The following is a 72,089-nucleotide window of genomic DNA, read 5'->3' as shown; positions in this document are numbered from 1 at the left end:
GGTTGGGTGGATGAAATGGAAGAGTGCAATTGGAGTGTTGTGCGATCGTAAAATGCTATTGCGATTGAAGGAAAAGTTTTATAGGATGACTATTAGGCCCGCTTTACTATGTGGTACAGAATGTTGGGCGGCCAAGAGACATCATATTCAAAAAATGACAGTATCTGAGATGCGTATGCTAAGATGGATGTGTGGAAATACAATAAAAGATAAGATTTGGAGCGAGGAGATATATACGTAAGAAGGTAGGCATTGCACCCAATGAAAATAAGATGAGAGAGAATCGTTTACGGTGGTTTGGACATATTCAGCGAAGTCCTAATGATGCTTCAGTTAGAAGGATGGAGAAATGAGAAAATATATTAGTTAAAAGAGGTCGGGGTAGGCCTAGGAAGACATGGATGGAGGTGATAGGAAAGAATATGAATGCTTTGAACCTCACCGAGGACATGGCATTGGATAGAAATGATTGGAGGAGAAGGATTCATGTGGAGGACCCAGAATGATTTTCTTTTTCGGTTCATATCGCCGACCCCAACTGTTTTGGGATGAAGGTGTAGTTGTTGTTTTTGTATTATATATAATATGCATTATATGATACTTTTTTATAATATTTTAATATATACTATTATTAATGCATGTATAACTTTATTTTTACATGTAATGTGCATAATATTTATATTATATTTTATATAATATATCATATATGTATATATAAGTATGACTCAACCGATTCATGGGCAAACTCGGCTGACTCAGCCCATGACTCGACTGAGTTTTGTACATGGGGCGAGTTGTATTGGTTCTTGACCTAATACTTGTGTAATGACCTCAACTCATCACCGTTGAAAAGTGTTTTTTTTTAAACAATTAAGAAAACCAAACCTAGAGATTTGGGGCCTTATAGACCTAACACAACCCAAACCACAAGTGATCTTACTTTAACCCAACAATCAACTAATTTACTTTATTCATCAATAATTAAAGTTTAAGAACATAATCAAATAAATGTCCAAAATTATAGAGCCACACTGTCCTAAGAAAAATATCAAAAAATAGTCACGCAGCCTCGTAAGCCCCATATAGCTGACGTCTTTATCATTAGGCTTTAGAACCTGTGAAAATATATAAAGGGCTTGGGGTTAGAGTCAAAGATCCTGCGTACGAGTTCCTCTAAAAATCCAAATAGGCAAGAAAAACATAAATCAAATCTATGCAATAATTTTAAAGGAACATAACTACAACAATCTCATAACTCAATAGTTATTCAGGCATTCAAGATTAAATATCTTGCATTTGAAATAGCTAATAGAGAAATAAATAAGTAAAATTGTATGAACTAATGCATAACAGTAAATATGCATGATATCAATAGATATGCTTGAGTAACTTATTAAATTCTTATCTTTTGTATGCATGTCTCTATTAAATGCACACAAGTTTACTTCCACATTTTATTAAAACCCGCAGATACTCAAAACGGGCACAACAATTCTCGAAGTTCAAGATAGGTTCTCAGTTGTAGTTTAACACATAATTTGTATTTTATTTTTGGGTTTCACACTTGGCCCTCGACCGATATTAGAAATCAATATCATTCATCAGAATATTAAAAATCAATATCTAATGTCAGGACACCAGAAAAATCAACATCCGCTTGATGTCACTTTCTTGGTATACCAATACCAATAACTGTGTCTACACACCACCCCCAGACAAAGTGACAAAAAAAACTCCTTAAAATCATAGTTGGGATGTAAAACACAATATCAGGTTCAAAGGCATAATCACAGATAGAATTTTAGTATTTTCACGGTTCTCCAAAACTACCATCAAGGACATCTATGAAAAAAACATTAATTACACTATTTTATCTTTTTTTATCAAAATACAGTTTTTTTATAAAAGCTTCATTTTGCAAATTAACATGCAAAACACAACCCGTTACAATATTTAACATTACAATTAATTTAGAAAACCAATAAATTTTATATGGATTTTTACAATACAATCAACAAAACTCATAGCAACACATGCTCGTAACTCACATGGCCTACAATGGTTCACATTCAGACCATTAATGTATCTCATGCAAAAGCCACAGTGAACGTGTGATTACACAATTATTCAAACATGTCTACAATGCATATTAATTCACACACAATACAAATGCACATGTAAAGTAATTTAGGTATGCATATGAACACATGCTTGCACATACATCATGTCTCATGATTTATCTTATGCATAATAGGCAAATATGCACATGATCATGTTAATACCACAACAATATAACTTCATAATTCACGTGTTTATAATATACATATTTATGCCAACAAAATATTAAATTTTCATGAGCATATATAAACCACAAATATTTTTTTTACCGATTCGGGCAAGCTCGAGATACAAAACATAAATACCTGGCTAGAGCTATGTTGCCCCCATACATAGGACAATATTAAGATACAATTGGCAGCATATTTCTCATACATAAACATGCAGCCAAATAGTGTTGAACAGTAGGCAATGTTGCACCAAAATATGCAACATTAGTCTGCCTCACAACAGCCCAACAAAAGTCAAATGATCACGTGATTAATACATCTATATATACATAAAAATAATATGCCAGAAATGCTATGTTGATGCATATTTGTGCATGGAAAATATCATGTATGCATACAACTATACAACATAGTTACTAAAGATGACATTATTGTGTGAGAAATTCGATCAACATACATTTTGGTTTGGTCTGCACCCAATACAACATGTATTCGGGTCTGACCAGCCACTGGAAAACAATAATTTATCGGGTTTGATCAGCACCCAATACAGTTTTTGGCTGGGTCTGATCAGCCACCCGAATTCAACATGTTAACGGTCCATATTATGCTAAGATTACATTCAGCTAAAAGTCTAATACTTATTCGAATTAAACTAGATCTGAACTATACTCACATTCACATCTTACTCTAAAAATCTAAATCCAAAAACTACATGTTGGGCTCAGGTTGGATATTTGAGTATATTTGATTCATTTGTAGCCCCAGTAGCTGAGGTTGCAATTGGGTAAACTCATAACAGTATTAGTAATTGGCAAAAATATCAATTACACTATCATTTTGAGTTAGTAAACATATGTACAGATGAATAGTTGTCCATTTTTTATTCATGAATTTTGTTTAGCAACTTAAAAGCCATATGACAAATATGAACAAGCACCCTTTGTTGTCGTCTGCTGCCGTCGGAGCGTAGTCGGAGCACCGTTGCCACCATCGATTGAATCTATTTTCTAGGTGTTTCTCCTCCACTGTCGGATTAACAAAACTTGTGTCCTAGAAGGTGAGTTTTATGTAAGTTTTTGTTATGTAAACAAATCGATTTGTAAATCCGAACGCTAAATCTTACAAGTGGTTGTACTATATATGCTAAATAACACATATTTTCATACTTAAACAAGAGTCGTGAAAGGCAACGATATGTACTTATGAAGGCTAAATTTCTACAACGATTTGTAAGTTTAAAATTAACAAAGAGTTATACATTTAATACAATAGCGATTTGTTCGATGCAACAACGATTTATACGTTTGAAGCGGTAGCGATTTACGATTTATGATTCATGATTTATACATTTAAAGCAACAACGATTTATATATTTAATGCAGTAATGATTTATGATTTACAACGATATATACTTATGAAGGGTTCAATTTTTACAATGATTTGTATGTTTGAAGGAGCAATTTGTACGTTCGATGCATCAACGATTTATACGTTTAAAGCAGTAGTCATGTGTATTTGTGATTTATGAAGTTACCACGATTTTTATGTAAGTTTGCTAAATCGTACTATGATGTTTACTTAGGAAACCAAAATGTTACAACGATTAGTACTTATGAAAGGTGTGATTTGTACAACGGTTTATACGTTTGAAGCAGTAACGATTTATACGTTTGATACAATAGCGATGTGTAATTATGAAGTTATCTCGATTTGTACTTAATTTTGCTAAATTGTACTATGATGTCTATTTATGAAGCCAAATATTATGATGGCTTGTAATGTTGGTGGTTGTTTAATGAATGTGATAATTTGTAATAATATATACTTGGGAAAATGGTTGTAACATACAATGATTCGGTTAAATTTATGTGTTGTGCAGGTTAGCAATGACTATAATTCGTAAGACAAGAAAGGCTTCACCATTTGAGGGGATGACTCCTGGAGAAATCATCCGCCAATCTGATATATGTGAGGGTTATGTAAAGAACATTGAGAATGAAAAAGACAGAAACAAATTGTTGGATATTTATTATGGGGAGCCTGATCCTTCGGATATTGAAGATGAGAAAGATGAGAAAGAGCTAAAGATGAAGAAGAAGAAGAAGGATGATGAAGAGAAGAAAAAACAAAGGAAGAAGGAGGAGGAGAATGAAAACTATGTGCACTTATGAGGCAAAAAGATTTCTTCTTGCCAACCATGCAAAATTAAATCTAGATGCACATTATTCTTCATGTTATCTGTCATGATCGTCAGTTGCATCGTACTATACTATGCATCGAGTTGTTATTTATCGTGCCAATAAAATAAACGACTTATCGTATATGTGTGTTGACAATAGTGATTCAAGAGACCAATTTAATGACATCTATGATGCTGCGAAGCAGTTTCAATTTTAATCGCTAAATGAACAACGATTTGAATACGCACATCACCATCGCAATTGTGCAATAATGTAAATGTCGCACACACATGTTTCAATATCATACAAATTGACACTAGCAAACACATAATATGTTACAAATCGCTATACATATCGCATAATCTATTACAAATTGATAAAGAAATTCAACATGATAGCTTACAAATCGATATTAACAAATAAAACAATATCTCGCAAATCGATAGTATGTTACTACAATCGTGATTTGCGTTATACTATTCCAATATTTTCTATACAAAGACAAATCATTGTTGCTTACATAGACGTCATTGCTTAAATCACAAACATCACAACCAAAATCTAGGTCTCACAAGGTATATCGATTTATGACAGTGAGCAGGATGTGAAAAGACATGTTTTTTACAAATAAATGACACATATTTTTGTAACAAAGGCAAATCGTTGTGGCGATTTATGATTTATGATTTATGATTTATGATTTATGATTCATGATTTACATATTTAAAGCAGCAACGATTTATACATTTAATGCAATAGAGATTTATAATTTATAAAGTTACCAAGAATTATAATCAAGTTTGCTAAATCGTACAACAATGTTTAATGTTGAAGTCCAAACGTTACAACTATATGTACTTATGAAGGGTGTGATTTCTACATTGATTTGTATGTTTGAGGCATCAATTTGTATGTTTAAAGCAGGAACCCTAAAACCCTTAATGCCTAAACCCTAACCCTAAAACCTAAAACCTAAATCTAAATCCTATACCCTAAACCCTAACCCTAAAACCCGAAACCCTAAAGCTAAACCCTTAACCTAAACCCTAAACCCGTAATATCTTACTAAACCCTAACCCTAAACCCTTAACCTAAATCCTAAACTCTTAATATCTTACTAAACCCTAAACTCTAAACCCTAAACCCTAACCCTAAACCCTTAATATCTTACTAAACCGTAATGCTAAACCATAAACCCTTAATATAACCCTAAACCTTAAACCCTTAATATCTTACTAAACCATAAACCTAAACCCTAACCCTAACCCTAAACCCTTAATATCTTACTAAACCGTAATGCTAAACCATAAACCCTTAATATATTACTAAACCTTAAACCCTTAACCTAAACCCTAAGACCTTAATATCTTACTAAACCATAACCCTAGACCCTAAACCCTAACCCCTTAGTATCTTACTAAACCCTAACCCTTAACCTAAACCCTAAATCCTTAATATCTTACTAAACCCTAACCCTAAACCCTTAATATCTTGCTAAACTGTAATGCTAAACCATAAACCCTTAATATACTACTAAACCCAAAACCCAAAACCCTATAAACTAAACCTTATACCTAAACCCTCGATTATGAAGATGATTCGTTATATCGATTTATAAGCTATAAACATGAATTTTCATATCGATTTGTATGATATTTGATCATTGATTTGCATTATACTATGATAATATTTTCGTAACAAAGGCAAATCGACTAAACATTACAACGATTTTTATGATATCAACAAGATTTGCCATATCGATTTAAGAAAATGTTTTGATTCTTAATATCGATTTAAGAAATTGTTTTGATTCTAGATATCGATTTTAAGATATCAAAACGAATTTTCAAATCGATTTAAGATATTGTTCTGAATCTTAATAACGATTTTTATACTGATTCTTGATATCGATTTAAGTTATTGTTTTGTTTCTTAATATCGATTTATATGTTATTGTTATGATTCTAAATATTGAGTTATATGATGATTCTGTATATAGACTTGTAAGCTATCAACATGAATTTCTATATTGATTTGTATGATGCTATCTCAATATTTTCGTAACAAAGGCAAATGGGCTATATCGTTGTCACTAAACAAATCATTGTAATGATCGACATTCGTAAATAAAAATCAAACAATCGTTTAGCATTGTGTATAGTGAAAATGCCACTGATTTGCTTTTAACGTAGTTGAGTTAATAAGCATCTGAAATAGTGGATTATAAAATGTAAAAGCAATCTACTAGTAATGAATCACTTTGCATAAATTTTGATAAACGGCTGAAAAGATTTGCACAAATATGCTATGTACTCATGCACCGCAATTTTTATCCAGATGTGGCCGACATAGACGTTATTGTGTAAATCGTTATACCATCATGATTTACACAATGATGTATGTCTTTTAGACAATGAGCTTTGTCTAAGTGAATGACATGTACCATCACGATTTACACAATGACGTATGAAGGTCACGTGCTATCGCAATTTGCTTTTACAAACACATATCATTCTCATCATAATTTCCTAACTACAAATCCATATGATTTAAAACCACATTCATATACAACAAATATTAGAATTTAGATACAATACATCATGACCAATGATTTGGCTTAGGTACAATACATGACCATCATCAATAAAGAAAACAAATATCATCACAAGTATGAAACCCACGTCCAAATTAGTGATGAGTTTTTAATGCAATCCAAGTGCGAGAATATGGAAAGCTATTTATAGAAACTCACGTCCATATTATGTTGAATTGTCGTATATCGATTTGTAAGATGTTATGTGTTTTCTAGTGTCAATTTGTGAGATATTGTTTTGTTTGTTAATATCAATTAGTAGGCTATTATGGTGAATTGTCATATATCGATTTGTAAGCTATTATGTGTTTTATAGTGTCAGTTTGTGAGATATTATTTTGTTTGTTAATATCGATTTGTAAGCTATTACGCTGAATTGTGGTATATCGATTTTTAAGATATTATGTGTTTTCGAATGTCGATTTGGTGATATTGTTTTGTTTGTGAATATCAATTTGTAATATATTATGTTGATTTGTCGTATATTGATTTAGAATATATTATGCTGAATTGCCGTAAATTGATTTGTAAGATATCAAGCCAAAGAGAATTACGAGCTTTCTTATAAATGGTCACTTTTAGGTCATTAATTAATGAAATAGGGAAAGATTCATCAGCGAGTTCAATCTTTGGCTTTTTAATGTCAGTCTGATTACTGTTTTTGTCAGCACACACTTTCTTCTCTCGAGGAAATTAATGAGGTGAAACTGCATCCTCAATACGCCTTTTTTAGAATGAAGTTTCCTGATATAGTGTCAATTTGTTGATATTGTTCTGTTTGTTAATATCGATTTATAATATTATGTTGAATTGTCGTATATCAATTTGTAAGATGTTATGTGTTTTTTAGTGTCGATTTGTGAAATATTATTTTGTTTGTTAATATCGATTAATAGGCTATTATAGTGAATTGTCGTATATCGATCTGTAAGCTATTATGTGTTTTATAGTGTCAATTTGTGAGATATTGTTTTGTTTGTTAATATCGATTTGTAAGCTATTACGCTAAATTGCAGTATATCGATTTGTAAGATATTATATATTTTTGAATATAGATTTGGTGATATTGTTTTGTTTGTGAATATCAACTTGTAATATATTATGTTGATTTGACGTATATCGATTTGGAAGATATTACGCTGAATTGTCATAAATTGATTTGTAAGATATCAAGCCAAAGAGAATTACGAGCTTTCTTATAAATGGTCACTTTTTGGTCATTTATTTGATGCAATAGAGAAAGGTTCATTAGCAAGTTCAATCTTTGACTTCTTAATGTCAGTCTGATTACTGTTTTTGTCAGCACACCCTCTCTTCTCTCGAGAAAATTAATGAGACAAAACCGCATAAGCAACACACCTTTTTGGAATGAAGCTTCTCGATATAGTGTTGATTTGTTGATATTGTTTTGTTTATTAATATCAATTTGTAATATTATGCTGAATTGCCATATATCGATTTGTAAAATGTTATGTGTTTTCTAGTATCGATTTATGAGATATTGTTTTGTTTGTTAATATCGATTAATAGGCTATTATGGTGAATTACCGTATATCGATTTGTAAGCTATTATGCACAATTGTTGTATATCGATTTGTGAGATATTATGTGTTTTCTAAGAACGAGTTTTATGATATTTTTAGTATGATTTATATTATAACATTACAACAAAGAATTATAGATTTACAACAAAGAATTATATAATTACAAGAAAAAATTATCGATTTACAACAAAGAATTATAGAATTACCACAAAGAATTACAGAATGCTAAACATTACAACGATTTACACTAATGAAAGTTAAATGCTACAACTATTTTGTAGCTGAAGAATCCACACGTGATTCCTGTGTTGTGTTGTTCACTTTTGAATTGAACTGGGCATGTCGTTGAATAAAACAATATCAAACACTACAATAAGTTCAACAAGAAATGCATACATCATTCCCAATTTGTTACATACTAAAAGACTTGTCAAACTCATGCCATCTTTCCACTCAAACAGGTCGGGTGGATTGTAGGTTTCAACGTTATAATGCACGTATGTAGAGTATCGCTGCATGTTAGAAATTAAACAAGTTAGATAGTGATAGGTTGCACGTAATACAATTTACATGAGAAGCAATATACTGTATTATATACTTGTTCATGTGAAGGGCTTGGTTGCTTAAGTGTTGGTTATTTTTTAGACATTTTCTTGCAAACTAATTTCAGTGAACCTTTTATCCTCCGACGACTACGATTAGAGGCATGTTTTCTTTTAATACCCTTCGCTAGGTGAATATTTTTATCATAATCTACAAGGTTTACTCCTGACTTGTTGAAGATGATGTTTACGCTTCGGCGTAACTTCTCATAAAGGTTAGGAGAAGCATGATTTTCATCTACGTTGTTCGATCCCGTTATCTTAGATTGGTCTTCATGAGCTGCAACAGACTCATGGTGAATTAACTACACTTTTTCAAGCAATTCTTTTGATACTTTTCTCATACATACATAAGCTTTTTCGCTTTTCGATACCAAATATGCAACGTGCATAAGTGACCTACATAGTTGTTGGTAACAGGATGCTATATGGTACTTCTCATCAACACCAGATGAACTAGAATTATTTTTATCGTGCTGTTCAATCTTTGCTTGTCTTGTTTATCTTCGCATTATATATGACTCAGGTATTTCTTGTATCTGTTCTTGATTAAGTGTCTTTAATGCATGATGACATAAAATACCTTTAAATTCAAACATTTTGCATGTACATTCAACTGTTATGTTGTTAACATTATACGTAACATGTGCTTCTTGCCTTTTTGGATGCTCTTCGCCCTCCCATACAACATGGTATTTGTGTATATTCTCATATTGCACACGTACTTCTATGTTATAATTCATGACCTGTATAACCTCCTTCTTAGTCCATTCAAATACAGTTAGTGTATACAGATTTATAGGTAGCGTCAATATTTTCATGCCCAAAGTTACAGGGTAGGTGTTGAAGCATTTCACATATTGTTCAAGCTCATTCTGTTTAAGACCGTCTACAAATAATTCATACTGTTCCATGAAGCGAAATATTGTTAAAAATGAATACAAGTTTTTTTTAGTGTGGCATGCATAGATTCAGCTCTTTGTGTTCTTATCATACATGCACAAAAGTATTGTCTTCCATATGCCAATGCCCACTTCTCTTTGTCTGCATATAAATGTTGTAACTACACACAGTCTTCAAGGTCGTATATCTGAATCATTTGCTTCCAATCAGACAGAAAAGTGACCTCGTCCATGCTCTCAAGTACACACCTTCTAAACATTTTATCAAACCCTGTCTTCTGATTAAAAATGTGTCCTATGTTCTTTGCTGCATTTTGAAAGATATGCCACAAACATAGACAATGATGTGCATATGGCCATACATGAGACACTGCAACCACAATTACATGATCACCATCTGTAAGTACAACTCCAGGGTGCTTCCCATTCATTGCCTGTATAAATACTCTGAACAACCACTCAAAGGTTTCCTTGGTCTGGTCATATAAAAAAGCGCCGCCTAATATGTAACTCCGTGAGTGATGGTTTACTCTGACAAACTGCGCAAATGGCAACTGTTCTGTATTAATTTTCACAGTTGTATAAAAAATAAACACATCATTGAAGCATTCATAATCTACTGTTGACTTTGAATATGCCCAAAACATAGTCATAGCATACCCATCTTCATCAAGTTGCATTGCACTAAAAAAACCAGGGTCATTGCTTGAATTCTTCTGTAGGTAATCAACCAAAGAACATATTCCTCCATTCTTCATGTTGTCTGACCTCTTCCTTCTCAAATGGTTTCTTAGATCTATAAGTGTGAATGGTAGTTTCTCGCGACCACCATCTATACGCATGCACAAATTGTATGTCTTCCTTGGTGCAATGCCGGTGCTATTAGCTATTTCAGCAACTGCATCATGCACTTCAGTTACTTTATGATGTGACCTTAATATAGGAATCATAAAACAATGGGCTAATTCATGGTTATGATAATTGATTAAAGTACGAACTACATATTTCCCATTCAGAAGTCTTCTTAACACCATTCTCACTGGATAGACACATCTTGAATCTGGCTTGCTCCTTGTTGGATTTTCACTTGACTTATTTCAACCTTGTTTAGAACAAACATATGCCTTTCTCACCACGACACCCTGTGCATTTTTTTGCTCAAGAATACTTTTTAACATTGAATCCAAGTTTTAAGGCATAATCATAGTAAAATTTATATGCAGCTTCCTCATTATTAAATTGCATTCTCTTTACGGGAACATAGTCAAGTGTAATATCATGTAGACTTGAGGTACCTGCACCTTTGTCAAGTGCACTGTCATGATCGTCTACCTCATTATCGAATTGTGTTTCGTCTGATAGAATATCATCATCGAATTGCATTTCATCTGTTGGAATATTCAAGTTTAGAGTGAATCCAATGCATGCACCCTTATTATCATGTGCATCAATAGTGCACATATTCATTTCTTCAGGTGCGTCGATAGTACGAATGTCCGTTGCTCCATGACTTTTCAGTGATTGAGACACATCATCTTCACTGCAACAAGTTTATATGGTCAACACTGTCATGAGCAAAACATCAATTTGCGTTAGCCAGCGCATACGTTTGCAGCAATTCAACAAAATATATTACAAATCGATAATAACAATCAAAACAATATCTCAAAAGTCGATACTGAAAAACAAATAATATCTTACAAATCGACACTAGAAAACACATAATATCTTACAAATCGATATATGACAATTCAACATAATATATTACAAATCGATATTAACTGTTAAATAAAACAATATCTCACAAATCGACACTGGAAAACATATAACATCTTACAAATCGATATACGAAAATTCAACAAAATATATTACAAATTGAGATTTTCAACCAAAACAATATCTCATAAATGAATCTAGAAAATACATAATATATTACAAATCCATATACGGCAATTCAGCATAATATATTACAAATTGATATTATCAAGCAAAAAAACATCTCACAAATCGATACTAGAAAATACATAATATATTACAAATCGATATACGATATTTTAACATAATATATTACAAATCGATATTAATAAACAAAAAAATATCTTATAAATCGATATACGTGTTACTACAACCACGGTTTGCGTTACATTGAATATACTGAGTGAATGAACAATACCGTATAGGGTAGAGGCCCTTGTTCGCATATGTAACCAAACATTCTTGTCAACATGTCCCAACGTCTTACAAATGTCTTCAAGTTTCCAACCGTTGAAATGATAAAATCTACCTGCAATAACAAAAAATGCCTTAATGACACTCACGATGACATACATTCTTCAATAATAGCATGATGACATAGAAAGATACTCACAATGTGACCTTAATGACACTTGTTGGAATGGTTATGCGTCATTGTTTTTTTTCATACTTTCTAACAAAAACGAAGAAGAAAAGAATACTATAAAAAGAGATGGTCGACAAATCCCCCTATATCGCCCACCAATAATCGAACCAGTCGTTCGATTTATAGTTATCTCTACGAGGTAGAAACGATCCCATAAAAATTTTCTATCTAACACAAGACAGGAACAAAAAGGCGGCCATGAGTTGTAAGACAAGCTAAAAACAAATGAGAATGTGCAATTCAGTCAAAAGTATATTTACTTTTTTTATATGTTATTTTATTATAAAGTTATCGTGAGCAACATTGGCATATGAATATGAATTATTGTGGGTCCCAAAATATTCTTCCGTACCTGAAAACGCAATTTGTGTTCGGCGAGAACACACAGCACCCCCTCAAAAGTAACCGACTCGGTCTCGGTTAGGTCGAGGCTGATCCATATTTGTCTGGACCTGACCCGCTGTCACACCTCTCCTGTACATACAAAAACCCAAAACCCTCGATCACTTTCGCTGCTCGTTTGTCTAAGTGGAGATAGAAGAAGAAGAAAAGGAGTTCGAGGGGAAGCCAGATTTGGCGGGACCGCGATTTCTAGGGTTTTCGTAGCTTCAATCCGCTTCCGCAGATGGCGAAACCCAGCAGAGCTCGTCGCGCGACTCCTTCCAACTCCAAGTCCGCCTCCTCTTCCTCCTCAGGCTCCTCCTCCGATTCCGGATCGCGCTCGCGCTCCCGCTCCCGATCGAAGTCGTTGTCCTCCTCATCGCCCTCGCTGAGCGACAGCTCGAGGAGCCGCAGCCCCGTCCCGCCGAAGAGAAGGTGCTGTTCCCCCCTCTTGCATTTTCAGTTTATCTTCGAGGCGATTGCAGGAATCTAGGGTTAGGGTTTTTGGTTTGGTTCCTTTGTTGTGCTGCTGAAGGGTGGGAATTTTTTCTCAAATTTGTGCAAACAATAGATCGAAAAGCTTTCCCCCTAATGCATGTACGCTTTTCCTATCGGCATTCTTCTTTTTGTTTGAGAAAGGAGTTCGAATTGCACGTTATTGCAGTCTTCTCGCCTGTCTTGTTTGGTAATGACGGTCAGTTTGCTGTTATTTTAATATTTTTTTAGGTTTTCCATCAGAACTTAGATGTAGTTTTATGGTTTATTGCGGCTAGGGTTTTCTTTGGGGGTTTACTATCATAATTTAACTTGGTTCAGTTTCTTGGGTGTGCTATGACCAAAGTATTTTAGGGGTTACTATCAGAAGTAAAACACGATTCACAATTTAGGGATTACTGCAATGAGCGGTCATCAATGGACTATACGATAGCCTTTCATTGTTGACCATCGGAAATTAAACTTGGTTTCATTGTAGGACTTATTGTGTTATGGCTAGTTCGGAGTAAGAATATATGGGATATTTATGGTGTCTTTTCCAAGATGTAGGAAGCTTGTATTCCTCTCCCCAAACCTTCCTCCCCACCCCATTCATGTAAGTCCGATAGATTCGAGGAGATGTAAAATTTGTGCCTTCTACTCTAATAAAGCGTTTTCATTCAAATCATTCCGACGGTTGATAGGTGTGGATAGGCTACCACGCTGGCTAAACCTTGGCACTGCAGTCAGGTCTAACCTGTCATATACTGGAGATTGGTCATCAGATATATAATGAGTCTGGACCCCATAATATGTCATAGTTCCTTGTAACAGAGAAAATTCCTCTAGACCCGACACCCACCATATATACTACTTTCTAGCAAGCATTCCTTTGTTTTTGTCCATAAGCCCTTTCCTGAACCTCTGTCTTTGAAGTTTGAATTACATTCCACTCCACGTTCTTCTGTTGCTCCTCTCCCCAAAAGATAGCGCCTCTTGATCATGATATAATTGAATTGCATAATAAATGTTTGCAAAGGCTGAAACTATGTCACCTATCAATAGGGTTTCTTGGTTCAATGCTTAGGTGGTTATTGAACCAATATTTTATCTTTTTCACCCTTAGCTCACATTGGGATATCCATTTACTCTCCATAGGTTCTGGATGACAAGCCTGTTTTTCACATTTTGATTATTTTGATGCCAAGTGGGTTACCTCCTTCTTTGACAGGAGTAGGTGTATATGATCACCGTACAGTCACAAGTTTCTCTCAAGATCATTTAGTCAAGTGAATTTTTGCATGCAGGTAAGGTTGAAAGATTTAAATGCTATATTGCTATACAATGCAGGACTCATTAAAATGGCCCTGCCTGAAACAGTCAAATAACTAAGGCTGATATGGTGTCACAATGCAGGCCCAAGTAGAGAACAGACCAAACTTGGTTTAGAGTATGTTAATCTGGCTGTGTTATGATCAGTCTATATGGGTTAGACTCTTGACATGACCCGACGTGTCCCACCCAGCTGCACACTGCATTTTGTTGTAAATGTTGTTAAAATGTAAAACTGTACATATATGTATATATAATAATATTATATTATTATATATATATATATATATATATATATAAATACATTTTTCATTTCTTTCATTTCTGTAATTTGTTTCCTTTATTTTTATTTTTTGTCTTTATGTCATCTAGTTCAGTTTGAACTAGAATGACTGTTGCTAGTCAAGTCCTGTCCAGACTTGACTAGCAATAGAGCTGTTGGAATGTGTCAGTCCAACAGCTGCTTCATGATTGAAGCCCATGTTACATAGTTCGTATCGCTTAGTTTCATAGGCATGATGGTGACTTTATCATTGTCATCCATCGATTACAAGGAGAGAAAGAATAGGGATAAAAGAGAAACAAGGAAAATGAAAAAGAAAGAAAAAAAAAACAATACAACAAGATGTGAAATCTTCTCCAATGAAGTGATAAAACACTTCTCTTCAAGTGGCGAACACTTTTGCAAACGGGCACGGAAACCGAGGCAGCTTTTCCTCAAGATTTAGTACTTCCGCGGCTCTGATACCATGAAATGAAATGGGGATCTTTGAAACACGAGCTTAGATTAACAAGTGCAAGTGTCAAGAATGACACTAAAGCATAACCCTTAAAAAGGGTATAACTGGAAACAAAATAAAAAAAAAATGTATTCTTTATTGATATGAAAAACCAATTGCTTAAGAAGCATTGGAGTAAAATACAAGAGGGGCTGCACCCCTTTATATACACAGCTGAAAGAGGAAGCTCTATTTAGAGTCCTCTTTCAGCTGTGTATATAAAGGGGTGCAGCCCCTCTTGTATTTTACTCCAATGCTTCTTAAGCAATTGGTTTTTCATATCAATAAAGAATACATTTTTATTTTTATTTTGTTTCCAGTTATACCCTTTTTAAGGGTTATGCTTTAGTGTCATTCTTGACACTTGCTCTTGTTAATCTAAGCTCGTGTTTCGAAGATCCCCATTTCATTTCAAATGTTGTGTGATTTCACGTATTCCGTGTCACAGAAAGAGTAATGCACCATATGTGTGGTGTTGAACCAATTGAAAAAGTACATCACATAAAATATATTATAGGATTCATGCAAATTTTCAGATTTTGATGTGGCCAAGGATGCAAGGATCTGAGTTTGTGTGCTGTTCGTATGGGATTTGGATTTTGGATTGTCCCTGGTCTGTTGAGGTCCAACTTTTTAATGAATACTTTTTTTTTCTAGGTCGTGAGATTCTGTCAATATCTCCTTCATTGGCTATTGTTGAGCATCTCTCAAGCATTCTGCGTGAAGTAAGGACCAGGATTTTAATCCAAATTTTTTCTTCAATGAATAGATTGTGCTATTTAGGGGAGGGCCATGAGAATACTTGTAATTTCTGTCAATAATATACAAGCAAACTTTTGCTTGTGAATGTAAGTTAAAAAGATTGCCATCGTTGAATGCCTGAGTATTGTCATTTTTTCGTCGAGTGTTTTTTCTTGAATTGCTTGGCCTCAAAGCACTACACCTGTTACAGGGGCCAGATATCTGCTATCTGTTAATAGTTCACAGCCTCCATCTAAATGAACTTCTGGACAATGATCCATTGGTTGAGTGATTAGCTTTTGTTTGATTAAGCAGTAAAGCGGCCTGCAGGTGATTGGTGGCGATGTGTTTGTTTCTTACTAACAACAAATCCTTTTTTCTCAAACCTTCAGTCCTGCTGGAGCTGTTAGACGTGGACGCTCCCCACGTCCCCCACCCAAACGAGCATCACCTGCAAGGTAAGGTTCTAGTTTGTCCTTTATATAACTAAAATTGTGCTCACTGTTTCCATTTCTTAGTTTATCAATATTAGATTGCTTTGTATGGCATCAATTTGAATTTTGACTTGTTTCACCATGCACACAAAATTGAATTCTTCAAAGGATCAGTCATAAAGGTGGTGATGCTACCTGGATTGGCATGTTTTGTGATGCCAAAATATTTACTACTAGTTTCTTCTTTCATATGTGGATTCTTCTGAAAACATCTGCCCTATAAAACCTGCTGCGGCTTATTCTTTGTTGCTTCACCATAAGAATGTTTAGCTATGTTTCTGTTTGATTATGATTCTAGGTGTGCTCCTTTGTCAGTTTTGTCCAGTCTTCAATGTCTGTGAGCCAATGAGACTTAAAGGAAAGGAAAAGAGAGATGTGAAAGCAAATGGCTTCCTCTGTTATCACTCAGACACCACATGTATATCATTTTTGCAGAAAACACGTCATGCATAAGGAAAATTTATGACATTATTGGAAACTCAATGTTATGCATTAGGAAATTAGAAAGAAAGAAGTTCGAGTACAAATTGTAATCTAGGGGGTGATGTTCTTGTTGTGTCATTTTTATGTATCGTCTTACTTTGTTTTGTACGTTATTGTGGATCACGAACTTAATATAGTTAATCAATGTATCGAGTGCTAGAATAATGTAAGATATGTATTTTTTGAATCTTACTCTCTCTCCAAGTTTGCAAAATCTACTAATTTAGGAATATCCTGCAGTTGCTGTGCACATTTTGATGTTTTTTGAGCTTAAGGAGGTTCACATTTTGAATGTATGATACCAATAATCAGCAAAAATCTAACAGGATTGTGTTCATCATTTGGTTATTTTGCTTTGTATTAAGTAAATATTAACAAATAGATAAAAAAAGTAAATACTCTCTTCAAAAGAATGCATCCTTCTTTAATAGGCACTCAACGCTTATGAAATAATTCAAATCAGTACTTCCTAACATCCAAGTTTATAAACACCTTTCTTTTTTTTTTCTTTATGCCAAAAGAAGATCTTAAACCATATGGAATTTGATATAGAAGAAATCTTCTATTATGAAAAATTATCATATTTTGCCTACTTGGTGAGGATGAAGAGTTATCTTTATGGAGAAGGTCTGAGATTTAAGGTGTGCAGCATCTTGTGGCCCTGAACCTTGTTCTCATGGTTAAACAGTCTACATTAAAACAAATTGAATTGTGAACTGTGATTTAGTGGATTGGCCTTGGGAAGGGAATGCCAACACAAAGCCTCATGATTAACTCTCTCTCTCTCTGACTTGTGGCCTCCTTCCTGATGACCTTTGGTTCTCCACTCCCTCCCTTTCACCCATCTCGATCTCTCTAATTGGCCACCCTTTCTTTTTACCTGTCTTATTTGGTGACCATCAACTAAGTAACCTGTGAACCCCTTTTTTCTGGTGATCTTTGCATCCCCCTTTTATCTCTTATTCTGCGTGGTGCATACCTGACCTGATATAAGAATGTGACATTTCTACACTGGTAGGTTAGGGTATTAATTATGATAAACCAATGGTCTAAACTATGAAATCACCACAATGTTTTGCATACTAAAGTAACTTGATAATTATTCTGTTTCCATTTTCTGAATAATGCTTATAGTGGATGCACTTATATCTAGATTCTACTCCTATGATGTATAATCTTGAATTCTTACAAAAGTAATAAATTATATATTCTTCAGTGTGTAAATATTGTAGAGGTGGATTATTGCACATGGTTGTGGGAATGTGCAATTGTGCATTTGGCATGAGAAAGATACTGTAGTGTAGGCAAAACTGCAGTTCACAATGGTTAGGTATGTCAGCAGTATGGGTTTGGTCATATATCTAACTAACTCAATCCATTTAGTCAGGTTTGGTACCCTTCAGATCTGATTACTTAGGTCATATTTGGTAATATATAATAGATACCTGTTGGAATTGGATTATGGTCCATTTTTTACCATAATCTGTTTGGATTCTTGTGTGAAAGTGAGAACTGTGTTTAACTTTGAACCTGGCTCATGGGTATACACTTCACACGAGAAAACTTTGGTAGACAAAACTGCAGCCAAAATAGGGACATTAACGACATGGGTTTTTTGTCGAGTATCCAACAGAATTGAATGTTTTTACTTGTGTTTGATGAGGCCCTCCATATCTTGTTGCTTAATCAGGTTGTGTTCAGTATTGTACAATAGCCACTCATCAGTTCTGTATTCAGATTCAGTTTTTTGCCTCAATCTGATTGGATTCTTCTTGCACCTTGAAAGCAGCTATTCTTGATTTTGAACCTGGCATTGTGTCAATATTCAAGAACAACTATTGCAAGATTTTTCAGTACCTGTGCGTCACCACTTTAAAACTTGTGATTCAGTGTTCTCATTAAATAGTAAGATATTAGTGAATCAGGCTTGGAATTGATTTTGGACTCTATCTGGATTTATGTTCAGTTGGTTGTATCATATTTTGTCTCCAAACCTGAATCTGACTCTGGATAAGACAGATCTGATGAGGTTGGATTTGGTAATGCAAATCTGAACCATATCTGGCTCAATTACCCCTCTTCTGGTGAATTATTTGGTAATGCTTGACACAACAGGATAATGGGTGATGTTGTCACTAAAGGGTGTGTTTATAGTGAAACACAAACTAAGAAATCTGTAAGATTTCACGAGAGGTATGAGCAGAAGACAAAAATGGTTTCCCGTGGCTTCTTTGTGAGTCATTGATGTTGTTCCTTGTTTATAACAAGTTTCTCACCTTTTTCAGCCATCTAATCTTCATTCTCTTACTGCATGATTGGTAGACCTATGTCATAGAAGGATGTTTTGTAGTTAGTGGTGGTCACCTTGATTCATTGTACTTACAACGAAAAAAATTGTCACTTGTACAACTTCCGTTGGATTGATAAGCTACTTTTTAATTTCTCTCTACTCGTGTGAACCATCTTATGATCTGCAACTGTCTTATTACAGGAAGACATCTCCAGTTCTTGAGTCAGTGGTTCTACATATTGACCAACTCACAAGAAATGTGAATGAAGCTCATCTGATAGAAATATTTAGTAAGTTTCAAATGAAATGTATATTTTAGTGTTTTTGGGTACTATGGAGCTTTAAGGGAAGAATTCTTGGATTTCTCATATTTTATTGATTTCTGTTATAGTTTCATGTAGTTGCATTACTTTCTGTTATTATAACTTTATTGTGTGTTATCTGTTCATAAGCCTACCTATCTTTCAAGCTGGTGTCAATATTATTCTGTGGATGTGCATCCTAAGTGAAGCATCAAGTTTGAATTAATCTGCTTTACAAAGATTTTGGAAAATTTAAATCCCAAACTAGCAGCACAAAAGTTTTAATTTTGTTTGAGATTGCTTGTTCATGATTGGCTTCTTGCATTCCTCACATGCTTATGGGAAGGCGATTCTTATGCCACCTTTGGACATACACGTCTGTTGACAAGGACTGTTGATATTTGCACATTTGGTTGGCTGAAGATTTGGCTTCAATGAGTATAATTTTTTTGGTGCTTAGTTCATTTTGAGTATTTTTGTTCACTTTCCTGCTGTGTCAGATAGCATGTCACATTTTTGGACATCTGAATTGTTTTTCCCATATCAGTCGATGTATGCATTATTGCATTATGAGTGCTGCTGTATTAAAAGCCTTTTTAAGTGTAAGGTTCTGAAGGTTTTGTGTAATTTGTACATTATTCTTTTAGTGAATTTTTGTATTGTTTACGAGTACTCATTTAAGATTTATCTCATCAATTGAGCTATTTCTCAGTTTGCATTATAAATTTTGGCGCTATGAAGTACTGGCTTCTGGAGCAGGTTGTGCACTTGCTTTTCATTTATTTTCATATATCTTCATTTAAAGTCTACAATCTATTTTCATCTTTTGTTGGGATTCTTGGGTTGTTTTCTTAGTTATTTCCATTGACTTCATGACCTTTTTTCTCTATAAAAGAAATATTTTTTGTTGCAAATATTCATTTAACTTTTTCTTTTCATCTACGTAACATGGGTACCTTTTGCAGACCCGTATACGATTGTCATATCCATACTAGTATTGGGTACTTTGGGACACAGGCCAACCAAGTTTCGAACTTAACTCGACCCATTTGATCCAATCAGTGTGTAGTCTACTCTCGAGATTAAAACTGTCTACTGTTAACTACACATTTATTTATAAACTATATATTTTTCACATGTTTTAGACTTAAGTTCGTAATTGACCGTCTATAATTTCTATCCAAAGTATTCCGTAAAATTATCATAATTGTGCATTTTCGCATACATATACCCAGGTATCCATCTTTTAGAAGTTTTTACATTGTATCATTCACAATACCTGTACCTATGTCAAATAGCTTTTCAGAGTGTTGGCTTAAGTTCCCCTATAAGCAGCATTCAATAACTGCTGAACTATTGATAACATATGTGGAAGGATTATTTGATTATAAAAAGAAGTGCATGAGTCACCTGTGGCATAACTTCCAAAGACAGAGTTAGAGTATTTTACCAGCAAGGCACTACATAAATCTCAGGTTGAATTAAATCTTAATCGTTCATCTGCTCTTTTTCTGCAATTATAAGCTTGATTATGGCAGTCTTGGTCATTCTTTCTGCTGATTTCATTTTTTTGGTTCTTCTTAAGGTCCTAGACCTGTTGTTTATTTTCTACCAAGTCCTTGCATTTAAGATTTCCCACTTATGAACTTGCTAATATTTTGAGCTATCTAAAGTAGCCTTCTACCTTCTCTCAGATGAAACAAATCTTGGTATGACAGCAATTTGAGTTTTATAGTTGTCACTTTCCTGAAAAAAAAAGTTGTCACTTGCTGCTTTGTTTGATTTAGAATTAACTGCTTGAGCTTTGGATAATGCACATAATTATTCATTTGCAGCACCAAGACTATCTGAAAGACTACTGTAGATTGCCTATGTCAACTGTTGTGAACAATTATTGGACCTAAAAAGATATAAATTTCTATCCTTTTCATCATTCCTTATTTTAATGTTGGTAACCCAAGGTCTCCAGGAGAACATGAAGACTTAACAGATACATTACTCCTTTGGTTGCTTGGATGATTTTTTAACTAAGCATTATCTGCATTAGCTTGCTTTCTATGTTATTTCCCTGATGCTTAACATTTAGCCAAGGTGGTGTTGGATTGATCAGGGTTGTATAGGTGGCTGCCTATGTCACAGGTACGGGTACACAGGGTATGACACAGCGATTTCAAAAATTGTGGGTACGAGAATACTACTTTGGACTTTGGACCGGGATGGGTCCAATCCATCGTGTATATATTCCATAGTCATAGATATTGGCAATATTTTCAAAATATCACGATATTATCAATGTAAATTCAACAAATGATAATATAGGTAAAATATCATGATATTTTAAAAAACATTGTCAATTTGATAATATTGCGATATTATCACAAGAATATTGCAATATTCTCATGATATTATCAATTAGTTTTATTGTTTTATTTATTTTTTACATTTTAAATATATTTTTCTTCTTTCTCTTACATTTTTTACTTATTTCTTTTATTATTTATGTATTTTTTGTCTAAACATGATATTTTCTTACTTATTTTTGTTATTTTTTATATGTTTTAAGATCCAAGATTTTCTCGAGATTTATCACCAAACCTATAATATCGCGAGAAATAGCCTCGCTGAGAGTTAACCAATACCGATATTTGTGACTATGGTATATACATATATGAGAGGATAATATTTTGGGGAGCTTGTGGGGTTGGACATTTTTTTTTTAAAGATGGGGCTGTTTGGTGTCTTGGTTTATAAAATAAAATGCAAAAAGAGAGGGGTTGGGGCTTGTGACATCTCGCTCTCTCTCTCACCTTTGACAGAAGAAGAAGAAGACGGAGGCCTAAGTATGCTTCCCCCTATAATGAAACAAGTGGAAATATAATAGAAAACCCACCAAAGGCAAACAAGAAACAGTAAAGAGTGCACAAGCTCTAGTCCACCAAAGGACAATCCAATATCCAAGTGAGAACAATCACAAAGCACTACAAGTGCACACAAGAGCCACTATGGACAAGCACAACACATAAAAAATATCTATTATTCACTTGGAAAATGCTTAGAAAAGCATAACTAAAACAAAGAGAAGTGCCTTTAAATAGGCATAAAGGGTTTCAAATGTGCTGGTCCAACTAGTCGTTGGACTGGCCCAACAGCTATAAACAATAACATTAAAAAATAAATAAAAATAAAACAAAACACTTATACAGGTCAGTCCCTAGAGGGCTGATACCTATTACAATGTGAAAATACTGAAATACCCCTGATGGATATTTATATATATGTACATGACACTATAATTTAACAACACTCCCGCTTGAACTTACGGTGTGATCACTGAAAGTTTGCCAAGAAGAGATACAAAACTAGGTGAAGGCAAGGCCTTAGTGAAAAAGTCCACAAGCTGACATTCTGAAGTCACATAGGGCAATTCAATAGTCCCTCTCAGAAATACCTCTCGGATATAGTGACAGTCCATCTCTATATGTATGGTTCGTTTGTAGAAACCCCTCCTCTCTCTCTCTCTCCACCACTTTCTTCTTCCCCCGAAACCCTGCTCCTTTCTCTCTCGCTCTCTTCCCACTTTTTTCCTCCCCTATTTTCTTCTCTCTCTGTCTCTCTCCTCCTTTTTCTTCTCTCTCTCATTCTTTTATAAAAAAATGAGTTTCAAAAATGACCCACAACTTACCCGTGCTGCACCCGGGTACCCGACCCGTACCCGTACCCAGGCGTGTCGACACGGGTACGGTGGGTCATCTGCCATGTCTATGTTACATAGGTGGCTGCTTCTTTTTGCTTCACTGGAAAAACCTGTACACAGGATTTTCAGTGATTCAAAAGTCGATGCCTACTAAATGGAGCATGTAGATCACATCTATGAGGTTAGGTTTAACAAAAAGTGAAAAAAAAGGTTTTGCTAAGTCGATTGTAGCAAATATTAACCCCCATTATATATACGTATATATGCACATTGCATATGGTAACCTTACTGAAGCTATGGATTCTAATTTGTGGGGTAGATTGCCAGCCTGATTTTACCTGAACATGAACCTCAATCTTCCTCCTCACCTCATTACCATGGTCAATTGGAGTTGAACACAAACCAACTCAATGTGGTTCACTGACATGTTTATATATGATATTGATTTAAGCAAGGTGAAGGTTGATTTAGGTCTCCTGTTATGTCATCATATGATGGTTTTACTGGAGGCTCTGATTTGAGTTGGGTAAGCTTGGTTGGGTGAATATTATGAGTTTGGTTGATTTAGAACTAGATCTAAATGGCACACAATATGCTATGAAATTGGTTGGTTGTTGTTAGGGGTGGGGATCTGGCCGGCCCAGTCCCGTTTAGAGCTCGTCCCATCGGATTTTAAGTGTGGCCCGGCCCATTTATTAATAGGCCGAGTTTTGGCCCGGTTCTTAACGTGCTCGGGTATAAGGAGCAGCCCGACCCAAACCCATTTGTAGGTTATTTTCGAATGAAGTTCATAAATTAATTCTTATAATACCAAAAGCAATGAATTAAATGAAAGATTAATACACCCATCTAATTATTTTTTTATTTCCCATGACCCATATGATCAATGCAACTAATTAGGTAAATAGTAATAGTTACCGTGTTAATATGCAACCAACTACTAAAAAATTAATTTAGGTAGCTCAGGCCCATCGGGTCGACCCGGGCCCAGCCCATGTATAGGGTTTTGGCACGGTAGCTAACGGGTCAGGGCCTAAAACCTTGACCCAAACCCAGCCCATGGTGACCCAGGTTGGCTTGGCCCACCGGACCGCTCGGCCCATTGTCCACCCCTAGTTGTTGTAGTGTTGGGAGATTGGTTTGGTTTCTTTCGTGTGGTACAACTAATGTGATTGTGATGTCATGAACAAACTGGCTTAACTAGCGTAAATTTATTGATGTCACAGTTGTCTCATTCTCTGCTGAACTGTTATGCTGTAAGGGTTTTGGATCTCTTCTAACTTTTGGCTTAATCTTTAGCTTCTCTCAATATCCAGTTTTTCCATGGTCAACACTAGTGTTTTTTTTTTACATACAGGTTCTCCATTCTTTTTATTTTCAGTACTCTGTTCCTTGTGAATTAAGTTTATGTTACATTGGCCTGTTTGGGGTTTATGATTAACTTGCTTATTTAATCGTGCAGGTAGTTTTGGAGAAGTTGTTAATGTGGAATTGGCAATGGACCGAAGTGTAAGTCTACGCATTATTGTTCAACATGCCATTCTCTGACCAAGATTTTGAATGACATTGAAAAGAGTAAATTTTATCTTTTCCCTTGTTTCAGGTTCAGTTGCCACGAGGTTATGGTTATGTGGAATTCAAAGCAAGAACTGATGCTGAGAAAGCCCTTCTTTACATGAATGGGGTATGTGTCAATTCTTAAATGCGTCATAACTTTGATGGAATAATGGTAATGTTTGCCTGCTTTTCTTATGATGTTTTTATGCTCCCAAATAGGGTCAAATCGATGGTAATGTTGTTCATGTGCGCTTTACACTACCCCAACGTCAAAAAGTTTCTTCTCCACCAAAAGTTGCACCGCCAGCTCCTAAGAGAGAACCTCCATCGAAGGATAGCATCACTGCTGATGTGAACAAAGATGCACCACCACGTCAGAGGGAACGTAAGTTTCTTGTCACACCATCACAGTTTTGTTTTACATCTTCTATAGTTGGTCTTTTATACAGTCCCTTTATTTATTCTTTATACTGAACTAGTGTGGTTCCCATAATCTTTTCCATTACTATCACTTCATATTGTCATCAACAAATTGAAGAGCATGGTTTTATCATCATCCATTTACTGTTTTTGGTTTCATTAGCATCTCCTCGGAGAAAACTGCCTTCTCCACCACAAAAAAAATCTCCAGTTCGAAGAGGTGATTCTCCACCAAGAAGGCGCCCAGATTCTCCACCTAGACGGCGGGCTGTCTCTCCTCCACGACGCCGAGTGGAGTCCCCACCTTATCGACGTGGTGAATCACCACCCAGAAGGAGACCTGCTTCACCGGCAAGAAGACGTTCTCCATCCCCTGCTCATAGGAGACAGAGATCACCACCAGCACGGTTAGCTTCGTGTCTACTTGCCTTCTCTTGTTTACATTACAGCCTGACTGAGATAATCTCTTACTCAATAGGGTTTCCCCAAGAAGGGCACGTGGCAGCCCAGTGGCCCGCAAGCGCTCCCCGTTACCACCAAGACGCCGGTAAGACATCTGCACTAAAAGACATACACAAACATGAGTTTATGCTGTAAAACTGAAAATAATTATTAAAAAATGGGACATTTGGAGATAATTTGTTAGAAATTGTGGTGGTTTGGATTGACCATGCTACCTTTTGTGAATTGAAAGTTTAAAAAATGTTTATCTTATTTCATGAAGTTTATTTGTCTTCTAGTGAGTAGAAATAAACTGCATGAATGCGTGTCTTCTATCTTGTGTGTGTTTACCAAATTCTGCAATTGCTTATTGCTTCATGTAATTGTAGAGCTCTCTTTGTGTGGTGCATGTGCATGTCTGTATGTGTGCACATGTGTGTGAGCGTGTGCAGTTGTGTTGTAGGTGGGGAAGAGATTAGCTCAACCTTAGATGGCAGTCACTTAAGTAGCTTAGCTGCAGCATCAGTCTGTGTGTGTACTGTGTATTGGGTAAATGGAGAATCAAATCAACTTTTAGATTGCATCTTAGTGGAGTCCTAGTGGCAGCTGTGACATGTAAATGTGTGTAAGATCTGCCAAGGATTTGTAGTTCTGATGTAAAGGATTTCACAATGTTCACAACTTAGATGGAGGAGCAGAAAGGGCTGAGCAGAAAGAAGCAGTTTATGAATAAAAGAGAAATTAACAAGCACTTCAATGTGGACTCAAATTTGGATCTACTGCATAAAATTTAGGAGAATTTGCACTTTATCATTCATGTTTTAAGCAAGCTTGGCCTTAGAACTCTCACACTTTGAGGATGAGATGCTCTTGGAAAGTCTTCCCATGCATGCATAGAAATGGTAGTATCCACAAACTAATTAGGGTTCATGCCTAAGGAACACGATACAACCTATTTTTACCCATTTAAATAACAGTTGACTCTTTTCTTGCTTTCTAAAATGTTGCCAATTCGTGTGTCATAAGTTTGAAAATGTAAACGAGAAAACCTACATAGGAAAGAATAACACCTAAAAAAAAGGCAAGATGGTGAACATAAGATAAGATGATAGAATAAAACATGGTTACAATAACAATTGTTGACTTCTTGTGTCCTTACTGTTGTTGTCAAGTACTACTTGATATGTGTTCATTGGCTCCACTCGTTAGTAGCGCCAACCTGTGACTACCACCAAAGCAAAGGGATGTCACGGGTTCGAAACCCACATAGCTGCAAGGTCAAATTTGGGTTTGCTCTCTGGTTAGGTGAGGGGAACCAAGGTTATCAGAAGCGCCCATAGGCATGGTGGAGCACACTTCCCCGAAACACGTTTCAGAAGCGCAAAATGCAGTGCTTCCAAAATGTTGGAGGAAGCACACTTTTTAAATGGCCCGATAATGGGAAGCAAGCTTCTCTTTTGATGGAATCCCGATTCCCAACTCTAGGAATCATGTCCCCTTATATTTTGGGGATCAGACAATTTTGCCACTTAATTGTTTTTTACCAAAAAAATAAAAAGAATCATTATGTTTTTGAAAGGGCAAAATGGTCTTTCGTGGAATTTTTTGTTAAAAGGTAAAGGGAGGGAAAGGGGGAGGGTTTTTCGAGTTTTTAGGGTTTGTGAGTGGTCTCTCTCTTGTTCTCTGACAACTTCGACATTGCTTCGGCAACTCCGACGGTCTACGACTCCGGCAGCCATGGGGATCAGGTACACCCTCCCCCCTCTCTCTATCTCTGACTCTCTCTCTCCCTCTCTATCGTTCTGACTCTCTCACTTTGTCTCTTTCTCTCTCTCACCCCCTCTCTCTCTCTCTTTGCATTTTTTAAGCAGATTAAAAGTTATAAATGCAAGTATTTCTGGTGCATTTTTTTTTCAAATTTTTAATGAACTTCAGACCTATACGTGCACCATTTGTTGGTTGCCTTTTAGTTGTTTAGTTGGACACAGAGTAGTGTGTCACTGGATCTAGGAGGAACGACAATGAAAAAATGGATTTTCAGTTGTGTATATAATACCACAAGTTGACTCCACTTTTTTAATGTAGGCTGAAAATTTTGTAGTACTCTAAACTGTACAAATTCTGCTGTAAATATATTTGCTTGTTCAAACTTCAAAGCATGCGGACTGCTTACAAATGGAAGCTTGCTTTACATCTTTCATGTGCTATTCTTTGTCATGTGCCTTGATTTGGTTATTATGATAAGTGTGTGTAATTATGGCTTTCCTAACAGCCTTTTGATCATCCACTGGTATGTTTGATAGTTCCAACTATGTTCCATATTTAACATGGCTTGATGATCAACCAATCCCGTGCAAACACTTTTTTGGTCATATTCAATAAAGATTAAAGAAGATTGCGTGAATTCACATTGGATGGATGCAGATGAAGAAGTTGCTGCAGAGAGAGTAAAGCAGCATGCAAACTGAAAACAATATAAAAAGAGCATTAAAATTACTCATGCATGGATAAAAGAAGGCTTAATTGTTTAGGCCATGTTTGGGAGCCTTGTAATGGGATGCAAACACAATTTCAGTGTGTTGCCAAAATATTGTTTTGCCAATGCATGATGTTGAGAGATGAAGTTGTCAAAAACATCCTCTCATGAAAGGTGTTGAAATGTGGTGTTGGGCCAACCAACACCAGTCCCAATGCATTGTTTCAGCAACACCACTGCTCCCAAACAGCAAGAGAGTATGGGAGCATGGTGGAAACCACAACACGACCGTCAATTCAAGGCTTCCAAACATAGCCTTAGTGAAAGTGGTTAATAGGTACCGTCCACTGTGGACAACACCTTTCATCCATTTTTTGGCTGTTGTGTAATTGAAAATAATCTTTTTGTTTATGTGGTATTTGTTTTTTTTATGTGATTGACGTTCATAAGATCCTTTTTTTGTTTTGACTTTTCATTTTATTTAAATTCAAGATTACATTTAAATATTGAATAAATATATTTTAACTACATTGACAATTAGAAAGTTATTACATGAAACACTATATATGAAATTTGTCTGAACGATATCTGTATAAGGTGGTGCTTGTTTCTTTTTTGTTTTGGCATTGCTTGAAGGTGTGTGCAGGTCTCAATTTGTTCTTAAGTAGGTAATGCTCTTTCATATATATTGGTGGTTAGAGTTTTGTAGTTAAGTACATTAGTATAATTAAAGATATGTATGAAGGAGTAGTAACCTATGTCCGCACTTGTGGAGGGGTGCCAACCAATTTTCCGATAACGGTTGGGTTACATCAAGGATCTGCTTTAAGCCCTTTCCTATTTGCGATAGTGATGGATGAGCTTACGAGATCAATTCAAGAAAATGTACCGTGGTGTATGTTGTTTGCTGATGATATTGTTTTGATTGATGAGTCTAGAGCTGGGGTTAATGTTAAGTTAGAATTATGGAGACAAACATTGGAAGCTAGAGGTTTTAAGTTGAGTAAGAGTAAGACTGAATATATGGAATGTCGGTTTAGTAAGCAACGAAGTAGTGATGGGAGTGTAGTGAAGCTTGGTGAGCAAGAAATACCGGTGAATGATTATTTCAAATATTTGGGATCCATTATTCAAAAGTATGGAGAAATTGATGGAGATGTAAATCATAGGATAAAGGTTGGGTGGATGAAATGGAAAAGTGCAACTGGAGTGCTGTGCGATCGTAGAATGCCATTGCGGTTGAAGGGAAAGTTTTATAGGACGACTATTAGACCGGCTTTACTATATGGTACGGAATGTTGGGCTGCCAAGAGACATCATATTCAAAAAATGAGTGTAGCTGAGATGCGAATGCTTAGATGGATGTGTGGAAATACAATAAAAGATAAGATTCGGAACGAGGAGATACGTAAGAAGGTAGGTGTTGCACCCATTGAAAATAAGATGCGAGAGAATCGTTTACGGTGGTTTGGACATATTCGGCGAAGGCCTAATGATGCTCCAGTTAGAAGGTTGGAGAAATGGGAAAATATATTAGTTAAAAGCTATGTCACATGGGTGCGGGTGCGACACGGGTGCGGCGCAATTTCAAAAATTTTGGACACGGGGACTCGGCTATATATATATTAAAAAAATATATATATATATATATAAAAGACTCGGTCAAAGTTGTGCCCATTAGGGGACAGGTGATGAGTTGTGAAGGCATTCTGTACACTTTCTTCATACAGGAATAATTCACTTTTGGGCACTTTCTTCATACACTGTAATAATTCACTTTCTTCATACAGGAAAAAACCACAAAAACTTGAGTTGTGCCCATTATGTACTTAAAACTTGAAAGTGTACAGGTTTTTTAGTTGTGCTGGGTTTTTTTCCTTACAGCTGTAGCCCAGAAAATTTCAAAAAAAAAATTCAAATTTTTTTTTTCCAAAAAATGGACCAAAATGATCCTGGGTGCGTTGACCACACCCAAGGTCGGGTTGACCGAGTCCGAGCCGCACCCGTGTCGGTGCGTGTCGACGCGGGTGCGGCGACCTTGGAGCCGAGTCCGTGTGACATAGGTTAAAAGAGGTCGGGGTAGGCCTAGGAAGACTTGGATGGAGATGATAGGAAAGGATATGAATGCTTTGAACCTCACCGAGGACATGGCATTGGATAGAAATGATTGGAGGAAATGGATTCATGTGGAAGACCCAAAATGAATTTCTTTTTTGGTTCATATCGCTGACCCCAATTGTTTTGGGATGAAGGTGTAGTTGTTGTTGTTTTTTATATTTTTTTAATTTTTAATTATATAATTAGTTTTCTTAGTTTCTAGTTATAAAATCAGTTTTTTTGTTACTTATTTATAGTTTTTTTAATCCTGTTATGCTATGTAGTTTTTTTCACAGAAGAAGAATGTTATGATTTTTTCAAAGCTACATAGTTATATATTCAGTTTTTTTTACTTTTTTTATACTTTTTTTAAATTCTCAATTATATAATGAGTTTTCTTAGTTTCTCAGTTATATAATCAGTTTTTTTGTTACTTTTTTATAGTCTTTTTAATCCTGTTATGCTTTGTAGTTTTTTTCACAGCTACATAATTTGCTTCTAAGTTATATAATTACTTTCTCAATTATATAATCAGTTTCTCAGTTACTTTTACATGTTACTCTCATATTTTTTATTATTTATTTGAGATTTTCTATTTCTTAATGGTTGTTGCTTCATCAATAAAGCAATTTTTTATTTATTTGTATTTTAGATATTTTTTTACAGTTTTTTTTTTAAGTTTTCAAAAAATTTTCACAGCTACATAGTTTGTTTCTAAGTTATATAATTACTTTCTCAATTATTTAATCTGTTTCTCACAGTTTCTCAATTACTTTTACATGTTACTCTCATATTTTTTAGTAATCATTTGATATTTTCTATTTCTTATTGGTTGTTGCTTCATCAATAAAGCATTTTTCTATCTATTTGTATTTTTAGATAATTTTTTATAGTTTTTTGAAGTTTTCAAAAAAAAATTTGAGGCTTACGCTTTACGCCTCGAGGCGGCCTCAGTTTTTGGTGGATCGCCTCACTACGCCTCAACGCTTTTCACAACATTGACTTAAATTCAATAAGAACCATATTCTTTTAGAGTCAAAGATTTTCAAATAATTTAAAATGTAACTTTCATTTGATTTTCAAAGCCAAATCCATTTTTTTTGAGGAATATGATTTCAAATAAACTCAAAGAGGGTGATAAGTGATAACATGACAAAAAAATGATATGTGGATACAAATAAAAGTTAAAATAATGATCAAATTTCTAAGAGCCATGGTTAATTACTTTTGAAGCAAGTTTGAAAATTTAATTGCTTTTCTAAGAAATTTAGAAAATCAGTTTAACTTGAGGGATGTTGCTAAACTACATTTAATAATAATAAAGCTTCATGATTTATGAAAATCAGTAATTTAAGATGGATGTGAAAGCTGGATGGAGATGATAGGAAAGGATATGAATGCTTTGAACCTCACTGAGGACATGGCATTGGATAGAAATGATTGGAGGAAAAGGATTCATGTGGAAGACCCAAAATGAATTTCTTTTTTGGTTCATATCGCTGACCCCAATTGTTTTGGGATGAAGGCGTAGTTGTTGTTGCTGTTGTTGTAGAGTTTTGTAGTTAAGATCTGGTAATTATATCCTTCATATAAAGTGTATTTTTGGATAGGCTTCATATAAAATGTTTTAGGGTGACTTTTGAGGTTGTAGGTCTCAAACACCCGCCTTCGCTTGCGGTACATTCAAAATATGTTAACACATAAAATGTGGTTTGAATTAAGACCTAATATGAATTAGGTCCTATATCCGAAACAACAACATCCAATTTGACCCAAATGATACTTGGATCCAAATCGCTCTTCATATAAACTGCTAAACCCAATTCTTTTTTTTTGTCAATTTTTTTGGCTGTTTTACTGGGACAATACTTGTATCCTTAAACACACACCAACCGTTTAACAAGTCAATCCAAATACTTCAAACACTTTTGAGATAACGAATAGACATTCTTTGTCTTGGAAAGATTCATTAAAAAAGTTACCAATCTACCCCTGTTGTTGTGCTTAGACACGACTTGTCTCTGTAATTGCAAATCTCATTCCATAAACCCCGTTGAACCACAACCCCTTCAAATTAAGATACAAATAAAAATTTTAAGAGCCGAATCTTCCTAGTCTTCAGGTCTGCAATGATCAAGCCATTTGTCCCCATCTACTTCAAAATTGAAAAAAAATGGAATACCATTCATTTCATCCATCCATATACGCAATGATGTTTAGAATGGTATCCACATGTCCTCATAAACATCATAATCTTCTCTTGCAAAAGATCATTATCTTTCCAAGGACCATATGGTGCTCTAGTTCAACATGGAACTAAACTAACCATCACTGCGAATACGAGCAAAGGCCATTTTTATGAAGCTTTCAATATGATTATTATGTAAGAGGGCATAGTGGACCATGATTCAAGGTTATGAGTCTAACCATGGCAAGAAACTGGTGCATTGCCACCATGGAAAGCACAAGGCACAACCCCAACAAGAAGCAGAAACACAGTTTTCTCATGAATAGATTCCATTGATATGAGTTTGAACATCTCTGGTGTTCATGGTCACGGTTCCCTGGACACTTCTCTAAGAGAGCCTGATGCACGTTGCCATGTGGGGAGAGTGCGTGGCACACTTGGGGGTGGTGAAGGCAGATGAATCATCACTAAGGAAAAAAAACTTGATCCACGTGCCCTATTTGTAAAGAGTGTGTGGCACACATTGAGGCTGTGGTGGTGATAAATCGTATTCACTGATTCACTAAAACATTATAATTTTTATTTGGATATCCATTCTTGCCCTGGCTCAAAAGACTCCAAGAAAAGGCGTCCCTCATAGTGGGACATCCAACCTTTGTAGTGTGTGTGTGTGTGTATATATATATATATATATATATATATATATATATATATATATATATATATATATATATATATATATATATATATATATATGAGAACTGAACATATTAGGCCCACTTTTCTCTTTCTGCCCCCGTTAGGCCCCATAATTTGAAGTGTTTTATGATAGATCTGAACCGTTAGATGTTTTTAGCATGATCAATTTAGTGGGAATCAACTCTTGGATCATGTTTTTTCGACGAAAAAATGTGATTTTATGAACCGGGAAAAACTGATGCCTTCATAGCCATTGATTTTGGATCACCAAAAAACCCTGTATACAGGTCAGATTCTGTTGATCCAAAAGCTGGTTCCCACTAAACAAAACCTATAGATCGCATCTATGGTGTTAGATGTGAAAAAAATCGCAAAGAAATACGATTTTTGAAGGGGCCTAATGGGTCAGAACGAGAAAAGGGGCAGCACCAGCGCATTACTCTCTCTCTCTCTCTATATATATATATCCACACCCTTACACCAAGTTTTTTTTAAAACTGCCGTGTCGCACCCACACTTATGTGACATGATGATATGGAGTTGAATGGTTCAAGTAAACGTGTAAATGTGCTAAAAGCTGAAAATGTTTATCAAAGCCACTTCCAGTGACGAGTTGGTGAATAGGATCTAGTAGGGTATTATGTGATTGTGGGGAGAGATCTTTCTGACTAGGGTGCACTATTCTTTAATTTATTTGTTTCTTTGTTTGTATGTGTTTGTTTGAAACCAGTTCTCCGTGTTTAATATCATGTATATTCTGATCTCAAAGATGGACACTGCTACTATTTCTTGGTCCAGCTGCATATCATCTATATTTGAGATCGACATTATTGGGGAATGCAGCACTGATATGTCAAGATTTTTTCTTTTATGGCATGATATTTCTTTTCACAATATAAAGTGTATTCTGGTTATATCTGAGATGAACAGTGTGGTGGGACCTAGGAGTGCTTCAGTGTCATATTTGCTCGTATTTTATTTTTTTATTTAAAAATATCCTTGAGAAAATTGCTGTTTTTCAAATTTCCCCATGAAGAGCCCTTGTCAACATTATTGTGTGAGTGGTATTGGTGACTGTGTTTCTTCTACATCGTTAAGTTTTGACATAAATTTGTGTCTGCGAACTCATGTATGTGCGCATGCGCGTGCTTTCGGGTAAGAAAAAAGATATTTGGTTGTGCATAAGTAAATGAAAGATAGAGAGGTGTTACGATGTAGAGCTTTTACTTTAGAAGAGTTTTTTGGTCATTGTGGTTGTTGGTACTTAGTACTGGCTGTGATTTTTAGCTTTTATCTGATTTGCTCCTTTGATGGTTATATGGATCTCCTTTTGTTGAAAATTGAAGTTATATCATGCAGCTAATGGCAACTTGGTTTCTGGTTTAGGAGCATTGTGAATGGACATCACTGGCTAATTGGGGAATTGACTTTCTTATTTTTATCATATTTCATGTGACACTGGTTGAATAAGAATGTCTTGTTAATCATGAAAGCTATTATTCTAAGTACTTATCTGGAAAACTAGAAATCATGTGAGAAGTTCTAATTTCTTAGCTAAGATCACCTGGAGTTATTTTGCTTCTCATATATTCATGTCTCTAGATTCCAATTTTTGTATCCAGTTCTTCATTGGTGGTACTTATGCTTTCTTATTATACCTGTAGTATATCATTTAATTTGGAAAGTATCTTGTCATGCAGTTCACCCCCTAGGCGAGCTCGAAGTCCTCTAAGGAGATCACCTGTTGGACGTCGTCGCAGCCGCTCCCCTATTCGCAGGCCTCTTCGTTCTCGCTCAAGATCATCTTCTCTTCCTCGCAGGTATTCTGTTATGCTGTTCTTTAGGAACTATTTTTTTGGCATATAATAAACTTGTAGTATACTTCTGAAAGAATTCATATTTTAGTTGCTTGTGTAATTTCAAGCTGAAAACATGCTTTTCATTCTTAAAGTAAAACATGATGAAAACAAAACAATGTGAACATTGATTTTTTCACATGGGGACTGGGTATCTGAGTAGGAAATGCATAGTGCCCTAGTACTGATACTTGTCTGTCTTTAAGTAGGTAGCTAACCCTGTTTCTATTACTTGGAAGTTGGAGTGGAGATGAAAAAGAAATATTGCAAAGCTTAACTTAATAAATTTTTTGGAAGTGCTTATGAATAAACCTAAATAATTGAACACTGTAATTATTTTTATTCTCAATATGCAAGAAGTTTCATTTTTCTGTGCTAGATGTTTTCTACTTCATGCATGTGGGGTATCTTTCAATCATTGTGCACTGTTTTTTCTTTTGGACAGTGCCAACAAGGAAAGGTTCCTTTTTTTTTTGGTGGGACCTTTTTCTCCAGTTTCCATATTAATTTTGTTGCACTACACATGTATTCAGTGTTAGCTTTTGAGGTTAAGATAGAGCAGGGTATGTCTTGTAGATACTAAAACCTTAGATGGTAAGATCTCCTTCTTCTGATATAGTCCGAAGCTAACTTGATGCTCTGTTTCATGTATTATATTCCTTTTCCAATTCTTTTTGGGATTAAAGTTTAAACAAATCTAAGATATCGTTTTTGCTTTTGTCTGACTCACTTGTTGGGGAGCACCTCAGTCGGGGTGGGTGGGGTGGGGGGGGGGGGTCGGTCGTCGCCCTTTTCGATCATGGTCTAAGGGACTTGTTAATATGTGCACCGTCATGCTTATCCTAGAAAAATATGTTGCATAACAAGATTTAGACTAATATCCTCAGTTTGGATCATTTATGAATTATTGCATGAGTCAGAAGTGTTGGCCTAAAGGCACAGAAAAGACCGCCCACCATTATTATGAAGCAACAATTGACTTTTTTTCTTTTGGAAGACATGTATTGCTTACTAGTTTGCTGGCTCATAAGATGGTGTACCTCATCAAGGCCAGAAGTGTTATTCAGAGAAAAAGCTTTCCAAAATATTGATTGAGGATACCCCATATTGCTATTGGAAACATTTAGCTTAGATCCTAAATGGACCTTGATTGTGGCTTTGCATCAATTGTAAGAAATTATTTAACAAAGCATGTGGCTTGAAACATGACCCATTATCTCCACTTCTACCCGAATTGATGGGTGATCATCAATTATCTTATTCAAGAGTACCATGTTTTCTCCTTTATCAAGGGTGTTAACAGACAAATCCTTCTGACTTCAGTATGTATATGGTCTGTTGATCTTTAGTAATGGCTCCATTTGACAATCATGGAGAACTCATTTGGATCTTCAAGTTTCTGATGTAACAGAACTAAAAATCACTGGTAGTGTATTAAGTCCTCACCTATGACCAAGTGAGCCGATGAATTGTGGGCATCTAGTGTTGGTGTGCCACTAGTCAAGAACTTGGCTTGTCTTTTTTTTCAGTCATTATGAGAGCATTTTTAGGTGATTTAGGAGAAAGATAAATGAAATCAATTTAAGCCTTTTGTGCTGTCATTTGTGGTGTCCAGGAAAACCTATGGTGATACTTTTATATCATGTCCTACTTGTTTTCACCATTATATATGAGTACCTATTTGTGGTTTCTCAACCACTACCATATGATGGTATGCTATTGTTTCCATGAGTGTAGCCACCAGATGTTAGATCTAACTGTACAAATTTGTGTAGCATGGTTTATGTACTATGTTAGCAGGTTTAATCATCATCAGTGTCATAAGATTCAAATTTTAAGATGTTGAAAGATCACTTTTAGCAATTAATTAACATAAGGATTGTGTAATTATGTCCCAGAACATAACACATGAAAATAGTAAATAAAACTTGCCAAACATGATATAAAGGCTAATTTTTAGCCTTTGGATATTAGAACTATGCAAATTAAAAGTACCATGAATTATTTGGTTCTGTGGCGCGGCACCTGCATGTGTGTGTTCATGAATCTATTCCTGGTGGCAACCAAACAACTATCATCCTTTTATTATTGTTAATATTTTGGTGTTGATTAAACTGGTATTGATGGCTTCTTTCAAATACATATGCATTAGTATATTGCTCTTGTCACGGTCCTGTGCTCACATGTATTTTAGACCCCGCCTGACAACTTTGTTTGCAGCAATGCTATTGTTGCAACATGCATATTTTCATGGATTCTGATTGTGTAGGCAACCATTTTATGCCTGTATTTTCATAATCTTCATGCCTTTTGGATGTGCTGCTGAATACAAAGAATCTCCTTGCTTCTGCAACCCCAATTCATTTATTTCTTGTCTGTTCTATTAAGGTTTTTGTTAATATGATTTTTCTCTATGTCTCTCTCTCTCTCTCTCTGTTCTGTGTGTGCAATGCATGTGTGATTAAGGCTAGCATGCAAAGGAATGACGTGATTTTCTATTGGTTGCTTTGCATTGTAACGGTGCTGACCTTTTTTTTCATGAAACATAACCAGGGGCAGAGCTGCACCTCTGAGACGTGGGAGGTCCAATTCATCCTCTTCCAGATCCCCAAGCCCTCGCAAGGTTGTTGCAACTTGTATTCTTTTCTTGGTTCATGATTACTTGGCTTCATTTCTTTTCTCTAGCATAACTACTTTTCTTAAATATTGTTTTCCACTTCAGGGAAACAGAAGGATATCAAGAAGTCGGAGCCCTAGAAGGTAGTGTTTTCCAATCTATGGTTCTTGGTAGTTTTTCAGATTTTCCTTTTTCCGTGTGTGTGTGTGTGGGGGTGTTGTAGGGTGGTACAGGTAGGGCTGCACAACGAGCCGAGCTAGCTCGAGCATGGCTGGGGCTCGACTCATTTAAACCCTAACTCGAACTCGTCCGAGTAAGTAAACGAGCCGGGCTTGATCAGGCATTCAAGCTTTGATTAAGCTCGTCTAATTGTGTCATATGGCGACTAATTTTAAGATATGAATTATTTTTGTTGACTTTTAATCACAAAACCTGCTTTTAGCTAAGTGGGTAACGTGTATACTGTGTATGCGGGAGGTCTTGGGTTCAAATCCCACCTTCTATGCAATTGATTTTTTTTTAAATGTAAGTTAATGCGGCTCAAGCCGAGCCGAGTTTTTACATAACTTTTCAAGCTCGGCTCGAGCCCGGCTTGTGTGCACCCCTAGGTACAGGTTATATCTGGTCGTCTATTCAGAAATTTTGTGTTGAACTCTCCTGTGATTGCCTTGTACCTTAATGAGTTGCTTCCTATGGGCCAATTTGTCAGACTTGGTGAAAGAAATCTAAGTTAACTAAACCCTATATATTGTCTATATCTCTTTTTTAGTTACGGTCTTGGTTGTGTGCATGATCGATGACTGCTGTCACCATCTAATGTTGGGTTTCCATGTGGGGTTGTTATGGTCTTGATTTTGTGCATGATTGACTGCTATTACCATTTAATGAAACATTACATCAGCTAATGCTTGAGATGTTTGTTCACCATTCTTGTTGTGTAAGGTCGGGCAGAGGAAGGAGCAGCAGCAGTGGGTCCCCTCCTCCTAAGCCCAATTAAATATGGATCTATGGTCCAACAGGTAAGTCAAATCTCTCTCTCTCTCTCTCATGACAGAACCTTTGAGACGGCGCCATATATACAGTGAGACTTCGGGTATCAAAATGTGTGGTCATGGTGAATTGGGATTGTGAGGCTGGCCTCTGTGCGGGTTTTGATATGTAATGATTCTGGTGGAATATGTAACAAGACTGGTTGAGAACTTTGCAGTGATTTTGGGGCATTTCCTGCCTGGATCTTACCTAAAAAACTCTCTTTCTCTATTTTGTTCTATTTGGTTGTGTAGAGAACACTTGGCAACAAGCTTGATGTAAGACACTCTCATGACTCGAATTATACTGTTGAATTTGTTTATCATATATCAAATCTTGAATATCTAATTTGGAGTCTACACTCATCCTAGGGAAATATATGCTTGAAATTTTGAGTTGATGCAGCCGACCAGGAATTCACTGTAGAGCATGGTCTGCGTTCCACTGGAATGTGCCAAACAGCCTCAGTGGTTTTTTATGTGGAGGCTTTTATTCCAATCTTGCGGCCAAGGCCCCAGGGATGTGGGCGAACTGCATTTCAATGTTGTTGGTGTCTTGAGTTGTGGTGTTGATACATTTTAATGCTTATATCTCTTTATTCCCCAATAGGGTTCGAACCTGATAACCTTTGGTTCGGAGAGTGCCGCTATAACCAGTGTAAGTATCTTAGTTGACCCGGAAGAACGTGGAGTTAACTTGTGAATGATATCGAACCATGTAGTTGGTGCCTGAGATGGGGTTCTTAAAACTTAAGTAGGAATTTGTTTTCAACGAAATTTCTGATGGGCTAGAGTCCGTCAGAGTTGATTTTGATTGGAGCATTTCTGGAAAAATCAAAACAATTTGTTCAATGTGATAATAGGGATTTGGATCGGTATGTCTTGCCAAGGGATTCTTTTGTAGGAGGCATTTGTACATTTCATGGGTTTACTGAGTGATTTTGGACACAATGGCTTGCTGCTTCCATGTGGAATCTCCAATTTTGAACACCCTTTTGTCAAAAAAGAAAAATCCTACGTCCCTTCAATGCCTAGGAATGTGATGAGGTTCTCTTTGATTCTGATCATATAATGCCTAAACGTGTATCGAATCAGATGGAAAAAGCTCATGATTGATTCGAACCCACTAGCTTAATGGCTAATTGGATTCAGATCAGTCACTCTTATTCGGATGTGAACCTCATATCAAGACCAAATATTTTTTTGGGTCTCTTCATGACCTGATCGACTTCAGATTCAGTCTGACACAAATACAAAATTGTTCCTTCAAAAGCCTTCCAACTTTCATGCTTCAATTCAGAGTAGGTTTACTTTTTATTTTTCCCTTTAAAGTTGGCTTTTAGCTTGATTACAACAACAGATAAAAGTCGCTACTTATGTCATTTTAGGTGGCACAAAATCCAACATGCCCTTTATTGAATTCTTTAATAAGAACAAGTATGCCAAAATGAAAACAATAACAATCGAAAAAAATAATTTTTTGTTGAAAGTCTAGATTGGGCTAGGCAGACCCTTACCAGTTAAACAACTATAACATTGGGTTTCGAACCTGCAACGTCCCAACACAAGGTGGCGTGCACTAGCTGCTCCTACCAGACAATCAGAGTCCCCATTGGTACAAAATAAGGTTTTGAACCTGCAAAGTCCCAACACAAGGTGACGTGCACTAGCTGCTCCTACCAGACATGCAGAGCTCCGGTTGGTAGAAAAAAATATTCGTATCCCCTGAATACCAAGAAATTTCTGTCATTGATGTTCTTCCCACTACTGCGAGGGAATTGACAACTGAAGGGATTTTTCAGGATCAACACCTCTGAAAGACTTCTGGTTTTCCTTTAAGAGATTTGAGAATTTATATGGGTCTCAAACATGACAAAGATCATTTATGAGCTCCACAAAATGTTTCCTTTTTTTTTCACTTTAAATAATGAACCTAAGCTATTTCATCTCCTTTCGATGTTGGTCTCTCGTAGAGTTGTTAAATGAACTGAACAAAGGATGTTAAAGCTGGGGTAAGTTTCTTATGGCGAGCCAAACTGAGCTTGCGCTCATGGCTAGCCCGAGCTAAATGAGTCGAGCTTGAGCTGGCTTGCTAACCAAACAAATTTTTTAAATTGTGGAAATTGGACTTTAAACCTATATAAAGACACTTAAAATGGCTTGTTTGAGAAATAAACCATTGTTTAAATTCTGTAAGCAATAACATTTTAATTCTATACTTGCTTGCAAGCCAAACACTTCAACCATCTATATTTTATTTTATGATATGAAAATATATGTAAAATATAATCTATGAGCCGAACACTGGCTGTTCATGTTTGGTTTGCCGAGCTTATTTTACGAGTTCAAACTTTTTTAATACTTAATACATGGAGGGAGCCTATCTCCCAGCATTCTTTTATCAAAAGAACAAAAAAACTCTTTATGAGCCGAACTTGAGCCAAGCCACCAGCTGCTCATCTCATTTCTGAGCCACTCTCTCATGGATTCTTCTAATGTAGAACATTTGAAAATTTTCAAACCGCTGATTTTTGCACATTATTTGCACCAAAAAGTTTTAATCCCAAATCGAGTCCTAGGTTTCGAACTATGACGAGCACATCTGTGCATTTAGATTTGCTAAAAAACACGTGTAGAATGATTTTTTTAAGGTGGTTTGCACAGTATATATATATATATATATATATATATATATATATAGATAGAGAGAGAGAGAGAGAGAGAGAGAGAGAGAGAGAGAGAGAACTGAACATATTAGGTCCCATTTCTCCTGCCCCATTGTGTCCAATAGGTTTAAAGTGTTTATGATAGACCTGAACCGTTAGATGTGTTTAGCATAACCGATTTAGTAGGAATTGACTCTTGAATCATGTTTTTTTTTTATGAAAAACTATTTTTTATGAGCCGCGAAAAACTGGTACCTTTATAACCATTGATTTTAGATCACCAAAAAAACCTTTATACAGGTCAGATTCGGGTGATCCAAAAGCTGATTCCCACTAAACAAAACCTATGGATCACATTTGCTGTGCTAGATGTGAGAAAAAATGCATAAAACTACGATTTTTGAAGGGGCCTAACGAGACCTAACGAAAAAGGAGGCTCAGCGCATTACTCCTATATATAGATAGATATATAGATATATATAAAGAGAGAGAGAGAGTACATCCTCAATGCCATATATAGTGGTACGCACTCTTGTTTGGGTAATCTAGCCACCAAATGTTGGATATGGAACTAACTGTTTAGATGTGTACAATGTTATGTACTAAGTATGGCACTCTTGTTTGGGTAATCTAGCCACCAAATGTTGGATATGGAACTAACTGTTTAGATGTGTACAATGTTATGTACTAAGTATGTTTAACCATCACCAATATATGATAATATTCAGTTTTCAAGATGATGAAAAACTAATAAACTCATAATTCATCAAGATGGGAATTATTTAAATTTGATCCAAAACATCATGCTGGATTGAACTTTAGCACATGAAACTAATCAATAACACAAGGTAAATGTGATCAAAATGTTAGTTTTTGATTTTAGAGATTAGATCTGTGCCGATCAAGAGTGTACTACCATAAGCCATGATGGTGCAGTATCACAAAAGATACCTGTGTATGTCTGTATATATGTATGTGTTTGCAGGGGGAGCAATAACAAATATAAACCAATAGGTATAAAACATGCATGAGTTGACAGATCAGATCATGTCTCTCAACTTGTTTGGCAACCACATGGCGTTGTCAAGTTCTTTGGTTTGCTCAGTGATTTCTAGGTCTGAAAGGTGTCTTCCGCAAAGTGTGACCAAAATAAAGCGAGAAAAAGGAAAAAAAATGCAATCCTCGAAAGTTCAAGCAAGCGGAACAAATCGAAAAAATTTCCATAAGAAAAATGGTTCTCACGAGTCTTTTTTTTTCAGGCCGTCAGGGAGATGCATCAGGCTTTGTGCTAAAAGTTACCTTAGAAACAGAGATGGAGAAATTTTTTCCAATACTACTAAAAAAACCACATCAAACGGGAAAAAACAGAAATTTTCCCCCTAATTTAAACTTTGAACTATTTTCCAAATTCCAAACGTTGCCAAGGACTTTCAATCAGAGAGAGAGAGAGAGAGAGAGAGAGAGAGAGTCAATCAGTATCTAATTTCATCTTGTGCTCAGCAACTGCCTTATTAAATGTGTTTCTCACATGCTGGCACATTATCATCAGATCCTGTAACTTGTCCTTCAAGACATCCTTAGCAGGCTCACCTGGCAAAACAATGAAAAGCAAATGCCGTAAAATACATGAACAGCAACCCAATCAAATGCGAATTCAGGATAATTATTAAACAAGACAAATCATGAAATTTTAATATATGGTAAGGAGACAGACATTGGAAGCCAGAGGTTTTAAGTTGAGTAAGAGTAAGACAAAATATATGGAATGTGGATTTAGTAAGCAACTAAGTAGTGATGGAAGTGTAGTGAAGCTTGGTGAGCGAGAAATACCGGTGGATGATTGTTTCAAATATTTGGGATCTATCATTCAAAAGAATGGAGAAATTGATGGAGATGTAAATCATAAGATATAGGTTGGGTGGATGAAATGAAAAAGTGCAACTGGAGTGTTGTGCGATCGTAGAATGCCATTGCGGTTGAAGAAAAAGTTTTATAGGATGACAATTAGGCCCGCTTTACTATATGGTACGGAATGTTGGGCTGCCAAGAGACATCATATTCAAAAAATGAGTGTAGCTGAGATGCGTATGCTTAGATGGATGTGTGAAAATACAATAAAAGATAAGATTCGAAACGGAAAGATACGTAAGAAAGTAGGCGTTGCATCAATTGAAAATAAGATGAGAGAAAATCGTTTACGGTGGTTTGGACATATTCGGCGAAGGCCTAATGATGCTCCAGTTAAAAGGATGAAGAAATGGGATAATATATTAGTTAAAAGAGGTCGGGGTAGGCCTAAGAAGACTTGGATGGAGACAATAAGAAAGGATATGAATGCTTTGAACCTCACCGAGGACATGGCATTGGATAAAAATGATTGGAGGAGAAGGATTCATGTGGACCCGAAATGATTTTTTTTTTTGGTTCATATCGCCGACCCCATTTTTTTTGGGATGAAGGCGTAGTTGTTGTTGTAAATAGTCTCATTAAATTGTCCACCAAAAAACAAACAATTACAGAGAGATACATGGGTAAAACATTGTCTCTGGAATAGGACAAATTATGAAACCATATGTAGTAAATATCCAAACCAACAAATAAACCATTATGAGACAGCATGCATGAAATCAATGCATCAAGAACCGGCTCCAACAGATATAACTTAAAAGGACCTGGGAATCCAAGGCAATTCACCTAAAAATCCCCACTATGGCGAAGCAACTTTCCCAAACAATGGACCTGATTCACCTGAGAACTGTTAAGGTTTCAAGAGAATAATAGTACCATCATAAACAATCAGTCAGTAGACAGAACATAGCCACTGGACGCACTTGAAAACCTTGAATGCTTGCTTCTGGAGCTTGAAACCTTTGTTTCTTTCACACTTTTCAAACTTTAGGAGAAGCTTGCTTTTTTTTTCAACCCAAAGAAAACCGCACACAGCACAAAGACCTGGTCACGCTGGCTCAGCCTGCCATACCTATGGTTGTTGTGCTGGCAGCGTAAAACTCCAAGACTAGGATCCCTACCCCAAGGCCTATGCTACGCATTATGAGAATCGAACATTGACTGCCCGTCTAGCAGCCAAGGCCCCACCCCACTACGGCAAAACCCCTTGTGGGAGAAGCTCACTTTTGAAAATGAAAAGCTCGTTTTCTCTTAATACAACTCTGAACCCTTTTTTTTTTTTGTTGGAAATGGGCTCTAATATTTATAAGAGTTGCATCTTAAATCTAAGCACATATGACAGGTATTTCAGTTAAATTTTCTTCTACTCTTTTATATATTGCTTTCTACTTCAATTGTTGCTTATTAAGCACTTTCCACATCTTATATTTCTCTTGCACTTTCTTCTCGCTTCATGTTGTAAAAAATTATTTTTCAAAATAATTTTACTGTTGTTTTAAAACTTGAATTGATGTGGTTTGCAAATATATAAAATATCTTTATCTCTATCATAACATTTCTTTTAGTAAAACTTCTTTTTGTCTTTTTGTGAGCATTTTTTTTTACTTCGGCTTTGGGTTGCACAATCATGACTCTTGGAATCCGAGAGAGGTGACCGTTCTAAAAGGGTGCAGAGCTGAACATTGAGCGATGAGATTGTCCTATTCTAAGGATAAATATGAAAGAGGGATCCAGTAGGCCAAAAAGGCTTCTCTCATCGCCAATAGTACTAATTGTTGCCTTCCAAGGAGTGTGTAGAAGAGGGTTGTCAATCGGATAAGCGAGAAGCGATGCGAGAAGTGAAGCACTTTCAAAATTTTAGAAAACCGAAAGCGAACCAAAAATCATCTCAAAAGCGATCTAAAAAGCGAATCAGAAGCTACATAGAGAGTGACGGGGAAACAAAAAAAGATAAAAAAGTAAAAAAAACAAAAAACAAAAAAAAAAAGAGAAAGTGAGAGAAAAGCGGGCTTCCCATTTAAAAGAAGCTTGTGTTTTAGAAGCACCACATTTCAGGCTTCCAAAATGCACTTCGGAGAAGCGCGCTTCCCAATATGGTATGGTGCTTTTGGTAACCCTGGTGTAGAAAGAGTGGTCTTTTAACAGTTATACCCTTGTACATTTTATAAAAGTGTCAATCAAATGGACAAATCCCATGCAACACAATATCCTCTCTTCCTTCGCCTATAACATTCTTATTTTATCATAATTTTCAAATCAATTTCTGCTGCCAGGTTCCTAGGTGCCATGTCTCTCAAATGCAGTAAATAAACACATTTATTAGTTCTTGACACTTGTTCAAATTCAAGGCTACGCGCTTACGCTTTGAACGGTCGTGCAAGCCAATTAAAAGCACAATAAAAAGGTTAGAATGTTGTATCCTCAAGGTAGGCATCATAATCCCTTAAACTTAGGTGAAGACGAACATTACCTTAAAGAAAGTGATCGATGTAATACGTCTTATACCAGTCTCTTTGTTGGTGAATTGTCTTCCCACAATTCCATCCCTTGATACAAATTTTTACTACTGTTTAAAGTAGTACTTAAGAATAGCTACTACAACCCTTTGAAAGCACATTAGCCATTGGCAACAAAAGTTGATGTTTAGATTAACAGATTTGGAGATTGCATGTCTTGCATGATCCATATCCGATGAAACCTACTACACCAAATCCTTCTCTTAATGTAACTCCTACCTCATCCACATCATTAATTGAAGCACCAAAGAAGAAATGGCAGTGTGATGACTACCTAGGTCAAGGTTACATTCTTAACGCCCTCACCAATCTTTTCAATCTCTGCTCAAGCATGTCAATGGTGAAGAATCTATGAGATATTGGAGAATAAATATAAAACCAAGGATTATGACAACCGGATTTTTTTTTGTGAGTTCATAAATGTCGATAAGCCAGTTCTAGCACAAGTGCATGAACTTTAACTTAGATGACACCTTTTAAGTTGCTGTTATTATTGGTAAATTACCTAAGTCTTAGAAGGATTACAAAAACACTCTCAAACATCGTAGAAAACCCATGACTTCAGAGGAATTGCTCCAACAAGTAAGAATTGAAGAAGAAATTAGACTTTGTGACAAGAAAGGTGTAGTTGAGCAAACCTTTAGGCTCTTTTTGGGAACCTGTGTTGGAGGGAGTTGCAAGGAGTCGGGGGAAGTAGAACTACTGAAATTCAAGAAAAATGGATTTGGGAGGAGTTGTGCACTCCCACTTTTGTTTGGAAGCATAAACAACTCCTTTAAGGATTCAAGCTTGCAACTACTCTTGATTCCTCACCATGTTTGGGAACCGTAGCATGCTATTTGGGCAGAGCTAGGGCCTATAAATTAGGACTAAGCTCGGCCCGAAACTGGCTGCGGCTTGGCTTGGCCCGTATGTATATATATTTTCTATAATACACACACACACATATATATATATATATATAATATATACATATATATTATGTATGTATAACATAAAATATAGGATTTATTGAGGTAAAATCCTATTTTTACTAAGGTAAAATAGGTGAATACAAGATTTAATGAGGTAAAATGGGATAAAAAATTTGAACCATTGGAAATTTAAGAACTCCCCAGAATCCTTGTGATTCAAGGAATTTCAAATACCTCCTCTTTTTAACCCTCTATTTCAGAACCCGTGTGGGAGGAAATTGCAAGGAATTTGGGAGAGTAGAACAATCGGAATTCAAGGAAAATGGATTTGAGAGGAATTGTGGACTCCCTCTTTTGTTTGGAAGCATAAACAACTCCTTCAAAGATTCAAGCTTGTAACTACTTTTGATTCCTCATCATGTTTGGGAACCGTAGCATGGTATTTAGGCTAAGCTAGGGCATATAAATTAGGCCTTAGCTTGGCTTGTATATATATTTTCTCTAATTTATATACACATATATATTATGCATATATAACATAAAAAATTAGGATTTACTGAGGTAAAATCCTATTGTTTATTGAGGTAAAATTGATTAATATAAGATTTATTGAGGTAAATGGGATAAAAATTTTGAACCATCCAAAATTTAGGAACCCACTGGAATCCTTGTGATTCAAGGAGTTGCAAATACCTCCTCTTTTTAAGAGGAGTTCAAATGGGTATTTTGAAGGAGTTGGAGTCGGCTGATTGTGAGCCTAAAATGTCGACTCCCCCCAACTCCTCTCAAATGGCAGCCAAATCTGTAAGATAAGTGCCACATCAGATAATTGTCACTGATAACACAACAAATACTCTGATAACATGCTCCCAAACAAAGCCTAAGAGGAGTTCAAATTGGTATTTTAGAGGAGTTGGAGTCGGTTGATTCCCAATAAAAAATATAGACTCCCTCCAACTCCTCCCAAACATCTGTCAATTACCCATAATCAATGTCACATCATATAATTGTCTCCGGTTACATCCCAACTCCTCCAACGACAAGCTTCCAAAGAGAGCCTTAAAGCTTATGTAGTAGAAAGTAGCTTAGATAAAAAGCCTAAGCATGCCCATTTTAAGTATCTTAACAGGCTTAACAAGAATTTGAAGTTTAAGAAAGACAAAACAAAGGTAGAGCATATTATGTTTGTGGCAAGAGAGGGTATATGGACAAAAATTGCTTTTATTGCAAAAAGAACAAGAGTCAAGCCAAGCCACAAGAAGAAAAGTTTATGGTCATGATCTTTGAAGTTAATATGGTAGGAGAAAAAAATTGAGTGGTGGGTGGACTCTAGATCAAGGTTGCCAAACTAAGAAGCAGAAGCGAGAAGCAAGGCATTTTAAAATTTATAGAAAGCGAGAAGCAATAAATAAATTTGAAAGCAAAACAAGAATAAAAAATGAAGCAAAATGGGAACTGAATAGGAAGCAAATAGAAACTAAAATAAAACTGACTATTATTATATTTTATATTTTTCAATGTAAGAAATAATTTTTGTCAAAATCTAACAATAATAGTTAACAATTCGGAGAAAGCACATGGGGAGTAAGTGGAGGCATGAGAGAAAGCACACGAAAAACATGAAAAAAAATGTGAGAAACATATAAGAATCATGGACGAAACATATAGGAAGCATGAGAGAAGCGTGGGAGGATCAAGATTCCAATGAAGTTTCGGAAGCGAAGAGTATTGTGCTTTCAAAGTGATTTTCTGAGAAGCGTGCTTCCCACTTAGCTAAGAAGTTTCCGGTAACTCTATTCTAGATCCGCTAAACATGTACCAACAATAGAAATTTGTTCAATACATATGAGCTAGAGGAAGATGCCTACAACTTATTTATAGAAAATTCATCTTCTGTGAAAGTGGTTGGAAAGGGAGTGTGGGTTTGCCTTCCACCTCTAAGAACATCCTCACTTTGAGAGATATGTATCATGCACCCAATGTTCCAAAGAACTTGGTTTCAAGATATTTATTGAATAAAAGTGGATTCAAACTTGTATTTGAGTATGATCAATATACTTTCCAAGAATGGAAAATTTGGTGGCAAAGGATATGCCACTAATGAAATGTTTAAACGTAATATAAAGAATGAGAACAATCATTTGGCTTATATGGTGTGTGAAAATTTATCTTTATTTCATGATAAATTATGACATGTGAATTATGGATTTATTAGTAAATTAGTAAACGAAGATTTGTTGCTTAGTAATGTCAATAGCTTTGATCATGGAAAGTGCAAAATAGACCATAATGTAAAAGTAATAATTATTTTATAACCTTCATAGATGACCATTCTAGATACACGTGTACTTGATAAAAGGTGGAATTATGGGGAGATAATTCACCAACAAAGAAAATGGCATGAAGCATATTACATTGGTTGCTTTCTTCAAAGTAGCATTCGTTTCCCACTTAGGTATTGTTTGGATGACACCCAAAAGCCAGTTTTAAACTGGTTTTTGGGTGTAAACTGAGTTTTAAGCCCAAAACTCAGGTTTTAACAACTAAATGGAAAAAGACACCCCTATCTGGAGGCCTCTCCCCAACTCTCTCTCTCTCTCTCTCAAATGTGAGAATCTGGCCACTTTTTGGCCAGTCACTGGCCGAACTGGACTGCTCATGCCTAGCGGTACCAGTCCGACCATTTACCGACCGGGCATCTTCCGGATTTCAACCTTTTTATTCTTGCTTTTTCATGAACACCAGTCATTTTACGGCCGGTGGGTGTTACCCTTCTCGAGAAAATGGCTGGCAATCATTTTTTTAATTTTAGCTATGCCCAAGCATTTTCAGACCACCCACCGGCCAACAAATGGTCAGGTGTCGCCTTTCCCAGGCGACACCATCCTGGTCATTTTCCAGCCCGTGTGTGACCAGATCTTTTTTTTTCAGTTTTTTTGTTTCTAGTAATATTCTGACCAGTGGGTGGTCGAAAAATGGCCATGCTCTATTTCTTTATTTTTCCTCTTGTTTTTTTAGTTTTTGATCATCCAAACATTCTACCCAGGTAGGTTTTTGGCAAACTTAAGCAAAACCTGGGTTTCTCACACCCATGTTTTGCCCCGTCATCCAAACGGTTCCTTAGGTGCAAAGGGTTATGTCGCCTACCTGGTCCTCAAGGATACAAGGAGCCAACACCTTTCTTACATTTCTAATTGGCTTACAAGACTGTTCGAAGCTTAAGTGCATATGCCACAGAATACTTAATTAGCTTTGAATTTGAATAAGTATTAGCAACCAATAATTGTCTCTTTACTTCAGATGAGAGACATAGTAATTGAAAACATGACAAAAAAACATATTTAAAAAATATAGTAAAATAAAAAAGTTATAGGCAAAGAGAGTATATTGTATTAGATGAGATTTGTGCACTCGATTAACCCTTTTATAAATGTGTAAGGGTATAATTGTCAAAAGACATCACCCTTTCTATGCACCCCCTTAAAAGGCAATAGTTAGTTCTCTTTTCAAATGGTTACAAGAGAAGCCTTTTTGACACACCAATCAACCCTCTAACTTCCAAATTCATCAGTAAAATAGGAAAATCTCAATCCCCAACGGTCCACCTTGCATCAAAGTTTAAAATACATCAAAGTTTACCAAGGTTTCGGAGTGAATTAAATCTTGAACTCAAGACTTTTGGTGAACCCAATATATCATACATAGTATTTTAAATGTTCATGCAGGTGTTTATTGAACTTGGCATATTGCAGCCTCGTGCTTATCCCCAACTGGTAGATGCTCTAGAGATTGCCCAAGCCTCATAGGAAGTGGCCCCACTTCCAATTGTACACAAGTCAGTCCATTAAAAAAAACTTGTAACTAAAGGTTCTTTAGTCTTGTAGGCCTATGGACTTATTAAGAGAATTAATTTTATCTAATTTTCTTTTAACTTATTTTCCTTTTGAATCTAGGTTTTGGAATTTTCAAGAACTTTAGGTACAGTATGTAGGTTTTAACCTCATTCCTTAGAAGTTTGATATACTAAATTTTTTATAATGCCTTGTCCCAATGAATCGACTAAATTTTGGTCAGATTTGATACAACTCAACGGGTCTGAACCCTGACCCGTGACCCGATATGAACAAAAGCACGTCTTTTCACCTTCCCTCAAGTTATGCATGGTTTTGAACCATGAACAACTTGCCCTTTAACATCCAAAACCTATCTTTGGTCAATCCTTTTGTGAATATATCAGCTACTTGATCAGTAGTTTGTACAAATTCAGGTTCAATCTCCTTCTCTTCTACCTTTTGTCTCACAAAATGTTGATCTATTTCGATGTGTTTGGCACGACCGTGATAAATGGGATTGAAAGACATATTGATGGCAATTTAATTATCACATAAGAGAAGGGATCGAGAGATCGATTCTCCCACTTCTGTCAGTAAGTGCCTAATCCATGTAGCTTCAGCAGTGGCGGCTACCATTGACTTATATTCTGCTTCTGTACTTGATCTAGCAACATCTTTTTGTTTCTTACTACTTTAGGATACCAAATTCATCCCAACAAATACACAGTAGCCTGCCGATCTGCGTTTATCTGGATCTCCTACCCAGTCTGCATCAGTATAGACAATAATTTCATGTGCATTTTGCCCATTTGTCCCTTTTCTGTACAAAAGATCATCCCCAACAGTTTCCTTCAAGTACCAAAGTATTCGTTTAACCGCTTCCATATGCCCTTCACACGGCTCATGCATGAACTGAGATACCTAATTTACTGAGTAAACAATATCAGGTTGAGTGAAAGTGAGATATTACAACATGCCGATTATGCTACGATATTTTGTAAGATCCTCATATAGATCTTCATCTTGAGAACTAAGTTTCTGATGAAGAACACTAGGAGTTTCCAAGGGTTTGCATTTTTTCATGCCTACCTTGTTGAGGACATCAATAGTGTACTTATGTTGGGTGAGAGTCATTCCTTCAGAAGTATTGTCAACTTCAACTCCAAGGAAGTATCGTAGTTTCCCAAGATCCTTCATTTTGAATCTCTGATTCAAGAGATACTTGACCTCCTCAATATGAACTTTGGATTTACCTGTGATGATAATATCGTTTACATATATCAATAGCAGAGTAACTATGTCTTGGTTCTTGAATATAAACAAGGAATGGCCAAGGAGAGATCACTTAAAACCATATTTTTGTAATTCAAGAGAGAAACTATCAAACCAAGAACAGGATGCCTGCTTCAACCCGTATATCGCCCTTTTTAATTTGCATACATATTTTGTAGGATTGCCTTCTGCATATCCAATGGGTTGTTCCATGTACACTTCCTTCTTCAAATCTCCATGTAGAAAAACATTTTTGACATTAAGCTAACTAATTGTCCACTGATGTTCAATAGCTAAAGATAGTATGACTCTGATTGTCCCCATTTTCACAATTGGACTAAAAGTCGCATCATAATCTTGTCCTTGCTCCTGTATAAATCCTTTGGCGACAAGTCTCGCCTTGTACCATTTTATAGTGCCATTCAGTTTGTACTTTATTTTGTACACCCATTTTAACCCAACTACATTTCTGTGAGGTGGTCTGAAACAATATTCCAGGTACTACATTCATGTAGAGCCTCCATTTGTTCATTCATTGCTTTAATCCATCTTTTAGAATTTGCTGCTTGAGAAAATGTTGTGGGCTCATCTTCCTTGCCCAAAGCAGTTAGAAAAAGTTAAAAGTCCAGTGAAAAATTTTCATAACTGACCCATCTTTCGATCAGATGACAAGAACGGGTGGATCTTCTAACATCAAAAGTAGAAGTAGATATAGAGGGTGTATCCATTTCCTGATTAAAAATAGTGGGCGCCTCTCTTCCTCGTCGAGTATAAACAAAACCTTTATACCTTTTTAGATCCAAAGATGGCTCTATACTCTTCTGTGCAATCAACCTATCAGCAGGCATAGTTCCTTTATCCTTTTGATCACAATATAAAGAACACATATTATTAGTACTAGAAAAAAGTTCAAAATTCAACCAAGGATGATAGACCTACTCTATAATTTGATTCAGAAGAAGTGATGGGTTGATGATCAAAATTTAATTCATCGAAGATAACATTTCTTGATATTTTGATGTGCTTCCTCATGGGATCATAGCACCTGTATCCTTTATAGTTATCTACATAACCCATAAACCTGCACTTCAAAGCCTTGTCCTAAAACTTATGTCTCATTGAACCTATCAATATAAACATAACATACACAACCAAACACATGCAAATCATGATAGTTGGGATGAACTTCAAACAGGGAAAAGTAAGGAGACTTGTTCTTCAAAATAGTCATAGGCAATCGATTTATCACATGGACTGTTGAATGAAAAGCTTCTGTCCATAGAGTAATCAGAAGATTACTATCATGTATCATACTCATTGCACTCTCAACAATATGGCGATGCTTCCTTTCAGCAATCTCATGCTGCTGAGGTGTACGAGGGCAAGACACTCTTCTACTTATTCCATTACCTTGAAGAAAGTTAATAAAGTCACTTGAAAAGAATTCACCTCCTCCATCACATTGGAAGCAGAGAATGTTTTCAGAAAATTGATTCTTGACAAAAGAGTGAAAATTCTGAAACAACTTGAAGATCTCAGACTTGTGTTTCATAAAAAAAATCCAAATATAACGAGAATAATTGTCAACAAATATAAGATACTATCTAGTTCCAGATACAGGGGTAGAGCCCTAAACATCAGAACAAATAATCTCAAAAGGTCTTGAAACTCTTTTATTGATAGAATGAAAAGGTAAAACATGACTTACATAAGAGACAACTAGAATATTTGTTGTCATTAACATTTATTCCTAAACTAGACTTAGGAATGAGGTTATTTGAGACAAGCTTCTCAATGAAACTACTACTGCAATGATCTAAAAGACCATGCCAAAGATTTGGCTTATTGGATTCAAAGACATTGAAAACACATATAGGAATCACTGAAGATGACTATGAGGAGAGCTTTAAGTTGGGGTCAACAGGACGAACACGAGTAGAAGGATCTTCTTGAAAAACATACATATTGCCTTGTCGTTTTCCTTTAGCGAACGCCTCCCTCGTGTAGAGATCCTTGACAAGAACAGAAGAAGTAAATTCAACTGAAACATTGATATCATCAACAAGCTTAGAAATAGAAACAATGTTTTTCTTGATGTTAGGAGCATAAAGAACCTTTGAAAGACTGAGAGAGGACTTTGACATAGGTATAACAGAATTTCCAATATGAGAGATAGAATGGAGGGATCAATCCCGTGACTACTATTTCTACCAATGTAAGAAACAATGTTTAAGAGCTTATCAGTATCACTAGTAACAGAGTCGATGCCCCAGAGTCAACATACCAAGTACCATGCTCATTCTGTTTCAGATTTAATCTTGCCAAAGCTGACAATAGCAACTCTTTTACTTCTCCACTGGCCTTTGAGCTATCTGTTCCTCTCTTTGCTTCAGTCTGTGTTGATTTTCCTTTATTTAGGGGATTGAACAAACAATTAGCTTTAATGTGCCCATTTTTATTACACAGAAAACAAGAATTGGCCTCTGTCGCTATGAGTTGGGAGGTATGTTGGGTGTAGGTAATAGTCCACGACCTCCTTGTCCATTTCTTCCTTGTCCTCGCCTTCTCTTAACATCATAACTTCCTCGTCCTCATCCATAAGCTACTCCTGTGGCAAGGCCCAAATTGTGAAGCTTAACATAGAGATTCCCACTGGCTCCTCTAATGACTCAGTCACTCTTAGTCGTACAGAGTATGAAGAATTGATATCTCACTGCCCTTCTAGTTCGAACACAGTTACTCATATTGCTGATGTTGCTTGCTCCATAGGTGAAGGATTAAATCACCAAGGTAGTAGATGGATTATTGATTCAGAGGCCTCTAGACACCTATATGGGTCTTCAAAAAAATTTTCCAAGCTAGACCCCATGGGTGAACATCACAAAGTTGTTCTTGCCAATGGGAGTTCATCTCCCATTGTGGGACAAGGAAATGTTTTCATCTTTCCGTCTCTTCAGTTGACAAATGTGCTTCATGCTCCTTTCTTTCCTCAAAATTTATTGTCGGTTAGTCGTATTTCAAAAGAGCACAATTGTAGAGTGATTTTTGATCATTTGTGTTGTATGTTTCAGGATTTACTGACGGGGAAGAGGATTGGTGGGGGCTATGAAGAAGGAAAAGTCTACTATCTTCATCAACTACTGGGAATCGTGCATGCCGTGTCTGAGACATCCTCCAGTTCTTATCAATGGCACCTTCGTCTTGGTCATGTGCCATTGCCAAAACTTCGTTGAATTCTTCCTCAAATTTCTCCTTCTGCCTCATTCCAGTGTGAAGCCTATCAGTTGAGTAAACACCACAGAAGTTCGTTTCCTTCAAGTCAGAGTCCATCGAGCCAAAGATTATTTGAGTTTCTTCACGTTGATATATGAGGACCTAGTAGAGTTCCTAATAGGTCCCAGTGTCGTTATTATTTAGTCATTATCGATGATTTTTTCAGATTGTCATGGGTATTCTTAATAAAAGACAGATCGAAAGTTCCTACGATCCTTATGTCCCTCATTATTGAAATAAAAACTCAATTTGATTCTCTTGTCAAAATCATTCGCACTGACAATGCTCTTGAGTTTAAAACCAATGAGTTACTACTATTTTACAAGAATCGTGGCATTCTACCTCAAACTTCTTGTGCCCATACCTTCCAACAAAATGGGGTAGCTGAAAGGAAGCACAGACATCTTCTAGATGTTGCTCACAGTCTTATGCTACAATCATGTATGCCTCCTTCATATTGGGGAGATGTCATTCTTACAACTTGCTACCTTATCAATAGCATGCCTTCATCCTCGTTGGGAAAACAAATTCCTGTGAAAATCCTATATCCCAATGCACCTCTTTTCTCGATCTCTCAAGGTGTTTAGGTGTGTGTGTTTTGTTTATAAACTAGGGCCTCAACGAGACAAACTATCGGCTCAAGCCATAAAATGTATCTTTGTGGGCTATCCAAAAAATCAAAAGGGGTACAAGTGTTATGATCCCATTGCTCGTAGAGAGTATGTCAGTGCAGATGTCTCTTTCTTTGAGTCCATTCATTTCTTTTCAAGTACTGCCTCCAGATTACTATGTGATCAGGGTGATGCTATGCCATTACCTATCCCCCCTCTTCCTTTGGAGTCAATTCCTACAAGCTTTCCTACCCCTCACACTCATTCACGGTATCATGATCCTCCTCTGGTATACTCTCGTAGATCTCCTCCGAAATCAGAACATACACTACCTTCTTCCACAAAAGTAAGTCCTCCAGCTACCATGACTGAAGCATCTATTGTGGATGATAATTTGCCCATCGCTATCAGGAAAGGTAAACGGCAATGCACCTTACATCCCATTTCTAAGTTTGTTACAAATGCGAGTCTTGGGAGTCACATGAAGCAGTTCATCATAGCTCTATCTACTGAATCTCTACCACTTAATCACCATCAGGCAGTCGTAGACCCCAAATGGAAAGTTGCTATGCAATATGAGATGGAGGCCTTAATTACACGGAACACCTGGGAGTTGGTCACTCCTCCGGTTGACACTGATATTGTTGGGTGTAAGTGAGTCTACACCATTAAGTACAAGTCTAATGGCTCAATTGAACGGTACAAGGCCAGGTTGGTGGCAAAAGGGTACACCCAGACGTATGGAGTAGACTTCTTCGAAACGTTTTCTCCTGTGGCATGCCTTGGTACTATTCGGCTGGTAATATCAGTGGTTGTCCATAATGGATGGAGCCTTATGCCAGTTGGATGTGAAGAACACATTTTTGTATGGTGATTTGTCTAAGACAGTGTATATGCAACAACCTCCAAGGTTCGAGGTTCAGGGGGAGTGTTACAATGTATGCAAGTTAAAAAAAGCAATATATGGTCTAAAGCAAAGTCCACGTGCATGGTTTCAAAAGTTGTTTGAGAGCATGTCCTCTTAGATATTTCCTGGGTATAGAGGTGGCTCGAAACCGTGAAGGGTTAGTTCTATCACAGAGGAAGTATGTACTTGATTTGTTACAGGAAACAAGAATGTTAGGAGCCAAACCTGCTAACATTCCAATGGATCTTAAACTGCACATGTTTGAAGAAGCAGAACCTGTTGACAGTAGAAGTTCCAGATCTCTAGTTGGCAAACTCTTGTACGTTACAGTGACAAGACCAGATATCTTCCTGGCAGTAAGAAAGATTAGCCAGTTCATGGATAAACCAACCCAAGTACATTGGCAGGCAACAATGATGATTCTCAGATACTTGAAGTCTTCTCCAGGTAAAGGACTACTATACAAACCAAGCTCATCTCTTGATATAGTTGCCTATTCTGACGCTGACTATGCAGGAGACATTACTTATAGAAAGTCCACTACGGGGTTTTGTGTGTTTATAGGTGGAAATTTAATAAGCTGGAGAAGTAAAAAGCAGACAGTAGTGGCCCGATCGAGTGCTGAGTCAGAATATAGAGCCATGGCTCAAACTTCAGCCGAAATGATATGGGTTAGATCTGTTCTAAGAGATCTACATGTACAGATCTCAATGCCGATGGTACTGAAGTGTGATAACAGAGCAGCCACCTATATTGCAAATAATCCAGTGTTTCACGAGAGGACGAAACACATTGAAGTCGATTGTCACTACATAAGAGATCTAGTACAGGCAGGACAAATCTCTACCTGTCATGTTACTTCAGAGGATCAAGCTGCTGATGTGTTTACTAAACCGCTTGCTAGTGTGGGCTTTCTTAGATGTTGTGACAAGCTGAGCATGATAGACATATATGCTCCAGCTTGAGGGGGAGTGTTACAAAGGAAATATACTTTAAGTTTTGGTAGTAGTATGTAATTAGTGAAAAGTAGAGAGACTCTGTTTGTAACCCATTATTTACTAATTCCTTTTTAAGGAGGGATTAGGGTCTAATGAGAGGACGGCGAGTTTCCCTCTTCTCTCTCCTTCTCTTTTCCCTCTTTTCTTTTCTCGGGTTTCCTGCTGGTGTGTGTGGGTGTCATCTGGTCGCTAGATCTTGATCTAGCAACCAAGATCATCAATGTAATGCCCCAAATTTCAAACTTGCGAACCTTTTCAGAAAATCAGGCAAGAGACTAGAAATCTCTCTTTCCTTCAGAGTTTGTTTATGAAATCAGCGGAAGATTTTTCTTTGATAAATCATAAGGCAAACTGACAACTTTAGGCACGTTAGCTAATAGAACCAAAACTCACAAGATTCAGATATCCTTAGGGAAATCCGATACAAACCCAAGCATCCAGGACGCGAGCTAAGAGCAGAAAGGAGTCTTGAAGCCATTTTGCAATCGCGCCATCGCCCATAGAGTACCTAATCATCACCTGTAATCATAGAATGGGTTAGTTTCGCGTAAAACTAGTAGGTGCACAAGAGAGACTACAAGAAACTGAATTAAGTACATTTAATTCAGTAGGCTACGCAGTTTAAAGCAGATATGCAGTTAAACAGGTAAGCAAATGCAAGCAAATGAATACTGCAAACGCGTAAGTAGTACAAGCGAATAAGTGGTGCGAGCGAGCAAGCAGTGCAAAGCAAGTAAGCAATTTAAAGCAAGTAAGCAGTGCAACTGACCAACACAGCATACGATCCATTTGATCGTAAGCTGTGAACTACTATGCAACAAGCTTGTTCTCGTTCCTAGAACGAGGTCTCTGCATCTAATCACCATCAGGACATCGTTTGTCACTAACTACTTCTAACAAACGCTTTGTCCTGAACAACCTTAATCTATTCTCATCTCTCAAAACCTTACGCGGCCAACTGCCACCTGTTATGACTCACTAAGGCGTCATACTTTCTAAAAAAAGCTCACCCTTCCGTAGAAGGTCCAAAACATAATAACTAACTCAAATCGCTAACGATCTGATTCTCACATTAAGTCCTGCATGTAATCATGCTAAAACAGAAAGCCGAAACTATGAATTTATAGTTGGCTATCACAAACAATCTCAGGAGATCGTCACAGCTCACCATAACTTTTTATGGTAAGCAAAAACACAAGATCCACATCAGATCGCTCGGTCTGAGAGATATACGACCGGACAAGGAATTTCCGCGCTAGAGGTATACCTGATCTTGGACCATACACTTCCTCACAGGAGTTCACCGACTTTGCGGTTATCCGTTCGTGGACAGTGTACGTCCTCACAGAGATTCTACCGCTCTAGTCGGATCACTTGATCTTGATCATACATACCCCCACAGCGAACCCTTTAGGAAGCGGGTACCCAACAAATGCCATATCCAATGAAAATCATTGCGATACACGCATCAACACAAATGACCATTCTCAGGGTCGATAGCCACTAATACAAACAACAAGATCAACGCCGGATCACCTGGTCTGGGAAATGTATAACCTCACAAGGAATTCCACCCTAGATGGTATACCTGGTCTTGGACCATACACTTCCTCATAGGAGTTCACCGCCTTTGCGGCTACCCGTTCGTGGACAGTGTACGTCCTCACAGAGATTCTACCGCTCTAGCCGGGTCACCTGATCTTGATCATACACGCCCTCACAGATAATCCTTTGGAGATCAGGTCCTCAACAGACACCCTACTCGGTGATACATGCATCAATAATCGACTGCTCTGAACCATCGACCGCCTCGGGGTCGGTAGCCACAATATGGGCACAAGCATGCATATCAACAATATGCATTGTATCACTTCACATAGAAGCATATAATCCTACGCATCGTGTTATTGCCACAAGGAATATTGCAATCCTCAAATAGGTCCTCAAAGCATGTGTAAACGACACATGAGAACACACAGATATGGCAATTCAGTTGATTCTATGGGCGAAGGGTAACTAACTCTACCCGTCAGCCAAACAAAACAACTGAATAAGACAAGCACTCATAACAATGCTCGTAAAACATATAATTATCATAAAATGGCTCAGTCCATCAACAAGTAATTAAATTAATCGTAAGGCATAAACCATTGCATCACAAGCCATTCATAAGCAATCATACGGCAACAGTTATATCACAATATGTAAGCAGCTTATAAGACAAACGGTCACATCGATTCTAGTTGCCACCAGTTCGTAGATTACGAGTTGTATACAATCACATCAATCATAAGAGATGCAAGCCAACAAGTGGCAGGGGAGCAAAAGCCCCTGCCGAGAAGGTGGGCCGACACAGGGAGCTCTGCTCCCTGTCGGCGAAACAAGAGGGACAGGGGGAGCAGAGCTCTCTGTCGACACAACAAGTGACAGGGGGCAGAGCCCCCTGCCGACGAATGGCGACGACAGGGGGCTCAGCCCCCCTGTCGGCCGATCCTGAGAAAGGCAGGGGGTAACCCCCTGCCGATGAGAGGCGACAGCAGAGGGCTCTGCCCCCTGTCGGTCGACCCCTCACCGTGAAGAAGAAGTGGAAGAGGAGGCGGAAGGAAGGGAAAAGAGGGGAGATGGACGCATACCTTGGGTCGCCGGAGCGGAAGGCAGTGGCGGGGGGTCGCCGGCACCTTCGCAGCAGAGAGGGAAGGAGATGGCTGGCACCTGAGGTTGTCGGCTCCCTGCAACACGCGGGATGAAGGCGGTTGCCGACGGCGAGTCACCGGCGTCGGTGGCCGCAGGGACGAACGGGGGGGGGGGGAAAGAGTCGGTCGGGGGAGAGAGACCGAGAGAGGAAGAAGGGAGTGGGGGGTTCTCTTTGAAACCCCTGCCTCCCTGTCTCAAAAACACGGGAGGCGGTGCCTCCATTCGGGTTCGGGTCGGGTCCGGGTCCGGATCCGACCCGAATCCAAACTTAAATTTTTTCCCAGTTTATTACAATCAAGCCTATTTCAACAAATCTAAAGCCACTAGTGGATACATTTACATTACTGGTGAAGGTGTTGTTGCATGGAGACCTGAAAAGCAAACATGTATTTTTCATTCACTAAGAAAACAAAATTGATTGCTTTGTCATCAGCATGTAAGGAAGTCAAATAACTTAAAATTTTATTAATTGATATTTCACTAGTTGAAAAGCCTTTACATGCCATATGCATGCATTGTGATTGTTAACCGACGATATTGAAAGTCAAAAGGTTTCTCTTATGACCATTTAAAAGGAGAACTAAGGCATACACTTACACCTATGCCACAGGGATTCGACTAGCAGGGTGCCGCACCCGCATCAACGCGACGCGATGCGGGTGCGGCACCGGGTGCGATCAACGCACCCAGGGTCATTTTGGTCCAATTTTTTGGACTTAAATTTTTTTTTTTGCCAAGATTTTTGCTAAACAAGGAATGTTTGTAGAGCAGGTAGTTAAGGAAGTTAATTGGTGTCTCGAGGAGGATTCAGAATCAATGTGGAATAAGATAGCGGGTGGTATGAAAAAAGTAGCTAAGGAGGTATTGGGTGAGTCTAAAGGCGGTGCACCACTAGGTGATACATCATGGTGGAACGAGGATGTCAAATTAGCTATTAAGGTTAAAAGAGAGTGTTATAGAAATCTAAGTAAGAGTCGTGATAATGAGAATTTGGAGAAGTATATGATAGCAAAGAAGGAAGCTAAAAAAGTTGTTCGAAATGCGAGGGCTAAGGTATATAAGGAGGTTTATGACAAGTTGGATACCAAAGAAGGCGAGAAGGATATTTATAGGCTTGCAAAGATGAGAGATAGGAAATCGAAGGATTTGGGTATGGTTAGATGTATCAAAGATGAAACGCAAAGGGTTTTAGTCAAAGATGAGGAGATTAAAGAGAGATGGAAAGATTATTTTGATAAGCTATTTAATGATAGTCATGCTCAAGATCTTGGAGACTTCTCCATTCCTTTTCATGAGATAAATCGTGACTTCATGCGCAAGATTCAAAAGAAAGAAATTGCAGAGGCTTTAAAGAAAATGAAATCAAGAAGGGCAGTTGGCCCAGATGGTATACCTATCGAGGCTTGGAAATGCTTGGGAGAGAAAGGTTTAGAATGGTTGACAAATCTTTTTAACTTGATTTGGCGAACAAATAAGATGCCTAATGAGTGGAGGAAGAGTACTTTGGTGCCTTTATATAAGAATAAGGGTGATATACAAGATTGCACAAACTATCGTGGTATAAAACTCATGAGTCATACTATGAAACTTTGGGAGAGGGTGATTGAGTCTAGGTTGAGGAAGGTTGTCATGATATCGGAGAATCAATTTGGTTTTATGCCTGGAAGATCAACTATGGAAGCTATACATCTTCTTAGACAACTTATTGAAAGATATAGAGAGAGGAACAAAGATTTGCATATGGTTTTTATTGATTTAGAGAAGGCATACGATAGAGTACCTAGGGACGTTCTCTGGTGGACAATGATGAAGAAAGGTGTTTCTCTCAAGTACATTAGTATAATTAAAGATATGTATGAAGGAGTAGTAACCAATGTCCGCACTTGTGGAGGGGTGACAACCGATTTTCCGATAACGGTTGGGTTACATCAAGGATCTGCTTTAAGCCCTTTCCTATTTGCGATAGTGATGGATGAGCTTACGAGATCAATTCAAGAAAATGTACCGTGGTGTATGTTGTTTGCTGATGATATTGTTTTGATTGATGAGTCTAGAGCTGGGGTTAATGCTAAGTTAGAATTATGGAGACAGACATTGGAAGCTAGAGGTTTTAAGTTGAGTAAGAGTAAGACTGAATATATGGAATGTCGGTTTAGTAAGCAACGAAGTAGTGATGGGAGTGTAGTGAAGCTTGGTGAGCAAGATATACCGGTGAATGATTATTTCAAATATTTGGGATCCATCATTCAAAAGTATGGAGAAATTGATGGAGATGTAAATCATAGGATAAAGGTTGGGTGGATGAAATGGAAAAGTGCTACTGGAGTGCTGTGCGATCGTAGAATGCCATTGCGGTTGAAGGGAAAGTTTTATAGGACGACTATTAGACCCGCTTTACTATATGGTACGGAATGTTGGGCTGCCAAGAGACATCATATTCAAAAAATGAGTGTAGCTGAGATGCGGATGCTTAGATGGATGTGTGGAAATACAATAAAAGATAAGATTCGGAACGAAGAGATACGTAAGAAGGTAGGTGTTGCACCCATTGAAAATAAGATGCGAGAGAATCGTTTACGGTGGTTTGGACATATTCGGCGAAGGCCTAATGATGCTCCAGTTAGAAGGTTGGAAAAATGGGAAAATATATTAGTTAAAAGAGGTCGGGGTAGGCCTAGGAAGACTTGGATGGAGATGATAGGAACGGATATGAATGCTTTGAACCTCACCGAGGACATGGCGTTGGATAGAAATGATTGGAGGAAAATGATTCATGTGGAAGACCCAAAATGAATTTCTTTTTTGGTTCATATCGCTGACCCCAATTGTTTTGGGATGAAGGCGTAGTTGTTGTTGTTGTATGTCACAGGGATTCTCCAACTAGGTGTCGTACCCACACCCGATGCGGTCAACCTGACCCTGGGTGAAGTCAACGAACCCAGGGTCATTTATGTGCAACTTTTGGACTTTATATATATATATATATATTATTTTTTATATATATTTTTGCCGCACCCCGCACCCGCACCCATGTGACATAGACTTACACATTTATAAAATGGTCAATTAATTGGACAAATCTCATCTAACACAGTGTACTCTCTTTGCCTACAACATACTCATTTTAAGATATTTTTCAAACTTGTTTTGTGTCAAGTTCCTAAGTACACACTCTTATATGCAATAAAGAGAAGACTCTCATGAACAACAAAATCCCTCCTCTCAAGGTCTGATATGGCTCTCATACCATATCAAAGTTGAACATCAAGAGAGAGAGAGAGAGACTATGGAGACCAAATGAGAAGAAACTTCACTAGCTAAGAAATGAGAGACACAACAAAAAATAGGGTGACACTCTAGCCTCTAACTAGGGCTGCATAACGAGCCGAGCTAGCTCGAGCTCGGCTTGCTTGAGCCCGACTTGGACTCATCCAAGTAAGTAAACGAGCCAAACTTGAACAAAAGCTCAAGCTCATTAATTATAAATGAGCCGATCTTGATCAAGCATTTGAGCCCGATTAAGCTCGGTTAATATAGTTATATAGCTAGTTTTAGAATATGTAGAATTTTGTTAAGTAAAAGGCACAAAAGAAGGATTTACTGAAGTGGGTAGGGCGTTAGACATTTGTGTTTGGGGTGGTGAGTTTGAATCCCTTCCTCTACACATTCAATTCAGCATGAGCCAAGCCAAGTTCATACAAAAGGCATTTAAGCTTGGCTCAAACTTGAACATGTAATTTTTTGCACAAGGCAAGCTTTTTGAGCCTAAGCTCGGCTCGAGCCTGGCTCATGTGCAAGTCTACCTCTAACAGCCATTACAAAGATGGAAGAAGATAGCCCTTATGATTCAAAAAATTGACTCTACAGCCACATATATACAAATAAACAAGAATACCTATATACCTATATATATACAAGAGGGGTAGCACAAGCTAAAATACAATACAATATCACATATCTCAACAATTGATTCCTAATACTTTATCAAATTCAAGGCTAATCAAGTGTTTTGTGGCATATGCACTTATGCTTCTAACAATCGTGCAAACCACTTAGAAGTTCAACAAAGAGGCTAGCTCATTTTATCCCTAAGGTAGACGTCATAATGCCTTGCACCTAAGTGGGGGACGAGGACTACCTTAAAGAAAGTGACCAACATAATGCATCTCGTAACAGTATCTTTGTTGGTGAATTGTCTCTCCAAAATTTCATCTTTTTATACAAGCTTTTACTGCACATGTTTCTCGCACTCACTTGTTACTCTAGTAACTATGAATAAAAATAAAGATAAATAAGTATGTGTGAAACTTTTGGGGCCAAATTATGGTTCAAAATTCAGAACTCAGGTGACTTAGCTATAGACTTGCAATTTGCCTTAGTCAAAGTTAAGAGTTGCAATAGCAGATGGTCAAGATATCCAAGCTCGTGTAACCACATCCAAGTGAACCTGATTTGGCTGCTTGAAGTGGTATTGGCCAGTTTGAAACCCTCTTGTATCATAAAAGTATACTGGATTCCAGGACTTGTTCAATGTGGGAAACTAGCTGGAAAAAATCCACTTTAGTAGACAGAATGAAATCTTCTTAGCTGTGCTCAATTGTGGCAAATTTTTTCTATGAAACCCATTTGGTATGATATTGAGAAAAGTTCTCCCAACTATAGACACGAAGAAAATTTTGTTGGGCAGGTACAAAAGGGAACTCCATGTCAAATGCACATGCACAAAACATATGAGAAAAGTTTCCTTGAAAAAATCATCATAGGAACCCTTGTACTATCCTGTGAAATGTTCCCTTCCAAACATGACCACTAGCATGCTTGTCCTGCAAAAGCATGACACATGATGCCAAACTAACCCTAGGCATGCCAAAACATGTCACAGCCAAAATCAAACACATCAGACACAATCAACACCACACACATATATATATGGGTAATACATCCGTGCTAAATATGGCATGGTGCTAAATGAATAATTTTAATGGGTTTCTGGTGTTTTTTTTTTAAATTCCGACCATACAGATGTGTTAAGCACAATTGATTTACTAGAAATCGACACTTGAATCACGCATTTTGGATGGGAAAAATGGTATTTGGAGCCTCAAAAATTTATGAGAATTGTAGGCCGTTGATTTTTGAAACCTTACAAAAACCTATCCATACATTGGAATCAAATGCTCCAAGAACTGATTCTTATAAAAACAATCATATAGATCACAGCTGTATGGTCAGAATTTCGAAAACACCCCAAAAATCTAATAGCATGTTTCTTTTAGCAGCACCTTGTCCATTTAGCATGAATGTATTACCCATATATATATATATATATATATATATATAGAGAGAGAGAGAGAGAGAGAGAGAGAGAGAGGACTCTCTGATCCGTTTGGAATAGATGGTTGGTGTAAGTCCTTCCCAATCGATTACTCTCTCTCACATAAGTGAATCGGACTGGACCAATCAGATTAAAATATAAAGCCAACCAAACAACAACAACAACAACAACTACGCCTTCATCCCAAAACAATTGGGGTCAGCGATATGAACCAAAAAAGAAATTCATTTTGGGTCTTCCACATGAATCCTTTTCCTCCAATCATTTCTATCCAACGCCATGTCCTCGGTGAGGTTCAAAGCATTCATATCCTTTCCTATCATCTCCATCCAAGTCTTCCTAGGCCTACCCCGACCTCTTTTAACTAATATATTTTCCCATTTCTCCAACCTTCTAACTGGAGCATCATTAGGCCTTCGCCGAATATGTCCAAACCACCGTAAACGATTCTCTCGCATCTTATTTTCAATGGGTGCAACACCTACCTTCTTACGTATCTCTTCGTTCCGAATCTTATCTTTTATTGTATTTCCACACATCCATCTAAGCATCCGCATCTCAGCTACACTCATTTTTTGAATATAAAGCCAACCAATGAGATTAAAATATAAAGCCTGCCGGTTGTTTGAACCCTTATATTCACACGATTTTCTGATGGATGAGGAATGCTGTAACCACAAAATTCCACCCTTGGACTGCAAAAAGAAAAAAGAGCAAACAAGAGAGAAACTTACAATTACAGAAGGAGATTTAACAAACAGCACACGCACTTCATTTTCAAGGACCGCTGGTCACATATAAAATAGATCTCTTTGACTAAATTATAAAAATTTAGAAACATAAAGCAAATAAACAGGATACATATTACATACTATCTGAAGGCACTCAGTCAAGGCCTAGAAACATAAAGCAAATAAACAGAAGGGTACATATTACATACCATCTGAAGGCACTTCAGCCTGTGTGACTAAGACTAATTTCATGTTTGAATTTGCTGTCACATATGCAAACCAAGTGCATCAATTAACAACTGCATATATCTCTTGCTCTTGTTTTCTTCGTACTGTATATCATACTTATCATAAATAAATATATTTACATCAATCATGTTCCTCAAGCAGGTATCTTGAGCTACCCCTGATTCCCTGAATTAATTATTGGAATAAGATTCATGGGCTTAATTTTGAATTGATTGAAATTTAAAAAGAAAAAATGACTCTTTGAAATTCAAAGCATTATTTTATCCTTTGGATGAAGAGCTACTCAATGATGACCTTCCATGAATTCACCTATATAAGCCATGGCTAAGGTTGCAAAAATCAGAGCTTGAATATTGGTTGTGGATCACCATGTATTCAAGTGAAAGCAATCATAACTATTACTCCAAGATCTGGTGAACAAATTATCAGGTAACTTGCCGGTCTCTGCATAAGATCAAGTAAAGATTCACTTCTCCATTTGACTCAGCTAATCGTGTCAACTCCATTAATTAGATCCACTTGGTAGGAGAAAGCATTATTGAAAAAGACTTGTCCAGCATTTTTGTGGCCCAAGTAGGGTAGGAAAAGTTGATGGTTAGATTAGTTCAGTACAGGGACAACATGCCTTACACAACCAAATCAGTTTAATGACTCAACCTTACTCATGGCTACTACTAATCTAAAGTATCCTTGAGAAAATTAGATCGAGGCCTAGACTAGTTCAGGCTACCAAAAAAACTTGTCAGCCTGCCATGATTGAACTCGGGTTTGGGAGTCCAACTTGACAGAAAGAAAACTACATACTTGGTAGAAGCATGAATTACTACTTGCACACATTCTTTCATAGTTCAAAGCAAAATATTAATGGCCCTTATTGAGAGGCCACACATAAACATCCTCGTGATTAAATGCACACTTACTGAACACCATCATGAAAAACAAAAACCATGCATCAGTTTGGGTTTACAGAGAGAAAAAACACTTCAGATTTTAACATAAAATGGTATAACAATAAACAAGTGACATGTGCAGTGCATTAAACACGAGCAGATTCCATAATTATCATCCACCATGATTGAGGAGTTCTTTGGCTAACAAAATACAAGACACACGAGTTTAGGCTATAGTGACCAACATCAGCTGATTTTATTGTAATTTGTTTCATTCTAAGGGGATTTCTTAAGAAAAACTGCAAAATGCCATAGGAAAAAAGAAATAATAAGTTAACCTGTTGTAATAATATCACACTGGTTTTCTAAGAATTAAAAAACACAACTTATTTGGTTTTTAATACTGAGATTTAATTAATAAAATCCACTTGATTTTAGATTACAACAACAACAACAACTACGCCTTCATCCCAAAACAATTGGGATCGGCGATATGAACCAACAAAGAAAATCATTCTGGGTCATCCACTTGATTTTAGATTATCCAAATAAAATTCATTGTTGATATTATCAAAAGAATCACAGCAGTAAATATGGCTTAGACCAAAATTTGATATAATATTTCCAATTATAGAAACAACAAATGGATAGCTGTTCAAATTCCAATTTTCTATCAATAAATAGCATGTTCAGTGTGAAATTGAAATCACAGACCAGCAAAATGAGAAGTATATCTTGCGGATAATATGAAACATGTTCACAGAAAACAACAGATGAGATGACCATTCTTAAGGTATAGCTGACTGACTATTTCAAAGTTCCTTTACGAATGTGCATGACATGGTTAAAACAAAACTTCATTTCCACAGCTTTCACTTCCATAAAGCAACAGTCCAAAAACTTGTTATTTTAAAATTTTGATTGGATAGGCATTCATATGCACAAAGTCAAGAGACATATAAAGCAAAACAAATGTGAAGCAACATACATGGGTAGCCTGAAGATTCATGTGGCATTGATTTTAGTATATAGAAAAAAATAAAGAGATTGCAGAACAAATGCAAAGTTTAAAAAAAAACACAACACTTAAACCACAGATTTCAGTAGCAAATCTCAACAAAATAAACAAGTGATACATAGCTAACAACTAGGTAAAACTTGAAGGCAATTACTCTTGATTCAGGACAAATCTGATAGAATTCCCCAGAGTATGATCTTCATTCGTTAAAGAAAACGTGGATGATCTTAGTTCAGTAACTGATCCGTATTCCATTAACAGCAGCACACTCTGCATACAATCAACTAGATCAAAATGGCATTTATCTTTCCCTCAAAAGTATATTGTAAGATATACAAAACGTCTACACAAGAACCATAAAAGACTGTTAGCTAAAACCCCAAAGATCTAATAGCCATAAGGAATTGATGCAAATGTGACTTGTTTAAGTGGATCCATCTAGGGATGTAAATTATGGTTTGGGACAGATATCCGACAGACTGAATCCGTTTACTCAGGTTTGGTAAGAAAAATTTAATCCAATAGTAGGCTTGGATTCAGTTTTGCACTTTAGAATCCAATCAGATTCAGAGATGGATTCAGGTTCCCAAGATGATCCCATCGGGTTCTTGTTAATATTTCTAAAAAGCCATCCACAAGGGGAGTTGAACCTGAGATGTTCCAGCATATATGCCTTACATGTCCAACCTAACCACCTAACCGCTTAGAAACCTGCTTTAAGTAAATGGAAAGTTATTTATGATAAACATGACTCCGACCGAAAACACCCTCGTTAAGCAGGTTTTGGTTTAGATTTGGTTATTATTTCAAGAGTCGGATTCTGCTTATGTTTTTCCATATCCGAGTTTGAATCTAAATCTGACTCTGAATATGGCATATCCCATTAGGTTAGATTCAGTAACACCCGCATTTGAACCGAAACCGACCCCTTCACATCCAAAAACAGAAACACAATAGAAAAGAAAAAGATATACAAACAAAGATGTTAAATTAAGAATAACAAAAGCAGCTCTAGAGAATTGAAGCAGAAGTGTTAACTGGGTATATCCAAGCACCACCCAAGTAGGATTGCTACAAACACCATAATCATAGACTACAAAAATAAATAAGGTTTTACACACGAAAACATGCAAATAAGATGTAAAAATCTCATAATAGCAACAAAAGCAGCTCTAAGAAAATGAATGCAAATGAGATGTGTAAGTAGGAGCATCCAAGCACACATAAACTAGGATTGAAAGAAACACCACGAGCATACACAGCAGAAAGGAAGAAAATTTACACGCAAAGGCATGAAAGCAAGAGGTATATAATTAAAAAGAAAAACAACAAATCTATCAAAATCTCATAAACTTCTCTTTTTTTAATAAATAAAGTAAAATGATAAAGAAAAACATATCAATAACAAGATTAAATACGAAAATATTAACATTAATGGATCAAAAACTCATGAAAATGACCTAAAATTAGAAGGTAGAGCATCGAATTTTAGCTCAACTTGATCCAAAAAAAATCTACTGTGTGCTAGCCTTCTCGATGAGATTCAATATAAAACACTAAAAAATAAGAGAAAAAAAGAAATTTCATATTCTTCTTCTTACCTCGGAGTAAACAAGAGAGAGAGAGTATCAGGTCACCGGAAATCGCCCAAAAAAGGGTGCCCTCGCCGGAGGCAGATCAAGTGTGTAGGCGTTGGAGGTCACGTGCGTGTGGGATGTGCGTCTCGGCGTTTGGTCCGGATTCAAATCCGTCATGTCAGGGTTGCATCCAAATCCAAAAATAATGTAGTTATACCCAATCCAGCAAGAAACAATAAAATCCAAGCCCTTTTACATGTAGAAAATGAAACCCAATTAGATTTTGATTTGGAACTCAATTAGTTCCAACCTAAAACAATCTAAGTGTGAAAGAAATATGATTTAGAAAATCTGAATCAGATCTGAATCTACATTCTGATCTTGTTGTAAGGATCCGAACTCAGAAACAATGTGTCCGATTTGAACCAGATATCTAAGTATATCCTATTTGCTTGAATCCCTACCAACAAGTTTGGTGTTTGGCATTTTAAAACTTGGGTAATTAAGGGGGTATAACGTTGGGTATGACCTAGTCCGGGCCCCTACCAGATCTATTAGGGGTTGTTTGATCCCTGGTCCCTACGCAATTTGGGATGGAAGATGTATGAAATCTTGGATGTGATGGACGTGTGGAACGCATCCGTAGCGTCTTTATTTTATTATAATTTTTGCTTCAACTCTAGGGTGGCAATTTCTGACACGACCCACCAACCCGCCTCTTAGGCGGGTTCGGGTTGGGCTTAAGCCAACCCGTTTAATAAACGGGTCGACCCGTGTAACCCGTTTATTAAACAGGTCGGGTTCGGGTTGGGGGTATGCCAACCCGCCAACCCGGCTGACCCGTTTAATAAAAGGGTTAGGCGGGTAGGTCAACCCGCCAACCCGACCCGCGAACCTGAAAACCCGTTTACCCGACCCAACCCATTTATTAAATGGGTTGGCGGGTCGTGTCGGGTTACCCGTTTATTAAACGGGTCGGGTTCGTGTTTGCCACAGCCGACCCGTTTAATAAACGGGTCGGGTTCGGGTTGAGGTATGCTGACACGCCAATCCGACCCGATTGCCACCCCTATTCAACTCTCCTACTATGATTAGAACGGAGATGCAGGGGATTATTTAAAACAAAAATAAAAAAAAATGAGAAAGAGGGGTTCTGACTCTCTCATTCTCCTATCCTCTTTTCTCTCTCTATATCAGCAGCAGGGTGAGGCTAGCGGGGGGTGAAATTAAGTGTGGATTCAAGTTACCTGAAGCGGAACCGAACCACGCAACTGCTTATGCGGGCAGAATAGAGCTGACCCGAACCAAAATAGGCACCAATGGTCGTGTCTCTTGCCAGTAGTATAATCTTTATAAATAATTTTTGTATCAAATTTGTCACAAATTGTCGATATGTCCGAGTGGTTAAGGAGACAGACTCGAAATCTGTTGGGCTTTGCCTGCGCAGGTTCGAATCCTGCTGTCGACGTTTTTTTTTCTTCCTCCCCCCCTCTCTCTCCTCTCATGTACTCTCTCTCTCTTTTGGTCCGTTCAACCTCGCCGGTTTATTAAGTGATCAGGCTCTCGGCATCACCTTGTGTTGGGACGTTACAAGTTCGAATGGCAATGGTATATGGTTGTATAACTGGTAGGGGTCTGCCTAACCCTAGCTTTCTCTGTCCAAAAAAGAAAAAAAAAGCACACAAATCGGGTATGTGGGGGTCATGCCTATCAGGATCCGATCCTGAACTTTGTACAATGAATCATATCAAAGTTTTGTTTTTTTAATATCCAAATGGATCATATCCAAGTTATGATCCAAATAACATCCAGTGAGGTACGGCTGTATCTGAGTC

The 72,089-nt window shown here is 36.9% G+C and overlaps 1 protein-coding gene, 1 long non-coding RNA gene and 1 other non-coding gene across 4 annotated transcripts; 2 read left to right on the top strand and 1 right to left on the bottom strand.

Moving 5' to 3' along the window:
• The first annotated feature begins 13,001 nt into the window (after positions 1-13,001).
• On the top strand, positions 13,002-39,190 carry LOC149848362 (uncharacterized). Of its 2 annotated transcripts, none has more exons than XM_089993411.1 (12): positions 13,002-13,329; positions 16,613-16,678; positions 19,689-19,777; positions 24,946-24,992; positions 25,087-25,167; positions 25,260-25,425; positions 25,624-25,867; positions 25,939-26,007; positions 35,062-35,181; positions 37,771-37,840; positions 37,940-37,977; positions 38,786-39,190. In XM_089993411.1, exons 1-12 carry the CDS (start codon positions 13,139-13,141, stop codon positions 38,829-38,831), a joined length of 1,227 nt encoding a protein of 408 aa, XP_089849537.1. In that variant the 5' UTR covers positions 13,002-13,138; the 3' UTR covers positions 38,832-39,190. The 2 variants fall into 2 exon arrangements, with proteins under 2 accessions (XP_089849537.1, XP_089849468.1); XM_089993342.1 differs by having other exon boundaries at positions 38,777-39,190.
• A 3,527-nt stretch (positions 39,191-42,717) lies between these two features.
• On the bottom strand, positions 42,718-70,416 carry LOC149848361 (uncharacterized). Its single transcript, XR_016428548.1, has 3 exons — positions 70,279-70,416; positions 68,832-68,947; positions 42,718-43,118 (listed from the first exon to the last, which is right to left on the bottom strand). It is a non-coding gene; the product is annotated as an uncharacterized LOC149848361 (long non-coding RNA).
• Positions 70,417-71,640: 1,224 nt separating this feature from the next.
• TRNAS-CGA (transfer RNA serine (anticodon CGA)) lies at positions 71,641-71,722 on the top strand. Its single transcript has one exon. It is a non-coding gene; the product is annotated as a tRNA-Ser (tRNA).
• Positions 71,723-72,089: the final 367 nt, after the last annotated feature.

This window comes from Nuphar pumila, chromosome 1, assembly GCF_984573655.1.
Source record: "Nuphar pumila chromosome 1, dmNupPumi1.hap1.1, whole genome shotgun sequence".
NCBI lineage: Eukaryota > Viridiplantae > Streptophyta > Magnoliopsida > Nymphaeales > Nymphaeaceae > Nuphar > Nuphar pumila.
This window is presented reverse-complemented; position numbering and strand designations above follow the sequence as displayed.

What these genes read in the sequence shown, in the direction of transcription:
- LOC149848362 (XM_089993342.1), top strand. Translation starts at nt 13,139, where the DNA reads ATGGCGAAACCCAGCAGAGCTCGTCGCGCGACTCCTTCCAACTCCAAG. An exon ending in CCCGTCCCGCCGAAGAGAAG is followed by an intron (nt 13,330 to 16,612) that starts GTGCTGTTCCCC and finishes TCAAACCTTCAG; the next exon opens with TCCTGCTGGAGCTGTTAGAC. An exon ending in AAACGAGCATCACCTGCAAG is followed by an intron (nt 16,679 to 19,688) that starts GTAAGGTTCTAG and finishes GTCTTATTACAG; the next exon opens with GAAGACATCTCCAGTTCTTG.